The sequence below is a fragment of the Symphalangus syndactylus genome, chromosome 23, assembly GCF_028878055.3.
Source record: "Symphalangus syndactylus isolate Jambi chromosome 23, NHGRI_mSymSyn1-v2.1_pri, whole genome shotgun sequence".
In the NCBI taxonomy this organism is placed as follows: domain Eukaryota; kingdom Metazoa; phylum Chordata; class Mammalia; order Primates; family Hylobatidae; genus Symphalangus; species Symphalangus syndactylus.
In genome coordinates, this window is record NC_072445.2 from 65,029,169 (window position 1) to 65,101,257 (window position 72,089).

Genomic DNA, 72,089 nt, shown 5'->3' on the forward strand with positions numbered 1-72,089 from the left:
ATGCTAAAGAGTGAAACTGAATATTCCCATAAACAGATGGGAAAAAATGTGGGCTGGATGACAGAAGTGCTGGGTGATTCACACATGACTGGTTGAACAAACATACCCAACAGGGCCTATTAATGAACAAATGTCAACAGATAGTGAGGTCTCTATTGGCTCTACCCTCACTGCAGACTTGTCCGACATTTTGATAAATGATTTGGATAAGAAGAGTAACAGTATAATTGATCGAGTCTGCAATATCATGAAACCGGAAGTGATAGTAAACACATTGAATAATAGAAGCAGAATCCTAGAAGCCTACAGTATTGGTCTGATCTGCCAGCATGGTCAGCGGGGTGGTGTGTCCCAACAAAGGGAGGAGACACACTTCTCCTGACCAGCACTTCACTGACCACACCTATGGCAGCCCTTCTAGGGCAACTCACTCAAACGGAGAATTTTAAATTAGATCAGATTCTGGGAAGAGTGACCAGGAGAACATGCCTTGAGACCAATGTACCTGAGGGGAGAATAGGCAATCTAGCATAGGGAAGATAGCCTATGGTCAGTTGTCATTTCCATATGTTTAAAAAAATAGACGTGAAATAGGACTTCAACTTATTTGATGTCATGTCACAAGGCTGAACCTCACAGATTTTGACTTTATAGCATAAGCCTTTCAAAGAGAAAGAAAAAGAATATTGATTTAGTACCTATCCAGTGCCAGAAACTGTACTTGGCATTTTACATCCTCCTTCTAGCAATCAAATAAGATATAAATTATTATCCCATTTTACATACTATTCCATTTATCTATTGCTGAATAACAAACTTCTACAAAACTTAGTACCTTAAGACAACAATTGATTATTCTTATACCTCACCATTTTGTGGGCCAGGAATATGGACAGGATGGAGGAAGAATAACTTCTGTCTCTCCCATGGTATCTGGAGCCTCCTCTGGAATGTCTTGGCTGTTTAAGTAACTCTCTCTCTCTTTCTCCACCCAGCCTTTTCACCTGTGGGCTTCCTCACAACATGGCAGACTTAGGGTAGAAGTTCTCACTTAGTAGCTCAGGGCTCCAGAAGAATGAGGCAGATGCTGTCACTCCTCTCCGGTCTAAGCCTGGAACCAGAGCAGCATCACTTCCTCTGTGCTCCAGTGGCTGGGGTAGTCATAGAGCCAGCCCGCATTCAAGATGAGGGAATAGAAACAACATCAAAATGGTTCGTGACCATTTTTAATTCATCACACAGATGAGGAAGTACAGGAAGGTGGGAAGTGGCAGAGCCAGGACTCAAACTATATCTGACCAACTGTCATTTCCTTCCCACCTCTCATTACCCTCAGTAACACATCCATGTATGTGGGATCAAGGGTCTCCTCTAAGATGACTTTAAACTGTGTGTTTTCATCCCCAGCCTTGCTGCTACGCTCCAGGCCTCTATCTCCAGAGGAAACTGTACATCTCCATTTGAATTTCCTGGAGCCAACTCAGACTCAGCAGGACGAGACAAGAATTCAGAATTCATCACTGGTCCTATCTCCAATCTAGGCAAACCAGCAGCTCACCAGCCACACTGGCTCAGAACCTCATGTTGATTTCTGTCCCTACCCTCTCACTTTTTTCCTGTGTCCAGTCAGTCACCATTGCCAAGGCCTGTAAATTCATGGGCACAACAGTCTTCAAGGCTGCTCAAAGATCAGTTCTGCCTACAACCCCTCCAGCCACCTACCATGCTCACCATCCCCAGCCACACTGCCTGCTGCTCCTCCAAAGCCTCTCCATGGACACCATCTCCCCAGAAAGACTATTCTATCAAACATTACTGATATTGTTATGTCTATTTGCTTATTTATTGTCTGTTTCTCCTACTAGAGCAATGCTATTCAATAGAAATATAATTTGAGCCACACCTGTAGTTTTACATTTTATAGTAGCCATATTTAAAAGGGCATAAACAGATAAAATTAATTTTAAGAATTTATTTCACTTAATCGTGTGTATTGGTCCATTTTCACACTGCTATAAAGATACCACCTGGACTGGGTAACTTATAAAGAAAAAAGATTTAATTGACTCACAGTTCTGCATGGCTGCGGAGGCCTCAGGAAACTTACAATCATGGCAGAAGGGGAAGGGGAAACAAGGCACATCTTACATGGTGGCAGGCAATAAAGTGGAGGGGAAAATGTTGCTTTTAAACCATCCGATCTCATGAGAACTCCCTCATTATCAAGAGAATAGCATGGGGGAAACTGCCCCCATGATCCAATCAACTTCCATCAGTTCCCTCCCTCAACATGTGGGGATTACAATTCTAGATGAGATTTAGGTGGGGACAGAGAGCCAAACCATATCACCATGATATCCAGAAAACTATTATTTCAACGTGTAATCAATATGAAAAATCATTAATGAGATACTTTACATTTTTTGGTCTAAATTTTGAAATTGGATGTGTATTTTGCCCTTTGTTTACCTCTCATTCAGACTGGCCACATTTCAAGGGCTTGGTAGCTACATGTGCTAGTGGCTGCCATCTTGGACAGCACAGCTCTAAAACAGAAGCTCTTTGAGGATGTGGACTTTGTTCTCTTTGTTCACCTCTCTCTTCAAGGTGCCCTGAACTTTGCCTAACCCTTAAAAAATATTTTCTTACTGCACGCGCGCAGGAATGCAATGAATGAAATGCATCCCTTGCTTTTGATTCTCCCCCACCCCTTCCTCCTGACCTCACAGTGACAGAAGCCTTCTACCTGTCAAGCACCTACAGGTGTGGCAAGGATCTGCTCCTTTCCAGCTTGAGATACTCTTCCCATACCAGCAGTTTCTGTCTTAAGCTTCTTTCCACCGGTGGGAGGTCTCAGAATAAGGCTTGTCTGGTGGCCCCAACCAATGGACACCTGCCTCTCCCCATCTCTTCCCACGGCACGAGTGTGTGTGACTTCAGTCCTCTCTCCTCACCCCTGTCCTATCCTCCCACTAATCTCCACCCCTCACCCTTCATCCTGAGATCCAGGGCAGAGTCCCTGAGAGCTTGAAGGTCTTTAGTGTACTGAGGTTGAAGAATGCTGACCTCTGACCTCTCACTTTTTGAATGAGAAAACCTAGGGTCAGAGGCCTGCCTGGTTTGAATCTGTGCCCAGCTTGACTCTGAGGCTCTTTGAGGGACCCCACCCTACGCGTCTGTCTACTGTTTCTGGGACAACCTGGTGCCAGCTTGCAGCCTGGCTCTTAGCCTTGGCTGACAGTTCCAGTCTTTGCATCCCTGAATGTCACATCTTGGGGTGGCACAGAGCACTCTGCTGGCTCGGAGCTTCTCCCCAACTAACCTTTTTGACACCTTCATTGAGATATAATTTACATACCATACAATGCACCCCGTTAAAGTATATAATTCAATGAATTTTACTATATTTACAGATATGTGCAACCATCTTTACAGTCAATTTTCATGTCACCTCAAAAAGAAATCTTTTAGCCACTTCCCTATCTTCTCCCCCAGGTCCTGGCAACCATGAATCCACTCTTCATCTCTATGGATTTGCCTATTCTGGATATTTCATAAGAATGAAATCGTACAACATGTAGTCTTTAGTGACTGGCTTCTGTTACATAGCATAATGTTATCAAGGTTCATCCAGGTTGTCGCATGCGTCAGTGCCTCACTCCTTTTGATGGCTGATAATACCCCATTGTGTGGATAGACTCATTCACCCATTGATGGACATTTGAGTTTCTCCTGCCTTGTGGCTGTTATGAATAATGTTGCTGTGAACATTCATGTCAACCCCTCCACTGATTCTTCCTACCTCTTGCTGCCAGGTGACTTTTCAGCAAGCATTGGAAAGCAGGTCAGTCCACTGTTCCTAACATCTGCCATATTGGTCCTGGCACTGGAGGCTCTTCATCACAGGGGCCTTCTCTACTCCCCCGACCTGGCTGCAGAGAGGCAGTGAAAGGTCATGGTCAAGGTCGGGGTCTGAAAGTCAGGGCCTCCCCTCCCAGCTGGTAGTGAGCTCAGCCAGACAGAAGGACAGCCCAGGTTCAGGGTTTGGGAAGAATAGCAGTTACTCACTTTGGTTTACTATCAACATGGCAAGGACACGGGGGATGTGCTCCCCAGGGCTGCCCTCTGCTCCTCACAGAGACAGACCCCAGGCTCAGAGAGGCAGCCGGCCAGGCTGAGTGAGCCATTGCCCGGTGAGAGGAGCAGGGCCCACCACCCCCTCACACCATTTTGAGGCTGGGAAAGTGGCCGCAGCAGTTCCCTCAGGAGTCCACCGCCTTAGCGCTGCAGTCACACGCTCTGTGTTGTCTCTTACTACCTCAGCAGGTACCACCACTGTGATTTTAGACAACTTATTTAACCTCTGTGTGCCTCAGCCTGCTCCCCTGCAAATGGGGATAATAGTAATACCAACCTCAGAGCATTCTTGAAAATGCATGCCTGAGCGCTTAAACCTGGCCAGAACAAGGAAAGCTCCATGTGTGTTAGCGATTCTTTCTTCCCAAATCAAACACTTTGTTGTAGTGAGATTTATCTCCTCCCCATGGTCCTCTCTTCACACCTGAGGTCTGGATTCTCTGCTTATGTAAATTCTGGCTATTTGTATTAGTTTCTTATTGCCACTGCAACAAATTGTCACAAACTCCGTGGCTTAAAACAACATATGTTTTTTCTCTTAGGATTCTGGAGGTCAGAAGTCCAAATGAGTCTTGCTGAGCTAAACTCCGAGTGCCAGCAGGGCCATGTTCCTTTCTAGGGGCTCTGGGGAAGAATCTGTTTTTTGGCTTTTTCCAGCTTCTCCCCTCCCCCTCTCGCATTCTCCCTTCAACACGCTATTCACTTCTGTACAAAGTTGGGTGCAGTTCACCACAGACTCCTCTCCCTGTTAAATCAGCAATTGTTTTTACTGATTTAAATCTGTCTTGATCATTTTAATCAGTGTCCAGCTTTGTTTATCTTTGGCAATCCCCTTCGTCCATCCTTCAAGCCAGCAATGGCCTGCAGAATCCTTCTCCCATCATGTCAGCCTGCCTCTCTGAGTCTGTTGCCTTGTCTTCGCTGACTCTCCTGCCTGTCCCTTCTTCCACGTGTGAGGACGCTTGTGATGTCATTGGGCCCCCAGATAATCCAGGATTATCTCCCTATCTCAAAGTCAGCTGATTAGCAACCTTAAACCCACCTGCAACCTAATTCCTCCTTGCCAAATAATGTAAGAACTTCAGATGTCTAGGAATCAGATGTGGACATATTTGGGGGCCATTATTCTGCATGTCACACTATTCTCTTTTTCCCCAGCATGACTGAGGTATAGTTGACAATTAAAAGTTGCATATATTTGAGATGTACAACTCAATGACTCAATATATGTATACATTGTAAACTGTCCACCTCAATCAAGCAAATTAATGCTTTCATCACCTCACATCGTTATCATTTTTTGATATGGTGAGAACACTTAAGAGCTAACTTCTTAGCAAATTTCAAGTCTACAATACTGTTAACTGTAGTCACATTGCTGTATGTAGTTCTCCAGACCTTATTTACCTTACATAACAGACCTCGCTCATACCCTTTGACCAACATCTTCCCACATCCCTCCCCCTCAGCCTCCAGTAACCACTATTCTACTCTCTGTTTCTATGAGTTTGACATTTTTGAATTTCAGGTTTATGTTGTCACAAATAACAGAATTTCCGTCTTTTTGAAGGCTGAATAATATTTCATTGCATATGTATATACAACATTTTATCCATTCATCTGTCAATGGACATTTAGGTTATTTCTGTATCTTGGCTATTGTGAATAATGCTGCAAAGAACAGATATCTCTTTAAGATACTGATTTCATTTCCTTTGGATATAGACCTCACAATGGGATTGCTAATCGTGGACAAGGGTTTTCTTTGCTCCACATCCTCACCAACACTTGTTATCTCTTGTCATTCTGATAGTAGCCATCCTAACAGGTGTGAAGTGACATCTCATAGTGGTTTTGATTATCACTTCCCTGATGGTTAGTGATGTTGAACTTCTTTTCATATACCTATTAGTCATTTGTATGTCTTCTTGGGAAAAATGTCTACTTAACTCCTCTGTCTACTTTTTAATCAAGTTTTGTTTTTTTCTGTTGAGTTGTATGAGTTGCTCATATATTGTGGATATTAACCCCTTATCAGATGTATGGCTTGCAAATATTTTCTCCCATTCTGTAGGTTGCTTTTGGTTGTTGTTGATTGTTTCTTTTGCTGTGCAGAAACTTTTAGTTTGATGTAGTCTCACTTGTTCCTTTGTGCTTTTGGTTTCATATCCAAGCCATCATTGCCAAGACCAATGTCATGAAGCTTTTCACCTACGTTTTCTTCTGGGAGTCTTAGAGTTTCAGAGCTATGTTTCAGTCTCTTTGAGTTGATCTTTGTGTATGGTGTAAGATAAAGACACAGTTTCATTTTCTTGCATGGGAGTATCCAGTTTTCTCAACACCACTTATTGAAGAGACTGTCTTTTCCCCGTTGCATATTCTTGGCACTTTTGTTGAAGATTTGTTGACCACACATGTGTGAGTTATTTCTGGGCTTTCTGTTCTTTTCCGTTGTTCTATGTGTCTGTTTTTATGCTAGTACATGTTATTTTGGTTAGTATAACTTTGTAATATATTTTGAAATCAGAGTGGGTAGTGCCTCCAGCTTTGTTCTTTTTGCTCAAGATTGCTTTGGCTACTCTGGGTCTTTTGTAGTTCCATATGATTTTTTTTTTCTTTTTTTTGAGACAGAGTCTTGCTCTGTCACCTAGGCTGGAGTGCAGTGGTGCAATTTCAGCTCACAGTAACCTCTGCCTCCCAGGTTCAAGCGATTCTCCTGCCTCAGCCGCCCGAGTAGTTGCGATTACGGGCACCTGCCACCATGCCCAGCTAACTTTTCTCTTTTTAGTAGAGGTGGGGTTTTACCATGTTTGCCAGGCTGGTCTTGAACTCCTGACCTCAAGTGATCCACCCACCTTGGCCTCCCAAAATGCTGGAATTATGGGTGAGAGACACTGTACCTGGCCGCATATGAATTCTACGGTAGATTTTTCTATTTCTGTAAAGGACATAATTGGGATTTTGATAGGGATTGCTTTGCATCTGTAAATCAGTTTGGGTAGTTTAGACATTTTAACAATATTAATTATTTCAGTCAACATGGATATCTTTCCACTTATCTGTATCTTCTTTAACTTCCTTCATCATTATTATAATTTTCAGTGTACAAGTGTTTAATCTCTTTGGTTAAATTTATTTTTAAGTATTCTCTTCTTTTTGTTTCTATTGTGAATGGGATTATTTTCTTGATTTCCTTGTCGGATAATTAACTGTTTGTGTATAGAAATGCACCTGATTTGCATATATTGATTTTGTATCCTGCAACTTTACTGAATGTATTTATTAGCTCTAACAGTTTTTGGTTGAGTCTTCACGGGTTTCTATGTATATAACCATACCATTCTCAAATAGGGATAATTTTACTTCTTCCTTTCCAACTTGGATGTCTTTATTTTTCTTGTCTCATTGTTCTGGCTATGACTTCTAGCACTATGTTGAATAGAAGTGGTGAGCATGGACATCCTTGCCTTGTGCCAGATCTTAGAGGGAAAGCTTTCAGTTTTTCCCCATTGAGTTTGATGTTAGCTGCTATCGCACTATTTTTTAATGTTCAGCTCTGGTTCCCCTTTGTCACAGAATCTTCCCAAATGACCCAGACATCAGGACCTTTTTTCTGAATGTCCATAAAATTCATCCTCTGGAACCTTCATTTGACACATCTTTTATGTCCTCCTGTATTGTTTGTAAGTGAAATGTGAAGTCTGAAAAGGTGTGAACCACCTCTCGCCGCCTGGGAGTAGACGGCATGAGCAGAGGAGAAAGGCAGGATAAGAAGCTATTTAATAAATGGCGCTGGGAAAACAGGCTAGCAATATGTAGAAAGCTGAAACTGGATCCCTCCCTTACACTTTATACAAAAATTAATTCAAGATGGATTAAAGACTTAAATGTTAGACCTAAAACCACAAAAACCCTAGAAGAAAACCTAGGCAATACCATTCAGGACATAGGCATGGGCAAGGACTTCATGTCTAAAACACCAAAAGCAATGGCAACAAAAGCCAAAATTGACAAATGGGATCTAATACTAAAGAGCTTCTGCACAGCAAAAGAAACTACCATCAGAGTGAACAGGCAACCTACAGAATGGGAGAAAATTTTTGCAATCTACTCATCTGACAAAGGGCTAATATCCAGAATCTACAGACAACTCAAACAAATTTACAAGAAAAAAATGAACAATCCTATCAAAAAGTGGGCGAAGGATATGAACAGACACTTCTCAAAAGAAGACATTTATGCAGCCAACAGACACATGAAAAAATGCTCATCATCACTGGCCATCAGAAAAATGCAAAGCAAAACCACAATGAGATGCCATCTCACCCCAGTTAGAATGGTGATCATTAAAAAGTCAGGAAACAACAGGTGCTGGAAAGGATGTGGAGAAATAGGAACACTTTTACACTGTTGGTGGGACTGTAAACTAGTTCACCCATTGTGGAAGACAGTGTGGCGATTAGGGATCTAGAACTAGAAATACCATTTGACCCAGCCATCCCATTACTGGGTATATACCCAAAGGATTATAAATCATGCTGCTATAAAGGCACATGCACACATATGTTTATTGTGGCACTATTCACAATAGCAAAGACTTGGAACCAACCCAAATGTTCAACAATGATAGACTGGATTAAGAAAATGTGGCACATATACACCATGGGATACTATGCAGCCATGAAAAAGGATGAGTTCATGTCCTTTGTAGGGACATGGATGAAGCTGGAAACCATCATTCTCAGCAAACTATTGCAAGAACAAAAAACCAAACACTGCCTTTTCTCACTCTTGGGTGGGAAATGAACAATGAGAACGTTTGGACACAGGAAGGGGAACATCACACACTGGGGCCTGTTGTGGGGTAGGGGGAGGGGGAAGGGAAAGCATTAGGAGACATACCCAATGTAAATGACGAGTTAATGGGTGCAGCACACCAACTGTTTGGCACATGTATACATATGTAACAAACTTGCACGTTGTGCACATGTACCCTAGAACTTAAAGTATAATAATTAAAAAAAAAAAAAAAAAAAGAAGCCAAAAGGCTGCACTTCAGTCCCACCCAACTGGGAGACATCGGGCAAGTTCCTGAACTTGTATGACCTTCATTTTCTCCACAAAATGGGGTAAATCCACAACTCTAATCCTAGCCATTATAAAAATAAAAATAAAGCAACATAACAATAAGAAACAAACAACCCAATTAAAAATGGGCAAAGAACTTGAATAGACATATCTCCAAAGATGATATACAAATGGCCAATAAGCACATGAAAAGATGCTCAACATCACTAATCATTAGGGAAATGCAAATCAAAACTACAATGAGATACCTCTTCACACTCATTAGAATGATTATTATGGAAAAAAAAAAAAGAGAGAAAGAGAGAAAACCAGAAAGAAAACCCAGAAAATAACAAATGTGGACGAGGATGTGGAGAAATTGGAACACTTTCACATTGCTAGTGGGTATGTAAAATAGTAAAATGATGAAGCTACTGTAGAAAAAAAGTTATAGCAATTCCTCAAAAAAATTAAACATAGAATTACTGTATGATCCAGCAATCCCACTTCTGGAAATATATCTCCCAAAATTGAAAGCAGGATCTGAGGCAGATCCTTGTACACTCATGTTCATAGTAGCAGTATTCACAATAGCCAAAAGATGGAAGCAACCCAAGTGTTCATCAATGGATGATGAATAAACAAAATGTGGCCCAGCCATAGAACAGAATATTATTAAGCCTTTAAAGGGAAGGAAGTTCCAACACATACTACCACACATGGATGGCCCTTGAGAACATTACGCCCAGTGAAATAAGCCAGTCACAGAAGGACAAATACTCCATGATTTCACTTATATGAGGCACCTAAAGTAGTGAAATTCATAGAAACAGAAAGTAGAATGTTGGTTGCCGGGAGCTGGGGGCAGGGGGGAATAGGGAGTTATTGTTTAATGAGGGCAGATTTTCAGTTGGGGAAGATGAAAATGTTCTGATGACGGATGGTGTGGATGGTGTGGATGGTAGTGATGGCTGTGCCATACATAATGTGAAAGTACTTAATGTTCTTGAACTGTGCACTTAAAATGGTTAAATGGTACATTTTATGTTATGTATATTTTGCCACAAAAACCCACTTATACAATATAAGGTGACATTATTCCTGATATTTTCTTACCTCTCCCCCTCACACACCCACCCCTACTGCTGTGCATATTCCAGATTTCGATAAATACTTGCTAAACCAATGCTGTCCTGACAGAACATACCCTCCTCTCCCCTTCCTCCCCTGCCCATCTGTAGACATGTGTAGTTGGCCAACTTACCTGAATAGATCTTTTAAACCAAACCAGTCTAAATATTTTTAATGTGACAAAACATAAAAAGGGATGGAGAAAGCAAGGGAGAGAGCGATGGGTGTGCCTCGTGCATTCATGGATTTGTATTTATACTCCAATGATCTTGTTATTTTTAAAGACTGCTAAAGCTAGTTCCACCTGCTGGTTTCTTTTGGTGCCCTAAATCTGTGTGTGCATTCTCCATATGCTTGGATTCAGCGTACACGAGCTGTTTGTCCCCCAACTGGCTTTACTCAGTGGAAGAGGCGCAAACAGAATCTGCAGCACGTAGGACAGGGAGGCTGAAATCCCACGCCGGGCAGCACTCAGTGTGTGCAGGAGCTGAGGGAAGCAATAAGACCTAATAACCTCACCCGTTCTCCTAATTGCTTTCTTCTCCTCACAAAAGAGCCACACCAGCAGCTCTGTTGGCCCTCAGGGAAATCTCTGCTTGTTATGAGGCTGGTGGGCAATCCTTTCATCACTGTGAAATGCTGGCAGTTTGTGTCAACAAATCCAATTTCAGTCAATCAATAGGCACCCTGCCTCCCAGCTCTGTCCCAGCTCAGCAGAGCTGCACAGCTGGCCTCCCCTCCCTCCCATCCGCTGCCCACACCCTGGAACCCTGGAAGCAAGAGCCGCTGCTGCCCATGGGGTGGGAGAATGCCCAGGCAACCAGGTCAGACTGGATGTGGCAGACAGCAATTGACAAGGCTGGTTCCACCACCGGAGAGTCACAGCCCACTGGAAACACACTGTGTTGTACAGGGTAGAAGCACCAGCTTTGTGCAGATGGACTTGGGTACAGGTCTGATTCTGCCACTTTGGGCTGTATGGCCTTGAACTTCAAGGCAAGTTCTTCACCTCTTTGAACTCTAGCTTCCTTAGTTATAAAGCGGGGATGCTACTACTGCCTGCTACAGGATTGTTAGGAAAAGTGTTATAATGCATGCAAAGTGCTTTGTCCAGTCCCTGGCACACAGTAAAGAGAGAGAGAGAGAAAGAGAGAGAGAGTCCTTGTGATCTACCAAGTCTTACAAGCCAAATAGGGCAGTAAATGGAAACTACTGCGGATTTTACAATCATCATTAGCATCATCATCATTATTATTGTCATGTTGAGGGTTGCACAGAAAACAGCCTGGAACCAGCCTACGTCGTTCTGCCAATGCAGGATGAGAACGTTCAGCCTCCAGTTCATGAAGGTTCACTAAGCAGAGATGTACGCTGGATGATCACCAACATTTGCAAAAAATAAATACTATAGTATCTTTAACAGAGGGCTGCCATCGGCCTCAGGAGGTCATTCCTGGGTAGAAGTGCCTCAGGAGGTTTGCTCTGTTGCCTGGCCCAACATCCTATGGGGAAAGAGCCCAGTAGTGGCTCCCTGAGATGTTTGCATTCCCGGAAGCCAGAAAAAGCAAAGACGTCCCGACAATTGAGCTCTCTTGCTTGTAGGGGAGATCACAGCTTCGCAGACAGACGGCTGTTTCCCTTTGGGTGATAGAGGTCCCTGCTGGGCAACATAGAGTTAAACACAAATCTATTTCTTGCCAGTAGCTGTCACACCTAATAGATTGGGATGAGATACCACTGCATTAGTGTGCGAATTTCCCCAGATGAAGGCAGCAGCAAAGCCCTTTAAAACAAGCCACAGAAGGACAGAAACTAACTAATCAGGGAATGCACAGCTTCACACAAGATCCAGGGGCTTCTGACATGGGAGGAACACAAAATTTTTAACTAACCAAGGATGCAAACATTCCCCCAGCAAGAAATGGTTAGAAGTACCTTGGAGTGCATTTTGTGGTTGCTGTTACTGCTGCTGCTGTTTTGTATAATTGGGAAGGGAAAGAGAATAATTAGAGGTGAGATTTTCAGACACAGAATGCCCTCATATTTATTGACTTTCCACTCTGAGGCAGGCACTGTGAGAGGCCCTTCCACCTTTATTATTTCATTGCATTTGTCATAATAACCCTGCATGGCAGAAATATTTACCTTTTTTGTCCAGTGTAGATGCTGAGGCCCAGATAGAACCCCAAAAGCTCTGGGACCTGGCATAGACCAGGTGCTCAGTAACGAGAGATTGGCAGAGACTTGCCCAGGGCCGCAAATCAAGAGGAGAGATTCAAATGCAGATCCTAAAACTCCAGACCACCCCTCTTTGGTCTCTCCCTATCTGCTTGCTCAGTGCAGGAGATCAGGAGGGCCCTGAGCCAGGATGGGTTTAGACTCATGGAAGAAAATTCCATGGGGGAAAAATGGTTTTTTCACGAGAATCTGCTCTCAAATAGCAGCCACACTTCTCCATACTGCCCAGAGACAGATCCTTCTAACATTCAAGCTAGTCCTAGGTCTTTGGGGGAGACAGTCAAAGATTCTAAATTTAAAAAAAATTAGAAAGACCCCCAGAACAGTAGAATATGATTCATGTCTGTTATGAATTACAATTGGGTCTTTATTACAAGGGGGTCCTCAATGGTGCTCACATCCCTTCTGAACGTGATCTTATTGGGATAACAATGGCCAAAAAGGAAAACAAAAGCAAATAGTCATGCATTTGTGGAAGATCTAGGACTGAGACACACAAGTGTGGTGGGAAGGTTCACTGCTCTTGGAAATTTAATTGCTGGATGGAGACAGACATAGAAATCTGGATTCCAATCAGACTTGAGCTCCATGCTAGCATATCAAACTGCCTGCTGGAATCCTTATGTGGATGTCCCAAAGGCAAATAAAACTCAGCATGCCTAAAAGCAAATGAATTGTTTGATGCTGCACCAGGCTCACCACCACAAAAGGGGAAATCAGCTGCATTCCCTACTTCAGTTGGTGACATCAGCATCCCCCTAAGCCTCTCAAACGAGACACTTGGGATTCTCCCTAGGTTTCCCCTCTTCCTTATTCCTCCTGCCAATGTGCCGTTCAGTTCTCCTCTTCCCACCATCACTGTGCCTTTGTGTCTATCTTATACCTGTCTTTATACATCAACCCTTAACCATTCTCTCTGATTGCCATCCCACTCTCCTCTACGCATCACTGGTTTCAGAGATTTTTCTAAAATCCAAATTTGATCTTGGCACTCCCTGCTTACCACCTTCAATCACCCACTAGCATTGATGGTTTTAAAGCCCAAACCCTTTAGCATTGTATGAAAACCACACAATTTTCAGAGATGGATGCATTGTGCCTACCTCTGAAGTACATGCAGTCTTGTTAAACAAGCACTGTTGTGATGGTTCATTTTACATGTCAACTTGGCAAGGTCATGTGTGTTCATTTGCTATGGCTGCCACACAAAATACCACAGACTGTTGGTGGCTTAAACAACAGAAATTTATTTTCTCACAGTCCTGGAGGCTGGAAATCCAAGATCACAGTGCTGGCAGCGTTGGGGTCTCCAAACGCCTCTCTCCTGGGCTTGCCACCTTCTTGCTTCCCCTTCCATCCCAGGGTCATCCTTTTGTGCACATGCATCCCAGTGCTCCTCTCTGTGTCCTAATCTTCTTTTCTTATAAGGACACAAGTCAGCTTGGATTTGGGTCCACCCTAAAAGCTTCGTTTTAACTTAATTCTTTTGTTGTTTTGTTGTGAGACAGTCTCGCTCTGTCGCCAGGCTGGAGTACAGTGGAGTGATCTCAGCTCATTGCAACCTCCACTTCCCCAGTTCAAGCGATTCTCCTACCTCAGCCTTTGAGTAGCTGGGATTACAAGCGCATGCCACCATGCCCGGCTAGTTTTTTGTACCTGTTAGTAGATACAGGGTTTCACCATGTTGGCCAGGATGGTCTCGATCTCTGGACCTTGTGATCTGCCTGCCTCAGCCTCCCAAAGTGCTGGGATTACAGGTGTGAGCCACCGCACCCAGCCCACTTAATTCCTCTTTTACAACCCTATCTCCAAATGCAGTCATCTTCTCAGTTATCAGGGGTTCCGGCTTCAACATGTGAATTTGAGGGAGACAAAACGTAGTCCATAACAGCCATGGCAACCAGATTTTGCTCAATCACTAATCTAGATGTTGCTGCGAAGATTTTTTTTTATGTGATTAACATTTAAATCAGTAAACTTCGAGTAAAGTAGATGACCCTTCATAATGTGGGTGGGCTTCATTCAATCAGTAAAAGGCTTTAAGAGAAAAGATTGAGGTCCCCCGAAGAAGTGGGAATTCTGCCCCCAAATTGCCTTCAGACTTAAGCTGCAACATCAGCTCTTCTCTGGGTCTGCAGATTTTGAACTCGCCAGTCCCACAATCACATGAGCCACTTTCTTAACTTTCTCTCTCTCTCTCTCTATGTGTGTGTGTGTGTGTGTGTGTGTGTGTGTGTGTGTGTGTGGGTATACATAGCATATACATAACATATATACATACATAAACATATGTATTTCCTATTGGTCTTGCTTCTTTGGATAGCCTTGACTAACAGAACCATCAGACCCAGGGTACTCCATCCTGCGGCTCCACAATCCATAATGTGTTACCTCTGGGTCAGAGCTGGCCGCTTGAGCACCAGACATGGTGGCTCCATTCCAGACAGCTGGAGAGAGGAAGGGACCTAAAAAGACATATTCCCTTATTTTAGGGACACTTCCTGGAAGTAGAACATGACCATTCCATTGGCCTGAACTTAGTCACATCTAGTTGCCAGGGAATTGGGAACATAGTTTTGATTCCAGAAGCCATGCGCCTAGCTAAAAATCGGGAGGTTTTATATCATGGTAGAAAGAGGGAACGGACGTGGCGCTGCACCAGGAGACAGTATCTGCTACAAATACCAAACGAAGGGCGCTAGCAATGAGCATTTTAGAAGTTAAGGGCTGGGTCCGGCAGAGAGGGCTGCACAGTGCAAGGGGACCGGGGCTGACTTTGAAGGAAGGGCTACTCCGCCAAAGTACAAGAACACGTGAGCACCCTTGCCCCAGACTGAGCATCAACACCATGATCAAGGTTACTACCTGGGAGGTCTCCTGCCCAGGATCCAGGCAGTGAGGCTGCCCTAGAGGCAGGTTCGCTCCGCCACAGGCGCGCGGGCAGTAGTGGCCAAGCCGAGGATGGCAGGGCAGGCGGGTGACCAGGCCTCCGGCCAAGGGCACGCGACCCCTAGCGCTTCCCGGGTACTCCCCTGAAGCCTGGGACGCGTGGGCACCGGCGCGGGGCGGTGCCGGGGAAACGCAGCCATCGCCTCAGGGCACGCCAGCCAATGGGCGGCCTCACCGATGCGGTAATGCCCCACCGCGGCGTTTCATTGGCCAGCTCTCTTTCAGGCTCCAACTATTTATTAGATTTTTTTTTTCTTAAGAAATTGCAAATAGGCCTAAACAAAATCCAGAGGAGAGGGAAGGGATGCCTAAGCACAGATGGGTGGGAGAACACGCCCCGAGGTGCAGCGTTGGCACGAGAAGCCCTGTCTGCGAGCCCCGAGGCGGAGATGGCTCCCCAAGCCCTGTGCAGACAGGAGAGTCCGCCCCTCCCTCTCCCACATCTGCTGAACTTTGGGGTCAGCAGAGGAATGTCCCCCGCTGTTAATGCTTTGTTTTCACTGTTTTCCAATTCACATTTCGTGCTGCAGGGTCGCTCAAAGCTCTAACACACCAGAGCGTACTGTGAAGCTCCAACAGGGACAGATAGGTTTGTAGGAAGCGGCATTTCCCAAAAGACAACCTCTGAACCTTTTATTCCCAGAGCACATCACAGGTCCAGCGTTCCACAGAACACACCCTAGAAAATGCTCCTGTGGGGGATCCGTCCCGCCAGATCCCCAGCTGGTCAGGAATGCTCCGAGGGCCTCCTCGCTCGGGCTGTTCTCCTTCCCACACATTCACCTGGCGGAACAGGCTATGGTTTGTTAGAAAACTGTGACATGGCAAGGTATGAGCAGCAGCCCCTTGTCACCTTAGGCTCCATCTGAGGGTGGGAGGTGGGAGGTGGGGTTGGGCGGTTTGGGGATGGGAAACCTGGCTCTGCCTCCCTTCTTCCCGTTTGCACCACAGAGCTGGATCCCAGGTGGCCAGATCCCTTCCAACCTACAATGATTGAGGACCTTCTCAGGGCTGGCTCCTTAGGTGCTGGAGACGGATTCTGCCCTGAAGGTGCTCCCTGGGAGGACTAAGAAACAGAGAAATAAGCAGGTCATTGCAATACAGTGTGCTGGGTGCAACAGTCGAGGTAATGTCAGATATGAGAATGAACTCAAAAGAAGGGAATGATCTTGTTTGGGGGAGGTGGGCAAGCAGGAGGAGCTGTGGCAGAAGGGGATCAGAGAGGATAAAGACAAAGGTCTGTGTTCGAGATTGTCAAATGAAAGCCACGCACAGTCCAGGGGCTTCAGAAATGTTCTCATCTCAGGGAAACAGGTCTGGAATCTGGGAATCAAGCTCTTGTTCTCCTGGGACAAGAGCGAGCCTGGGAGTAAAATGAATCCCCAGCGCTTCTGGAGAAGCTTGGGAATCCTGGGCTGGTGCAGGCCCTCCCTGGTATTAATACTGCAGCTCCCAGATTCTGCTTGAAACCATAGAGAGAGCTTTGGTCAGAGGCCAGCAAGCCCCTCGGACCCAGGCAGGGGTAGGCAAGATGCATGGTGGTGGCCCAGGAGCCTGGGGTGTCAGTGGTGCGACAGTGTCTTTGCAGTGGTGGCACAGGGCTGAAGTGGTAAGAGGCTGGGAACAAGATGGAGCAGACGAGGTGAAAAGGGATGAGACGGGAGGAAAAGAGAGAGAAGGAGAGGGCAGTTTGCTGCAGTCTCAGTGCCCTGGGGATCAGTAACTTTGCATCCTGGCCCTAACCCCACTTATTACTGCCTGTGTGACCTTGGGCCAGCTCCCTTAGCTATAAAATGAGGTGCAGGGAGAAGCTGTGATCTCTACAGCCCCCTCCTCCTCAAGTGGCATGAGCATTCTCTTTTCTGGAAGGTCCCTTACCAACTGCAGCGGCTGCCACTGTGAAGAGCAATGGGCAGGTGGATGCAGATGGCAGTGGTACTGATGGGAGGATGGGGGTGCTGGCACCCCAGGATAACTCGAAAGTGGTGCAGGCTGAAGCCCTCCCTCCCTCCTTCCTTCCACCTCCTGCCTGCTGAGCCCCCAGGACCCAGCAGCTAATGTAATCTTCTCCTCGAATGCCCCATAATGGCCCTGCAGCAGTTTCTGCAGGCTCCTCCTCTCTCTGCTGGCAGCAGGCTGCAAGTTCAGAGGAAAATGAGCTCCCTGCTCTCGGGAAGGTGAAGTTGGGCTCCTGAGTCAGCCTAGGACAGCGGCGGGACTGCAGCTCCCTCTGGACAAGGGGCCTGTGCAGCAGACCCCACCAGGTACCTTTCCCCACAGAACTTACACAGAAACACAAGGCCCTTCGCTCCTGATTTGATAAGGGTGTCCTCTCTCGTGGTTGTTTTCAAACTGTGTTGAGCTAAGAACCCTTTCTTTAAATGAAAGGTGTTATGGAAGCCTCAACAACACAGTATTCAATAATGATTTCTTGAAATAAGTGTGTGTCAAATGCAGTGTTGAGAACTGGGTACACGGTGGTGGCCCAAACAGACTTGATCTCTGCCTTCATAGAGCTTGGTTTAGTAGGCAAATCCAGCCATAAATGAGTAAATATTTACTAACTCTTCATTGTGATCACTGTCATGAAGGAAAAAAATGTGGGATGGCCTTTAGGTTGCATTATTAGGAACGATTTCCAGGCCAGGAAGGGATGCTTCTGCATCCAGCAGTACATATCAGTGTGAAATCCGGGGCCCGGACCAGGTCAGAGCTTTGGATGGCAGATGACACCTAGGAGGAAGAGGCAGCCTCTACATGCAGGTGGGACAGTGAGCCTCTGCCTGGTGGTCTGTGCTGGCCTTCCCCACAACGCAAGCCAAGGCATCACCTCCCACCCACACCCCAAGAGACCTGTAGGAAACCAGGCTGCATTTCAACAACAAGCAGAAAGCACAGAGCTTTACACACAATCTGAATACATCAACCATTTGAAGATGCTGAACTCCATACAAGAGCATTATCAAACTCAACAAAAGAAAAAGCTGATAACTGAGGAAATCAAGCTAATACTCTAATCAGAACAGAAACTTAAAATCTGTATACTTAGTATTTTGGAGAGATGTGGGTCAGTATCTATATATCAAATGAGAGAAGATCATTACAAATCAACAGCTGGCAATTATGAAAAGAAACAGTGAAATTCCTGGGAGTGAAAAATATCAATATTCAAAAACCTTTCTGGCTATAGTGAGGAAAATGATTGCAAGGAGGTAAGACACATTTTAGCAGGGTAAAAGATGATCGTGGCTTTGGCTAGGGTGGAGGCAGAGGGAAGGGAGAAGAGTAGGTGGATTCAAAATACAGTTTGAATGAAAAGTCGGCAGGACTTGCTGACCTCTTCCACATCTGTGTATGAGGATGAGGGAGAGGGAGCCCTCAGGGATGATGTCTGGAATGAACACAGAGCTGCCACGGTTAAAGATGCTCAGGGATTATAATGCAGGGCCCCCTGCAGAGACTGTGAAGGCCTCTTTACCCTTCTTCTTGCATCAAAATGAGGTAGCCCTGCCATCATACAATCCTCAAACTGCACCCTTAAGTCTTTCTCCTCTTCCTATCCTTACCAGACACCCAGAGGGCTTGAAAGCAAGAGCCAAGCTGCATCCAGCACTGAAGGACCACGCTATTTATTCCTCCCTGATGTCTTCAGAGAAAGTCTGGCTGGTGAGGGAGGGAAATGTGACTATTACAGGTTGGGTTCCCTTGAAAGCAGACTACAAGATGGAGTTTTTTGTGCAGAATGCCAATTAAGGGGTCAACACCTGTGTAAGGAGGAGGAAGCAATATACAGAAACAGAAATTAAGCCAAGGTCAAAGACAGCCTTGGTCCAGGGATTGGGAGTTCAAATGGCCCTTCAGAGTTGTTTTAAAGTGGTCTGAGATGGCCAGATCTTTATGTGTCCACATCGATCAGTTATTAGATTTGGGCCCCATGGGCAGGGGTGTGACATCAGTAAGGCTGCTCTCTGCAGCCCAGGCAACCTCTGTGTGCTAGCAGCACTCTGCACCACTGGGACTGCAAGTCCTTATTGAGGGGGATCTAGGTGGCACTTTACAGTGTTCACTATAGGGCCCAAGGCCAAAGTAGCCTCTCAAGTGGCTTGAGGTACAGCCTTGTACATACCACGTTGTACCTTGTATGTACCTGCTCTGAGGTCATTCCTGAAAATTATCTCCAATGTTTGGGGGAAATCAGAAGTTCAGAAGCAAGGACAGACCTAATTAAAACCAAAGAGACCGTATATTAAGGTAGAAGAGTCAGGAATGGCTTTATATTAATACATAGTCAGCACAAAGCTGAAAACACCTCACCTGTGGCAGACTGCAGCATCTAAGAAGAATGTCTGGAAATTTATATTCTGCAGTTCAGATTCTACCCATTCACAACATAAATATCCTGTTGAGAAAAGCAAGTCTCACTCAGTTGATAAATATAACCCTCTCTGCTGCTTTTGTTTCAGTTTTGAGATGACCTGGCTGGCAGTGGGCTGAGCCAGTCTCTCAGAACCTTTGAAGCACTGGATGCAGGCTGATGAGCTGCCATAAACGTCTTTGAGTCCCCACACTGCTCAGGAACTGCATATCATACCAAAGTCTGCCTATGTGATCTTTTAATTTGTGAATGTAAAAACTAAGGTGGGAGGCAAATACTGATGTTCTCAATAGACCCGTCTCAGCTATTCCGTTCAAACAGGGCCCAGAATCTTCAAAATTCTGCTTCTTCAGCTTACCTCCTGTCTCAGGCTGGTTCCCCAGAAGCATCCCAGAGATGCGGATTTGTGAGAAAGTGATGTATTGGACAGTGTCCCCTGCAGGGAAGTGAGGATGCAAGATAGTGAGAAGGAAGCCAAGCAAGGGTGCAATGTCAAGCAAGGTCCCATGCTTGCAGGGTGCCTGGCTTCTCCCACAGAGGAGGATTGGAGACCGCGAGCCCCTCCCTCCATTGGTCAAGGGCCATCTCAGAGGGATGTATGTTTCTAGGAACCCCCCACTCTCTCTGCACACAGGCGAAGCAGACTCCAGAAGCAAGAGGGCAGCCCTCTCACAAAGAAGCATGGGTTCTGGATACCGGGAGTAAAAGCAAACTCGGAGCCAAAGGGCATGAAAATGGGAAAGGGACCCAAGGAAATAGAGTAGTGCATCCACCATGAGTAAGTCCCACAGTCACTGAGTCAGCACCTGCTGTGTCCAACACCGTGCTAAGTATCATGGAGAGGAGAGAAGTTGCTAGACTTCCCTGCTGTCATCCTTAATGGACTATTTTCTCTTCCCTAGACACCTCAAACTGGGATTTAAGGTACACAAGCTCACAGAAATGGCTTCCTGGAATTATGGCCATGAACATCAATGAACTGTTAGGGCCCATAGTTACATCTGAAAAATGGCTGCCATTTCAATACACGGTATTAGTTACAATAAAAGCAACAGCCAAAATAATATTGTGGCAGTGACTAGCTTGATGCTCATCACATCTCTACCTGGGCACACAGCAAAGTTTTTTATTCCAGCTCCCACCCTGGATCTCGGGTCCGAGTTCTCAACAATGAAATGCTTCCAAGCCAAGTTAAACAGCCACAACTTTTCAATAAAAACTTAAAGATCCTGTGTTGAAGACAGTGGCACCTTAAAATGCAAGGGCAGTATCCTTGAGTCCTCAGGTCACCAGAAAGCCACCCAATCAGGACCTTTGACACTAGACTCTGTGTTAGTGAGAAACAAACTTGTGTTAAGCCATCATGATTTTAAAGTTGTTAGCAGCTAGCTTTCTCCAATAGGATGAACATTAATAAACACAGTGGTAACAGCCTGCTGGGTAGTATCATTATTCTCACTTTGTTGGTGAGGAACTTGAGGCTCAAAATGGTCAGAAAACTAGCAGATGGCAGAGCTGGTATTTAAAGCCAATTTTTTAATCCCTATCCTGTGCTCCTTGGTCACGTAAACCTTGTGTGAATATGTTTGATGCTTTAATGGAGCAAAGAGGAGAATATGAAAATATCGGATTAGTTTGGTAGGATACGGAGTGAGGAGGAAGAACACAAAATGGAAAGGCTCCACACGTCAGAAACCAAGCTTTGGGCACTCCACAATTTTGCTAAAGACTTCCCTGCCTGCTCACATCTGGTCTGTTCCCCAGTATCCTCACTGTATTAAAGTTGTTTCTTTGTCACATTTTGCTTATTTTTCTGGTGTGATTTTGTCAACTACTTGCTACCAAGGAGAAGAAATGAGATGATCAAAGGGATATCCCCCAAATCCCCAAAGCTGTGCCCCTCAAGTTCGAGAAGAGAAAGCAGAGAACTCTTGTTTAACATGGACGTGTTAGTTGCCATCCCCTCTCCCATCCCCCCATTTCTGTGTTAATAGAACTCTGATTTTGTTCATCTAATTCCAAGTTACCAAGTCCTTTAGGGAAGGCTAGGCTGCCCTCTTACTCAGGACTGAGAGTTCATGGTTGCAGCCGGATAGGACAGAGTGATTTCCCCTGCCAAACAACTGGTTCAGGCATGAGGTGCAATTTGGGCCAATGGAGCTAAAAGTGAAATCTGCTGATGGGGCTTCTGGGAAGGTTTTTCTTGAAAAACAACAACAACAACAAAAGCAAAACAAAACAAAAGCCACAAGATAAGAATGTTTGCTTTTCTGCCTTTGGACTTGGGCTCTGTGTGTTGTTCCTGAAACCAAAGCATCTTGAGTCCATTAAGAGAGCAGCCTATGAGGATAAGCCAAAACACTGAGGATGGCAGAGTAGAAAAATAGAAATAACCTGGATCTTTAAGACACCGGCGAGCTGGTGAATTAATCAACCCTGGAACAGCCATTCCCCCAGACTTCTTATTATGTGAGATAACAAACCATCTAATTGTTCCAATTATGATGAATTAGAGTTTCTATTACTTGCAGCCCAATGCATTTCAAATGACTCAACTGATATTTTGTTCCATGTTCTTAGAGAAGAACAGAGAAAGAGTTTCTGACTACCACAACCCCTTTCTTAGTGGCTCAGTCAGCTTTCTAAGTAGATTCTTAGCTTATACCCACCACTCTGATTTGTAATTACCTCTTTCCCACTTCTCTTACTCATGATTCCACTAATCTTAAACCCCACATGTTAGAGAGAGTCTGCTGAATTCCAGCATAACTAATTCTTGCATTTACCCTCCTCCCCTCATTGGCCACCTGCCTATTCTCATTGTTGTAAGCAGGAGAAAGATGTCCTGACAGTGCTTAGTCAAGGGATGGCAAATGTTTTCTTGGGTTTCCATATGTGAGTAATTGAAAAGAAAAAGGAGAAAAAGCCTCATTTTTACTAACATTAATTAATTCACACAAGGTCACATTTTGCATTATTTTAATTAATTTTCATTGAATTCACGTTCAAAATAGGAGGCAAAAAAATATTCATTAATATAAGTCATGAGGACCCTAGGAATAACAGAAAATTGGACATTTTTTCCTTCTCCTCGGGTGCATGGTGGGGTTTGTGAATTCCTAACTTTTCTCCCACATATCCCCTTCATGGATGACAGGAAGAAATAGACTTTAAGGCATTAACTCCTTCTGGAAGCCTTTCCCAAGACTTCTAACCCCTGCCCGTCTTCCTCCTCAGCCACCGGTTAGGTCCCCCATCCCTGTTAAAGCCCTGAAAACTTCCATCTCACAGCCACTACATCATCTTGAAATTATTTACTTTTTCATTTCCCCACAATACTGTGAGCTCCCTGAGGGGAAGACCTTGTGCTATTTATTTATCTTCTAGCATGATACCTGGCATATATCAGGTACTTAAGTTTATTGAATGAATGAAAGCCAAGAAAACTTTTCCTTGGTTTCATTTTAATTTCACTAAGGATAATTATGTTTATATTGCTGTATTATATTGTACAAAATGGAAATTAAAAGGGGAAATTCCTTTGATAGTAGCACCAAAGGGCTGCATATGGCAGGGTAGATAGCAGAACACAGCTGGCGGCTGGGCCACTCTCTGAAATGTGGACTTAGGATTTGAGGGCTAGTCCTTGTGCCTCACACCTAGGATAACAGAGGAGTCTTAAAGTATGCCTGGTAGCACATCTACACTCTTCTAGGTGGCTTCCAGAAATACTTTTGTTCCATGTTTTGGCTTTTACGACTGTCCCCAAATTAAGCAAAGGCATTTTTCTTAGCTGAGCTAACAATGATTCTCTAGATACTTGCTTATCTAATGTGTAAATCCCCCACCACTCATTTGTTATTTCTCAGCAGTCCTGTCAGATGAAATTTCATCCCACTAAGGCTTGTTGAGCACATTGATGTGCCCAGTTATGAAACAAGCCCAACTGCGGAACTGTAAGTCCTTTTTTGGTTGACCCATTTATCTATTTCCTCATTGTCCACCAGCCACTTAATTCGCTGTCCTCCTTGTTCCAACACACCATATGGAATGACCTTGCCCACCCCCATTTGCCACACCAGCATGAAATAAACTGGAGGAAAAAGCAGTAGTCTTCTCATCTTTTGAGAGGAAGCTTTGTATCTGGGAACATTTGAGGCTGATTTTCCCCATGCTTAGATTTACCTCAGTGTTGAAATTTGTAAGTATGTATACAGTGACCTGCTTCTAAGAAAACCCAGTATTCAGATTTCTAAATGTAGACCCAAATGTTATTCATACCACAAAAAGTTCCCCAATTTCAAAGAAATTGTCCTCCTAGAACTCTTACAAATCAACAAGAATAAGATTGATACTCAAATAGAAAAATGCACAAAATATTTGGATAGGCATTTTCTTTACAAGGTTAGGGGATCTAACCTTTAAATGGCCAATAAGCATAGAATATGCTACATTTCATTATTCATCAGGAAAATGCAAGTTAAAGCCATAATCTAATACCAATAGACCCCCATCATAATAGTTAAAACAGAAAACCAAAAATAGTAAGTGTTGTCAAGGATGTGGAGCAACTGGAACTCCTACACACTGCTGTCAAGATGCTGAATTGGTACAACTGCTGTAGAAACCTATTTGACAATATCTGCACAACTGAGTATGCACATAACCTTGACTCAAAGACTCCACTCTTAGGCATATGCCTAACAGAAACGCACATATGCATTCACCAAAACACACGTACTAGGATATGCATAGCAGCACTATTTGTTATAGGATAAAACTGGTAGTTCTATGAATGCTAATTAACAGTAGGATGGATATCAAGAAATGGTGATATATTCACACAATGGAATATTTTATAGCAATGAACACAAATTTACAACTACATAGAACAACATGAATGAAATTTACAAACACAAAGTTAAGCCAAAGAAGATAGACACAAAAGAGTATAAACTCTATGAATCCTTTTAAACAAAGTAAAATCTGGCAAAATTAATCTATGTTCTTAGAAGCCATGATGGTGGTTATCCTGAGGGGGTAAATGACTGGAGGAAATGTAGGCGTTTAGATAACATTCTGTTTCTTGATCTAAACTGGCTACATAGGTATGTTCAGTTGGTGCACTTTTGGGCCGGTGCATTATAAATCAACAAAAAGCATTTTAAAAAAAAGATTTAATTCAATTTACAAAATGCCCATGCCATGTGGAACTTTCTAGAAACATATTTGCTGTCCAGAGTGAAATGTAGCACCTATGTTCAAATGGATTGGGTATTATCCCTCCCACTATTTTCACTATTCTGGAAGGACAGGGACTTCAGTTACACATTAGGGAACAATTTGTATATGCATGACATTGGATCCTGCATTTTGGAGTGTTATTTCTAATTGCTCCATGACCACACACTCAAATTGAGAACCAGAGGACAGGGAACATTTTACATTTTCCTGCCTCTCCAAGCCACCCCTTTCTCAATGCCCAACTGACCAAAGGATTCTTCAAAGGAACACAGCGCTGGGCTGGAGAGAAGGATTCCTTACTCCTCTCAGTCATGGAAAAAGCTCTAAGGCAGGTTCCCTGTCCCTTATAAAGACAGCATTTATTACATCCTGGGAGCTCATGGGAAGCATCTCAGTTCACCCCCACACACTCTGTAACCTAGGCCTATTTTACTGCGGAGAAAACTGGGAGGCATTCCCCAAAGGGCCACATCCCTGGGAAGTGATGAGTCGGCACCAGGAGCCGGCCAGCCTCCACCGGCACACAAACTGCCCAGCATTTCCTGGAGAAGGCCTCCCCTGCGATTTCAGTGTTCGTAAGTGGCTGCCTTTCTTCTGAAAGTAACCACCTGGGCTGCGGCTATCCTTGGCCAGCCACCAAGGGGTAGCTCTGATGCCCCCTCCTCCATCTTAGAGCCTGAGACAATCTATCAGGACTCACTTGCTGGTGGTGCTGGCTCTCCCTAGATCCCAGTGGAGCTCAAGACAGCCTCACCGGACTCTGAATCTGCCTGCTCTTTCTCTGCCAGGAAAGAAGGGAAGCCCCTGGAGCTTTCCTGGCTTTTCTGTGCCAGGTGGAACCCAGAAGCCACCCTGATCAGCATCTGTGAGGATCTGCTCAGGGCATGCAGCCCCTGCAGACACTCTCGGGGCTGCCCTGGTTAAAGACGATGGCTGGCCTCCTGAATTTCCCCCAGGCAGCCTGATTGCAGGCTCCACATCACAGCCCAGCTGGTCACAGCTCTCCATCTATTGATCACACCCGCTTAGCACTGCAGACATAATGCTGCTCAGTCATGCTCTGGGGAAGGCACAATGCTACCGGGGGATGTGATTAGAGCTCAGCTTGGTGAAATCAGCGGCTGGCCTCGAGCTCAGCCCAGCAGCCCTGTTTCTTCCAGGCCTGCTCAGCCCCACACCAATGGGTAGCAAGCTTGTCCTGTGCCCAGTGCTCTGCTGTTGTCATGGAAATCAGTAAGGACAGCCTCACAGGTGGTGTCTAAACTGGCATGTCGTAGGTGAGGGTGGGAAGAACATGAGTCACTGTGCCCAGGGTCCCCAGTCCCCAGACCCCAATGTGTAGCCAACCTCCAGTGACAAATTTCTGCACTATCTGCTTCCCTGGGCGTGGGGAAGAGAAACTGCTGCATGATCTCAGCAAGAGTTGCAGAGTTTCTATTTGGCTAGAACCTTCCAGGTCATCTGGTTGGTGTCCATTTATCAGTTAGGAAACAAGCCCAGAGAAGTTAAGTGACTTATCCAAGGTCACACAGCTGTGTAAGTCGAAGCATGAAGGGAATCCAGGCTTCCTAATTCAACAACCCCCACCCTACACATGGCATTTCAGGTTTCTTTGAAATCAAGGAATCCCTCTAAGCCCTGGATGGATGATTACAGGTTGTGGTTTCAAGAGTGTCTGCTGAGGTGCTTCCATGGGGAAGGCTGAAGAGATCTACGAAAGGACCCTTCAAGCATGATGAACTCTAAAGGATAGAACGCCCTAGTTGCTGGCAGAAGGTCATTTGCAGAAAAGTAGAGAGAAACTCACCTTCTGTTTGGGCAGCAGTAGTGGGGAGGCGAGGGGACACTTTTCTGGTAGTGTCCTGAAGAGCTGCGCTGGTTGGCGGCTGACTACCACTGGGTATCAGGACGCCCAAGGTCCTTCTAGGGGAGAGGCAGAAATTGCTGGCTCCTCCCGGCATCTCTGACAGCAGCAGTGGTGTTGGGCTCATCTTCCTGCTTTGCTCAATGTATCATTGGAACCTGAGTAAATCTGTCGTCTCTCCTGGAAGCTTGGCATGTGGAATAACTGAGGCAGTGACAGCAGGCGTCACATCTGTAAGGAGCCACAGTGCAGCCTCTGTGGACACTTGTGGTATTCAGAATGGTCAGAGCAGGGTCACACGCTGGCTCAGTCCTTCTGGAGCTGGAATCCCATGTAGTTCCCTCCTGTCTTCCCACCAGCCCCAAGCAGGGCCCACGTACCTGCTCCCCTCAGCTGTCAAATTCACTCTATTTTCTAGTCCCTTCACTGTGAAGATTCTCTTCAGGTCAGAGCACAGGCTTCTCTTCAACCACAGTGTCCGGCTAGTCCTAAAGCACATGGCACCTTTGTGTCTGCGGAGGCAGATCGGGTGGGAGGAGGGGCGTCCTATGAGGCTGGAGCAGGAAACACAGGGACTCCAGGGAAGGCATGTGGTTGGATGTCCTCAGGCTCGGCAAGTCTCCATTTGCTCTTCAGGGTTGTCCTTGCCTTTCTGCAGCTCCCAGGAAAGCCCAGGCCCTTACCCGGCTTCACCCAGCCTCATCTGACCTCATCTGCCTTCACCTGCCTCACCTGCCCACATTCAGTTTTCCCTGACCTCACCTTCCTCAGCTGCCCTCAGCTAGTCTCACCTAGCCCCATCTGCCCTCACCCAGTCTCATTTGCTCTCACCTGCCTCACCTGTTCCACCTGCCCTCGCCTCGCCTCACCTGCCCTCACCGTCTCAACTAGCCTCATATGCCCTCAGCTGCCCTCACCTAGCCTCATCTACCCTCACCTACCCTCACCCAGTCTCATTGCTGTCACCTGCCCCCACCTAGTCTCACCTAACCTCATCCGCCCTCACCTGCCTCACCTGCCCCCACCTAGTCTCACCTCACCTCATCCGCCCTCACCTAGCCTCATCTGCCCTTACCTGCCTCACTTGTCCAGGGAGCTCCCAATCAATATCCAATCCCCCAGGCAGGACCCTGCATTATGCCCCAATTTTCCCTCCTCACCCTCCCCGCCCCATCCTCATTCTCCAGGCATGTGCCCACTCTCATGGACTTGTGAGGTAATTGGCTGGGTATGTGGACCAGTACTCAATACCATGTACAAGTGAGAGCAGTGGCCAGTGACTTTGACAGTGTGCCTATTCCCAGCACCTTCCAAAAGTGTCCATCCATCAGTGTTCCAACTCCTGGCCAGGCTCCTTGCCCCTGTGGACCCATTTCCACATGAGAGCCCTAGATCTTTTTCAACAAGAAAATCCGTGCCCCGACCCCACCCCAAAGACAGTGCTATGACTTTTAGAGGAAAATATTCTATTTGTGAGAGAGAGTCGAGGCTCTGAAGCCAGAACAGATCTGAGCCCTGGCTTTGCCTGCCCCTCACTGCCTGTCCTCTAACGCTTGGTTTTCTCATCTGTTATGGGGGTGAACATGACGTCAACCTCACGGTTTGTGTGAAGGACTGAGTGAAATCATACCTAAGAAGCAGTGGCCCTGAGCTACCCCAATAAATGGAACCAAATGTTTGCCTCGCGTCAAACCTGTGAGCAGGTGGGGCGTGTTCTATCATCAAAGGGATGAGATGTGCAAATGGAGGCCCAAGGAGTGGCCTGTCTGGAGGCAGAGGGAGCTCAGGCCACACCAGGAAAGGAAGGAGGACGCCTCCAGTCCCACCTCCTCAGCGTCCCCGTTTCTATTCTGTCAGCCTCGGTTCTTCTTTGGTAGGTTTGGAAGATGCAGAGAGGGAGGAGTTATCTTTATGGCTCACATAGACCTGGCTGCATGCACAAATCCCAAAATAAAATCATTCCTCAGAGTTTGCCCTAGCCATCATTTTCTAGGTGAAGAAGTTAGGCCCAGAGAGGTTAAGTGACATGCCTGGGGTCACACAGGTGCATAACAGCCTGTTCCCTCCATGCCCACCTCTGTGCCTGAGGTACTGTCCCTTTTTTGATTCAGAGACCTTTGCTCTAGGTTGTTCTTCGTTCACTCTTTTGCAGAATCCTGGAATCAGGGGAGCTCTGGGACCTTGTAGTCCAAGCCCCTCTGGAGCCCCACCTGATCCAGACTTCTCCTGCCTTCTCCCAAGTCGATGGCTTTGCCTGGTCAAGCCTTGTCTCTGTTTTCCACAGCTCTGCTTGTCCAGTGACTGTCCTTTTCCTCAAGCCTGAAAGGGTCTCTCTGTCAATTCCACCCAGTAGCACTGAGGCTTGGAAGAGGCTCCAGAGAGGGCTATGGTCAGAGCAGGTGGGACCAGGGTTTAGCTCATCCTGGATGCACGCAGCCCAGCAAGGGAATATCCAGACCTTGGGGACTACGTGTCCAAGAAGTTCCTACTGCAGCATAGCAAAGCCAACCTTCCCAGGTGGCCCCAGTGGCCCAGAATCACAGCCAACCAACCCCCTCCCCTGACAACGGTGTCAACTGTGCTGACTTCACGCCCAAACTCTAGCTTTAGAGTTTCCAAGGCAGGACCGAGTGTTCTAGCCTCTGGCTGGAGTCCATGTCACAGGTATCTGGTTGCATCTCTATTAAATCCAGCCTAGAGTACTCATCCTGTGTCCCAGCCCTAGAGGGGAAGACGGCAGCAAATCCCGAGAGGATTTTCCTCACCATAGTTTACAGGAGAACAGACATTCAAGGCTGCTCAAGGAGCAGGTGGCTGCTGTTGTTGTTTTTTGTTGTTTGTTTTGTTTTGAGACAGAGCCTTGTTCTGTTGTCCAGGCTGGAGTGCAATGGCATGATCTCAGCTCACTGCAACCTCTGCCTCCCGGGTTCAAGCAATTCTCCTGCCTCAGCCTCCTGAGTAGCTGGGATCACAGGCACCCGCCAACCCTGGCTAATTTTTGTATTTTAGTAGAGATGGGGTTTCACCATGTTGGCCAGGCTGGTCTCGAACTCCTGACCTCAAGTGATCCACCTGCCTCAGCCTCCCAAAGTGCTGGGATTACAGGCGTGAGCCACCGCACCTGGCCGCCTGCTGTTGTTTGACAAAGTTGGGTATTCTTAGGTATCCAACTCTAGCTTTTAGGAAACAAGCACAAATATTTATTTTTCACAGCAACCAACAATTATTTCTTTTATAAGTTCACATTCACAACCATTTTCCCACTCTAAAATTGGCACAAATTTGAAAAGCATAATATATAAAGCTGGTGAGGATATCGTGAGATAAACACTCTCATTCACTGATGCTGTGAATTTAAATGAGAACAAGCTTTTTTAAAAGCAGTGGCAAAATGCATTCAGAGTTTAAAGCATCTATTCCATTTGGCTCAATTCTATACATGCACCGAAACAAAGAAAAAAAAAAAAGAGGAAAATGCAAGCCCCGCCCCCACCCAAATCGAAGAACAAACAGGAGCCATTTCAGGCCTCAAGTGAAGCAAGGCATGCGTCTCAGCTCTGACAGTCCCCGCCCATAAGACCTGGGAAGGTCACAGCCTTCACGCTGGCTCAAGGGGCTCTCCCCAGCAGGAACCCAGGCTGCTTCTCCCAGGACTGTGCCTGACAGGTAGGGAGTGCTCATAAGTCACAGCGGTTATTATCACTACAGGGGTCCCTAACATCTCAGTGAACCCCCATGTCAGGGAAACCAAGAAACTGGGAATGTGGCCCCAAAGCCTGTAGGAGACCGTGTGTGGGCCCAGAGCCTCCCCTTCACCTCAGAGGGCCAGGGAGCCCACAGGGCAAGCAGGGACTTCGGCAGCGCCCGTCCAGTGGACCCCAAGTCGCCCTGTCACTCAGCAACCATACCCCGGCCCCAGGTGGCAGAGGAGGGCGGCCCTCAGGCGGGACAGTCTCCCCAGGCCACTGAGGCTCCTCGGCGCGTAGGCCCCTCGCATGATCCCAGAGTCACTCCACCCCCAAGCACTCCATGGCCCCAAGTCCTCTGTCCTCAGCCTTCTCTGCTGGGCTCATTTCAGGTAGGTTTTTTTTTTTTCTTCCCTTCTCATTTTCTTGCTCCCTCTGAGAGGCTAATGTTCTAACAAAGATGTGCTGCTGGAACGAGGCATTAATTTCAATAGTCACTTAAAAGCAATTGCCTGGGAAATATCTCATTTTCCCATTAAACGCCGCAGAGGAGAAGCCTTGGGTGACTCCTCTCTGCCGCTCCCCGGCTCCTTCCTCCTCTGTTCTCCACCCCCTCCCCTCTTCCAAAAACTCATTACAACCTGGACACTATTTCCACTCCCTGTTCTAAAATGCTGCCCTGGGCAGATAGATGAGCCACTTGGCCTCTGGCCAGCACATGCCCCACAGGTAACTTACTCTGTGGAAACCAATCTGGGACAGACGGGGTGTCTTTTTGGGAGCACAGGCAGTGGCTCAGCTCGGTACTCTGGGCTGGGGACAGGGGCAGGCAGGAGGGGCAGGTGGGCCCTCGAGGTCTCCCTTTGACGATGGATGTAGCCTGCGGAAAGGATGTGTTTCCAGGTCTCCCTGACCTTGGGAGACATCCCCACAGACGCCCCTCTCAGGGGAAGTTGTGATCAGGGGTCAGAGCCTGGCACACATGTCATTGTTGACTTGAAAAAGTTGATTGAGCAAGAGAAGGGGTCTCAGTCCCCCCCAAGGCTCCCCGGTGTCTGTCTGGGGTGCCCAGGCCCTGACCACCCCCAACCAAGGCAGGCTGTTCTCTTGTACTCTATTACCTTGGCGAGCTGTCATCTGACCTCCCTCCAAAAAAATATTCATGATAACCTTCTCCCAGGGCTGTTAATAATAATATTATATTTTAATGATTACTATAATAATATAATTAATATATAATTATTACACATTAACATAATATAATTAAATATTAATATATACTGATATAATAATAATTATTATTAAAAATCAGAGCACTTTGAAAGCCCTTTGATGTGAGACAGACATACATCCCTAGCTGGGTTTCATCAGTACTTGTGAATCTCTGTATGCGTAGGTACCATTATCACCACCACAGTCCCCAGTTTACAGAGGAGGAGCTGAGGCCCAGCGAGGCCCCATAATGTCCCCTAAAGCCACACAATCTTGGCCCAAGATTTGCCTGGCCCAGGGGCCTGGACGCTTGATCTCACATGCTCTGTCCATGTAGCTTGCAACACTCAGGAAATCCCTCTCCAGTGAGGGGGCTCTGAACCTTGGCAGTGATGAGCTCTCTGTGACCAGGGGACCCACCTGCAACCTCCCCCCCATTCCACAGCTGCCAGCACCTGTGCCCACTTCGAAGCTTAACCCCGGATGCTAAGAGAGACCAGGAGCCAACAGCTTTATCTACATTACTTGTGAGTCTCAGAACAAACTCACAAAAAAATCTTATTCCCACTTCACAAACAAGAAGTTGAGGATGGAGAGGTTAACTCCAATGACAAAGTCAAACAGCTTTTAAGGCCCCTGCTCTTGACACCAGACTCAGCAGCTTTGATGTTTTTGTTCTCTTCCTCCCTGTTTTTATTGAGGGCTTCTGAGGTGCCCTCCTTCTCCATCTCCTCCCTTCTCCTTCTCCTCCTCCCCCTCCCCCTCCTCCTCTTCCTCCTCCTCCTTTTTCTTCTTCCTCTTCCTCTTCTTCCTCTCCTTCTCCTTCTCCTCCTCCTCCTTCTCCTCCTCCCCCTCCCCCTCCTCCTCTTCCTCCTCCTCCTTTTTCTTCTTCCTCCTCTTCTTCCTCTTCCTCTTCTTCCTCTCCTTCTCCTTCTCCTCCTCCTCCTCCTTCTCCTCCTCCTCCTCCTTCTCCTTCTCCTCCTCCTTCTCCTTTCTCTTCCTCCTCCTCCTTCTCCTTTCTCTTCCTGTTTTTAAATTTAAGAGATGGGGTCCTGCTCTGTCACCCAAGCTGGAGTGCAATGGCATGATCACAGCTCACTGCAGCCTCAACCTCCCAGGCTCAAGCAATCCTCCCACCTCAGCCTCCAGAGTAGCTGGGAATACAGGCACACCTCACCACACCTAGCTAATTTTTAAATTTTTTTGTAGAGACAGGGTCTTTCTGTGTTGCCCAAGCTGGTCTTGAACTCCTGAGTTCAAGTGATCTGCTCCCCCTCAGCCTCCCAAAGTGTTGGGATTACAGGAGTGAGCCACCATGTCTGGCCAAGTCACCCTTCTTGAACTTTGATTCACTAAGCTCTTCAGTCCAACTTTACAGAAGTGTGAACTCAGAGAGGTGTGTGCTTGTGATTCCTTTGTTCACACACAGCCAAGTTGGCACAAGGAGGTGAAACAGAGAAAGGCCTCAGTGTCTTTGGCCAAGCCCACAGAAGGCCACTTAAGCAGGCTGGATGCTGCCCAGGGCTGGGCCACAGCGTGTCCTTTGCAAGTCAGCCAGCCCAGCCCCCGAAGCCCATACACACACAAAGACATCTTTCACCCCAGGAGCAGCCCCACGGTGCAAAGGAGTCCATGCAGCTGCTAATGGCTGCTCGGGTTTGTGTGATCTGTCTGGGGTCAGGCACAGCCTCCAGGGGCCTCTGGCCCAGGTTGCATCTTTCCTGCAGAGCAGAAAAAAAAGCACAGTTAAGAAAACCCCAAGAAGGCAGTCAGTTTCCTCCCTTGAGTTTCCGGGGTGGACTTCCGGCAGAGTTTTTGGAGAACTGACTGTTGCAGTTAAACAATGTGTCTGGCAAGAAGCGAGACTTCCTCCCTTCCTGCTGCCTGGCTCATGGAGCTGCAGCCTTACTTCTGGAGGTGGCAAGAAAGAACTGTGCAGTCTGCGATCTAAGGGATCCCTGGCAGCCCACAGCAGCCAGAGAACCACACCCACTGGAAAACTCTTGGTTCTCTGCGGCCTCTTGTTACTGCCAGTGCTTGTGTGGTTTGAGGTGGGTAATGCAGCAGCCTCCTGCAGCCAGCCCAGGACTGGGCAGCATGAGGCCAGGTAGTTAGTGTAGGAGAGCGAGCCCAGGCTTGGAAAGCAAGACTTGGCTCTGTCACTGGACAACTTTTTTTTTTTGAGACAGAGTCTTGCTTTATTGCCCAGGCTGAAGTGCAGTGGCATGCTCAACCCCTGCCTCCCTGGTTCAAGCAAGTCTCCTGCCTCAGCCTCCTGAGTAGCTGGGACTATAGGCACGTGCCAGTACGCCCAGCTAATTTTTATATTTTTGGTAGAGACAGGGTTTTGTCACGTTGGCCAGGCTGTTCTCAAACTCCTCCCCTCAAGTAATCTGCCCGCCTTGGCCTCCCAAAGTGCTGGGATTACAGGCATGAGGCACCGCGCCCAGCCTGGGCAAATTTGGAGAAGTTACTTAGCTTCTCTGAGCCTCAGTTTCCTCATCTGTATAATGGAAGCAATACGTCCATTTTGCAGGGCTAGTATGACTAGTAAATGAGAATCCTCATGAGGGCCTGGAAGTGACAGTGTCATTTCCAGGTGGTTGTACTATTATCAGTGACTAATATTTGTTGAGCACTGACCATAGACTAAGTTTTGTGCTGAGCATTTTATATTTATTGTCCCATTTAGTCCTCCTAAAAATCTAATGAGCTATGACTATCCACAGCTTACAAATAAGAAAACTGAGACTCAAAAAGGCCAGCAAGTGACCCCAGAGAACCACACAAAGATGTGCAGAGAGTGAGCAACAGGCGCCGAAGCCATCGGCTCACACCATGCTCTTCCTGCCTCTTCAGCCCGTGGCACAGTTGGAGGGTGCCACCTGAATTGAATGGGTGTGCCTGTTGTTTTGAAGTTGGGGTCTATGGCCATACCACCCTGAATGTGCCTGATCTCATCTGAAGTTGAAGACAGGCATCATCTTTCATTTGAAAATGAAGAAACTGAGGCATCGGGACGTTAAGTCACGCATATCCAGCAAGTGGCAGAGAGTGAAAGGAACCAGCACTGATGAGCACCTACTGTATGCCAAACACTGTGCTTACTTCAAGATCCTATGATGTGCTGGGTGATTTTAGAGATGGAGTTTCATTGACTTCCCACACTGCCCTGAAGAGGTCTTATTAGTATTAACCCCATTTTACAGAGAAGGGAACTGAAGCTCTATGCACGTAATTAGACTCTGAAGGCTGTTGATGGATGGGGAAGGACAGGGTCCCTCTCTGCTTTTAAGCAATGCATGGACAGTTATGATTCTGGCCTCAGAAGGAAACTGAAGCGCTCTGTGCCCGTCCCACATACCCTGCCCCACCCCCAGGGCCTCATGGGTCCCAGCAGGGGAGGCTCCTGGCTTCCCGACAGAGGAAGGCATCACTTCAGAAAGGGCTGTCCCCTCAGGCCTTCTGTAGGTGGCCGGTGGGGTCTAAGTGTGTGTGCCCTTCACTCCCCCTTCTCCATTCCCCTCGTCCTCCCTGTGCTCCTGTAACGCCCACGGGACCACTGGAGAGCCCCCATAGAGAGCAAACAGCAGCAGAGCACACAGCCAGCCTCCCGAGGGTACAGGGCTTTCCTGCACTCTCAGGTCTAGTAAAAGCGAGCTTCCTACAGAAATGCACAGCGGACTGAGATCAGAGTTGAGCGGGCCTGGAAGGATCCCGGGGAACAAACAATGCTGCAGGCGAAGATGGAGGCCACCCTTGGCAAGCCGTCCTTTCTGGCCCCCGAGGAGCCCTGGGGTGGTCCCTGGTCACTATCTTGAACATGAGATTCTAGTCTTTTTGCTCACTTCCATTATCAGTAAAATAAACTTGAGCATGAATTCCACAATGTGAAGGTTTATTGATTTATAAATTCTATAAATGCGATACTGAGCTAATAAATGCATCACAACGCAGACAGAAAAGTTGGTATTTTACTAGGATAAGAGGAAATCATAACTAGACTTTCTGGTATCTTCTTCCTACACCCCCAGCATTTTGCAGTGTGCCCCCTTTGGGCCTTGGGAAAGTGATGCAGAGCCTGCAGAGCCTGGTATTGTGCTAGGGCCTGGCTGCAATGGGACACTGCCCTTCCCTGCAAGAGGCCAGCGAGCAAGGTGTTTGGCACAGGCTTTGGGGTCAGACGGAAGTGGGTTCTGATCTCAGCTCTGCCTCTGAGGAGCAGTGTGGCCTGGGCAATGACTTGCCTCCTGGAGCCTCCATTTCCTCATCACAAAGTGGGGGAGATCATCTTCCTGCGCAGAGGTGATGAGATGGTGACCCCAAAGACACAGCGTGGTGCGTGCCACAGAGGAAGTGGTGTTCGCTCGATAGTCCTGAGTCCTCCTGCTTAGCAATCAGCTCCCAGTTCCCACCCATGCCAGAGAGGTCAGTAGGTGGCCTGAGTGCCTGAAGGTCCGTCCTAAGGATGAAGTCTAAATGGGGAGAACGGATGACTTGGGAGAAGCGTCCCCACAGCTCCTCCTTGGCTCTGGGCACAGTCTTTCTCATGAGTGGTAAGTCGCATTCCTATGGCTCCAGGTAGAATTCCACAAAAAGAAACATATACATACACAATTTTTATTTCATCCCTCTTCTGGCATCCTCCCAGTTCTCCTCACACGTGCTTGTGAGTCCCTTTGGTGACTTAGAAAGCACAGTAGAGCCAGCAGAATCATTCTGCAGTGGTAGAATCTATTTTTAGCCTGGAATAGCCCCACGGACAGGAGACCTGTACTGTCCCCCATTAAGGGGACTCCCCATCCTATGCCATTTATCAAGACTCACACAGCCCTCATGAGGCCACCAAAAAGACAGGACACCTCCCAAGCCACAGCTGCAGCCCTGAGAGGGAAACGTACAAGCTCCCCACCTGGAGGCAGCCTCTTCCTGAGTGAGCGGCGGGGTGCTCCGCCGTCAACTTGTCGGTCATTCATCCGGGGCAGGATAGAGGAAGCCGCTGTTGACTGCTTCGCCCACACCCCACGGTGGCTCTGAGGCGCTCCTGTGGCCTAAGACAGAATGTTGCTGTGAACAGCAGTCCATGGCCAGGCAATCACAGAAACATCTCCCCGGGAAGAGCCGCATTGAAAGGGCCACCACATTAAACTCCCACTTCACACCGAGGGGGAACTGATAAGCACTGGGTCGGGGGTGGGGGTGCAGGGAGATTGGGCCTACAGGTGGAGTGCTTCTCTGGGAGGGGCAGCCTGCTCCCCTGGGAACCAAGCCACTGTTCTCTCCAACTCCCTTACCCCAGAGGACTCTGAGCTTTCTGAGCAATCATCAGCTTCCAGTGCAGCTGCAGCAGGCACGTTGTTGGAGAGCCCAGCTGGGTTCAAGGACTGTTCCCTGGTGCAAGCCTGGATCGCAAAGACCATGCATGTGGGGGCTGGGATAGATGCCCTCTAATTAGCCATGCACCCTAGTTATTCCCTTCCACAACTCTTTCTTGCCCTCCCCTCCTTTTGCCCTCAGAAGTGAAGGTGCTCATAGTAGTCATCAATGTCCTTACAGAGCATTTAGCTCAAAGTTGCATAATCTTTAACTTTCCCCAGGCCCCAGCCTGTCAGTCTCCACACCAGCCACTGTGAGGACAGGATGAATTCATTTGCAGAGGACAAGCACAAAACCTCCAGTAGAAAATAAATGCAATATACCATAGTAAATGGGAGCAGCTTAAAAAAAAAAAAAAAAAGCACAAAATCCACTGGGGATCCCGTTGCCATAGGAACTGGCATTACAGCTTGCTTCCGATAATTAATGGAGGGTTTTGCTATTACAGTATTCTTGAAACTTCACTTTCCCCTGTGCTGCACTGCAGAATGCAGCAGCCTCTCCCCATTCATAAATATTTCATGACCACCGGCTGCTGCGTTTCATCACCGTGGATAGCACTCGGCCTAATCCACCCCTTGCCAAATTCATGTTGTCCTGTCAGAGAGCAACTTCCATTTCTTCCCCTTTCTTCTGCAGTCTTCATTTATCTGGTTTGAAGTTCTTTACATTCCCAAACCCAGAATGGTGGCTTTCGTTTGACTTTGTCTTCAGATGCTAGACATCTCTTTCCTGTGCTTGTCTTATTTTCCTAACGGTCCTGTGGGCCTCCCGCAGGGGCATTGGTTCTGCACAGGCCCTACTGCCCTCTGCACATCTGCTTTGATGGAGTCCTGGGAGGATACTGGGCTTTTGAATTCTGGTGTCTCAACATGCTGGCTGAGCCTCTGTTCCCTCATGGTTAAGTAGAGATGCCACCTGCCCTGCAGGGTTGGAGAGAGAGAGCCAGATAAGATACAACACATGTGAAGTACCAGTCCCCCCATGGGTGGGCTCAAATGGTCACAGTGGCTGCTGGTGTTGGTTTGTTCTCTTGTATCTCGTTTTTGTCTAGATAAAATCCGTAACTTTTTTTAATTGACAAAATTGTATGTATTTGTGTGTACAGCAAGTTTTGATCTTTTGACATGTAGAATGGCTGATCCAAGCTAATTAACCTATGCATTACCTCACATACATTTTTTATGATGAGAATACTTAAAATCTACTCTTAGCAATTTTCAAGTATACAATATATTAACTATAGTCATCATGTTGTACAACAGATGTCTTGAAATTCTTCCTCCTGTCTAAATGAAAATTTTAATCTTTTAATCAACATCTCCCCAAGCCCCCAACCCCCTGACCCCTGGTAACCACCATCCTATTCTTTGTTTCTATGAGTTTGACTTTTTTTAGATTCCTCATGTAACTGGGATCATGCTGTATTTGGCTTTCAGTGCCTGGCTTATTCCACTTACCTAATGTCCTCTAGGTTCATCCATGTTGCAAAGAACAGGATTTCCTTCTTTTTAGAGGCGGAATAGTATTACATTGTGTATATACATCATATTTTCTTTATCCATTCATCCATCAATGGATACTCTCTGTCTTGGCTTCTGTGAAGAATGCTTCAATGAACATGGGAGTGCAGATATCTATTCGACATACTGATTTCATTTCCTTTGGACATATCCCCAGTACTGGGATTGCTGGATCATATGGGAGTTCTATTTTTAATTTTTTGAAGAACCTCCACATTGTTTTACATAATGGTTGCACTAACTTACATCCCTGCCAAATGTGCAAGGGTTTGCTTTTCTCCACACCCTTAGCCATCCTGGCAGGTGTGAGGTGCTATCTTATTACGGTTTTAATTTTCATTTCCATGATGATTAATGATGAGCATTTTCTCGTACACCTATTGGCCATTTGTATGTCTTCTCTTGAAAAACATCTATTTAGGTCCTGTGTCCATTTTTTAATTGATTTACAGATGTTCCTTGACTTACGATGGGGTTATGTCCCAATAAACTCACTGTTGGTTGATAACACTGTAAGTCAAAAGTATTTTTAGGCTAGGCATGGTGGCTCATGGCTGTAATCCCAGCACTTTGGGAGGCTGAGGCAGGCAGATCACTTGAGCTCAGGAGTTCAAGACCAGCCTAGGCAACATAGTGAAATCCCATCTCTACTAAAATTACAAAAATTAGCTGGGCATACTGGAGCATGTCTGTGGTCCCAGCTACTCAGGAGGCTGAGGTGGGAGGATCACTTGAGCCTGGGAGGTGGAGGTTGCAGTGAGCCAAGATGGAGCCACTGCACTCCAGCCGGGGTGACAGAGTGAGACCCTGTCTCTAAATAAATAAATATTAAAATTAAAAAGTGTATTTAATGCACCTAATTTACCCAACATCATAGCTTAGCCTGGCCTACCTTAAGTGTGCTCAGAACTTTCATTAGTCTATGATTGGGCAAAATCATCTAACACATTATAATAATGTGTTGAATATCTCATGTAATTTATTGAATACTGTTCTAAAAGTGAAAAACAGAATGGTTGTATGAGTATGGAAGTATGGTGTCTACTGAATGCATGTCACTTTCATATCATCATAAAGTTGAAAAATTGTAAATGGAAACATCATAAGTGGGGGACTGTCTGGATTTGCTTCCTTGCCATTTAGTTGAGTTGCTGTTGCTTTAACTTTAAATAAATAAATAAATAAATAAATAAATAAATAAATAAATAAGCTTCTTTCTCCTTGCTGCCCTAGTGGAGGGGTTAGCCGGACAGCATGTTAAAGCTCTATGGCCCGGGATGATTCCAATGAAGGCTCTTCACAGGAACATGGAGAGAGGCCATGCCCTGGCCCTGCAGACACTGAGCTGTGTACAGTGCTGTTTAAAGGTGACAGGGATGGCCGGGCACAGTGGCAAACCCCTGAAATCCCAGGACTTTGGGAGGCCGAGGTGGGTGGCTCACCTGAGGTCAGGAGTCCAAGGTTAGCCTGGACAACATGGTGAAACCCCATCTGTACTAAAAATATAAAAATTACCCAGGCATGGTGGTGGGGGCTGTAATCCCAGCTACTCAGGAGGCTGAAGCAGGAGAATCACTTGAACCCGGGAGGCGGAGGTTGCAGTGAGCCAAGGTCACGCCATTGCACTGCACTCCAGCCTGGGCAAAAAGAGTGAAACTCCATCTCAAAAACAAAACAAACAAACAAACAAACAAAAACAAAAAAACAAACAAAAAAAAGGAGACAAGGACAAGTCCTGAGCTAGAGGAAGTGGCAAGTTCATTCATGTGCATTTAGTGCAGAAACAGTGTTCAGCGTCACTTCTCCCCAGGACTCAGCCTGGCACTCCTCCTTCTTGCCTCCCCTAAGAGTGCTTTAAGGCTCAGTTAGTGAACATTAGTGAGCTTCACTCTGAGAAGAGGCACTAATGGTGGGGGTGGAATGGAGCCTTCTGCTCTCCTGTTGAGGGAGCAGCATCTGGAGAGAATGGCTGGTGGCTTGAAGCCCAGTGCTGCTGCTGGGTCTCGAGTGCTGGCCTGTGGGTGACCAGGGGAAGTTCTCCCCTGACTCTGGGCTTGTTTCCTGCCACCTCCCACAAGAACACAAACACACCACCCTGTTGCTCACCACCAGGCCCGTCCAGCAAACCTTGGGGCCTGTGATAACAGGGGGAGAGTCCTCCCCGACACCTCCTCAACAGCCTGCTCTGGGGCAGGGTGATTGTCCCCCTTTTCCCCATTCCTTACCTTCCTCACCACCACAGGGACTCAGGGGCAGTTGCCTTTTGAAGCCACGTCGTGAAGGCAGCCCTGAACACCCATCATCCCATGGTCAGTTTCTCTCACAGGGGACAGTGTCTAGGCAGATGCATATAGAAGACCCAGGGGCTAGAGCCAGGCGAGGTGGGTTCAAGGATGGGAAGAACCAGAGGGGTCAAAACTAGAGAGATTGAATCCTGACATGAAGTCTCAGGAAGAGTTCAGAGCTGAAGACAGAAGCCCTGCCAAGAGGGTTAGAAACTGTGAGATTTGCACTTGAAACGAGGAACTGGAAGCAGAAAGTGAGGTGGGATTGAGCACAAAAGGTCCAGCCAATGGGCAGGGATGCTTCATTGTCTCTGCTAAGGGGCTGGAGAAGGTCAAGCTGGTTAAAAGCATGAATGTTGAGGGACCTCAACCACTGAGACTGCATTTCTCTTACTGCCTTGAGCTCCTCCTTCAAATGGAGCCCTAGTCACACATGCTGGCTTGGTGGTTGTCACTGAGCTCCAGAAACCTCCCACCCAGGTCCTCCCGTCATGGCAGTGGTGGCCAACAGGGAAAGTGTCCCTATGGCCAACCTGCCAATAGAGACCGGCAGACTCCCCAACCTGCTCCCAAGAGTTCAGGACCCTGTTTGACAGCACTTCCAGCCTTCTATGCAGACTGAGGAGGAAGCTGACCTGAGATTCAGTGCTCACTCCAGAAGCCCCAAGGGCACTAGTGCTATCTGATATTCTTCTCTAAACCCCTTGACCAATGAGGCCAGGGACCTCAGTGCAGCCTCATCCTCCTGCCCCTGGGGACATTTGCTAGAATGCTCTGCTACTCTGATTCTGCCAGACCCTGCCTGCAGGGGGTTCATACAACCTGGGCCCCTGGGTACCTACGCACAGCCCTGGGGGATGGACTGTCTGCAGGGCCCGTGTGTGGGAGCGTCTCCTGTAGGTTATCTCTCCTGGCCTCCTGTCCTGTTCTGGTTTCTGGGACAGAAATTCAAACCCCTGCCCACACTCATCACTACTTCCTTCCCTGCCCATCTTTTTAATATTATCATGCCATAAAATATACATAATATAGAATTTACCATCTTAGCCATTTTTAAGGACATAGTTCCGTGGTATTCAGCACGTTCATGTTGTTCTGCAGCCATCACCACCACTCAGCTGCAGAACCTTTTCATTGTCCCAAACTGAAACCCTGTACCCATTAACACTAACGCCCCATCCCTCCCTCTCTCTAGTCCCTGAAAACCACCATGTCACTCGCTGTCTATGAATTTCACAATTGAAGGTGCTTCATGTGAGTGGAATCACAGACAATTTGTCTTTTTGTGCCTGGCTCATTTCACTGAGCACAGTGTTCTCAAGGGGCATCCATGTGGCAGCATGTGGCAGAATTCCCTTCCTCTTTAAGGCTGAATCATACTCCATTGTCTGGATAGACCACATTTTGTTTATTCATTCATCCTTCAAATGGACATATGGGTTGCTTCCATCTTTAGGCTATTGTGAGTAATGCTGCCAGGCACATAGGTGTACAAATATCTGTTTGAGCCCCTGCTTTCAATTCTTTGGTTGTATACCCAGAGGTGGGATTGCTGGATCATATGATAATTCTATGTTTATTTTTTTGAGAAACTTCAGTACTGTTTTCCACAGTGGTTGCACCGTTTTACATTCCCACTGACTGTGCATGAGGGTTCCAGTTTCTCCATGTCTTCAATATCTGTTATTTTCTGTTTATTTTTAGCTATGGCCATTCTAATGGGTATGAGGTAGTATCTCATTGTAGTTTTGATTTGCATTTTCTTAATGATTATCGAGGTTAAGTCCCTTTTCATGTGCTTAATGACTGTCTGTCTCCTTTGAAGAATGTCTGCTCAAGTCCTCTCTCTGTGTTTTCATTGGGACGTTTGTGTTCTCATTGTTGACTTTTTGGAGTTGCTGCCTATTTTAAAGCTGTTTGTGGTAGGCCTCCTCATGAATAAGCCCTAACAACCCCCAGCCACTGACCTTTGAGAGTCCTTTTGGAGTCTGACCCCTGCAGCCACGTCTTCTTAATCATGGTCGTCTCAACTGCTCTTGTTGCAACCTTCTCCGGGTCTCTCCTCTTCCTTTGCGGCAGGAGTAGGAAGCGCGTGGTGTTTTCCGGTCTGGGCTCCCAGTGGCTCCCTTTGTGCAGGACAAGCGATGTGCTATTCCTGGGACCTCCCCCCCTGCTGGGGTTCCAGCAGCATCCTGGGTCAATGACCTCTGCAAACCTTCCACAGAATTCCTCTAACGCCTCTTCCTGGGTCAGAGCAGAGAGCTCAGTGCCAAACATTTCATAATTACCGCTTCAAAGATTCTGCATCACACGCACTTCAGGGATGTTCCAGGGGCAGAGAAAGGAAGTGTGCACTGGAGATGTTATCTTGCTTCATTACCACCATCATAAAGATTGAGTATTTACCTGCCAGGTCGCACAGTGATCAGTGCTGGAGCACATGTGAATGTCTACAATGCTCTGCCCACTGGGCCAAACCCTAGTTCCCAAGGCCTTCCTTGAGTGACTTCAGCTCATTTCTGGAATGTTTCAATGACACCACTTTCCAGCTCCAAGGAGACTTTCTGGAGAGTCAAAGCAACAAAAGGCAGAGAAAGCAAGAGAGAAAGTAGAAGGAGGGGAGGAAGAAATGGAAGAGCAACAGACTCCTTTTTCACTCTCAGACTTCCTCCTCTCTCCCACTCAGAGCCCACACTCGTTTGCTTAGAAGTTGCCTGCTCGGCTGCCCTGGGACTTGCTTTTCACTTGGATCTGAATTCCATGGCTCCAAGCTCCACTTGGGCAGAGGGAAGTCTGGGAGAGCCCAAATGCTTAGGGTCTGACTTTCAAGGAAGATGATTTCTCCTAACATTGGGGCATCTGGTGCATTCGTAGGTTAGCTCCTCATCTGAGAGCAGCTGCCCCTCGGGGGAAGACATCTGTCCTTCAGAGCTAGCCTGGGGAGGGGGAGGGGGGAAGGTGGAAGGAGGGGAGGGGTAGGAGAGAGCCGGGAGGGCAAGGACAGAACACAGGTGGGAGGAACAAGGTGGAGGAGAGTAGGGAGGCACTTGGCACCATTTGGAGAGCAGCTACAGTGCCTCGCACACAAGACGCATCTAAAGACTGAAAGGCTGGTCCCAACAGATCTGTGAAATGGGGGGGTTTCTTCTTGGATTGCTGCCCACCCCTACCCCCATGTCATCTGTGGAAAATAAGGCTCAACATGTTGCCTTTGGGACTCTATAAGTTTCTCAGAAGTGCCTGAGCCACCAGGTCGTCAAGCAGGGGATGTCACATGGGGGGCCTGACCCTCCAGCCCACTATCCAAGGAGAGCTACTCAGTTTATATCTGTTCAATATGTATTAAAAAGATGTTCTGGGGCTGGGCTCTGTGGCTCACGCCTGTAATGCCAGCACTTTGGGAGGCCAAGATGGGTGGATCGCAAGGTCAGGAGTTTGAGACCAGCCTGGCCGACATGGTGAAACCCTGTCTCTACTAAAGATACAAAAAATTAGCCAGGCATGGTGGCAGGCGCCTGTAATCCCAGCTACTCAGGAGGCTGAGGCAGGAGAATTACTTGAACCCAGGAGGCGGAGGTTGCAGTGAGCCAAGATTGCGCCATTGCACTCCAGCCTGGGCCACAGGGTGAGACTCGTTCTCAAATAAATAAATAACCACTGCTTCAACATAAACACATAGATGACTGGCCTGGACTCCACCCCCACCCCCCACCAAGGACCTCTCCACCTCAGACATCTCCTGGTCTTCACCCTGCCCCAGGCAGACAGTGACAGATGTCCACTCTGTTAGCCACAAGGAACTGGCCAAGTCAAGCTGGTGCAGAAGGAAGGGAGTTGGATCAAGTCATGTTCCTAACAGCAATAACTATTGCCCCTGGGAGCTGGGAGAAGTTGGAATTGATTGGAATGCCCAAGGTGGCCTGGCTGGGCCCAGGGATGCTGAAATTCATTAAAAGGAGACCTTCTAGGGCCTGTTGTCAGTCAAAGGGAGTGAAAAAGGGCAGATGTTAACTTCATCTAGAACTTTCTAAAAAAATGAAACTGATTTTTCTAGAAATGAAAATAGAAATGTTTCATAGGCCAGGTGCAATGGCTCACGCCTGAAATCTCAGCACTCTGGGAGGCCAAGGCAGGAGGATCACTTGAGCCCAGGAGTTTGAGACCAGCCTAGGCAACATAAGGAGACCCTATTTCTACAAAAAAAGTTAAAAAATTAGCTGGGCGTCTGTAATCCCAGCACTTTGGGAGGCCGAGGCAGGAGGATCACAAGGTCAGGAGTTCAAGACCAGCCTGGCCAGCATGGTGAAACCCCGTATCTACTAAAAATACAAGAAAAAAAAATTAACTGGGCAGGGTGGCACAAGCCTGTAATCCCAGCTACTCAGGAGGCTGAGCCAGGAGAATCGCTTGAACCTGGGAGGTGGAGGTTGCAGTGAGCTGAGATTGCACCACTGCACTCCAGCCTGGGCGACAAAGCAGGACTCCATCTCAGAAAAAAGAAAAAAAAAATTAGCTGTGCGTGATGGCATGTGCCTGTAGTTCCAGCTACTTGAGAGCCTGAGTCAAGAGAATCACTGGATCACTTGGGCCCTTGGGTTCAGGGCTGCAGTGAGCCATGATCACACCACTGCACTCCAGCTTGGGCAACAGAGTGAGTCTCTCTCTCTTTCTCTCTCTCTCTCTCTCTCTCTCTCGATACATATATATATATATATATATACATATATATATATATGTATATATATATATACATACACACACGTATACACACATACATATACATGTACACACACACATATATATATAAATTTTTAAAAAGAAATGTTTTATAAAACATAACAAATACTTGGTCATTTAACCATTTTCTTATTGCTCTCAAAGTCTAAATGTCTCTTGGTAGAGAAGCTGAGTAGAAATCTGCAGAAACTCGGGAATCTGGTTCAGCCTCTGAATTGGTGATTCTCAACACCGGCTGCACTTCAGGACCTCCCAATGGGTTGGTTAACACTGTTCAAGCCCCACCCTCACTGAGTCTGGTTTAAGTGGCCTGGGTCGGGGTGGGCACAGGGATTTGTTAAATGCTCACCAGGTGGTTACAATGGGCAGCCTAGGTTGACAGCCATCAAGGTAAAGTAAAAGTTGCGTAACTTCCAGCAGCCATGCCCCTTATTTATGAAAAGAGGTAAAACCTTTTCCACACAAAAACCTGCACCTAGATGTTTAGAGCCACTTTATTCATATTTGCTAAAACTTGGAAACAATCAAGATATCCTTCAGTAGGTGAGGGGATAAACTGGGGTACACTCAGACAATGGCATATTACTTGGTGCCAAAGAGAATTGAGCTGCAAAGCCGTGAAAAGGCATGGGGGAACCTTAAATGCATATTACTGAGTGAAAGAAGGCAATCTGAAAAGGCTGCATACTGTATGATTCCAACTGCATGACATTCTGGAAAAGGTGAAACTATGAAGAGGGTAACAAGATCAGTGGTTGCCAAGGGGAGAGCGGGAGGAAGGGATGAATTGGTAGGGTACAGAGGATTTCTAGGGCAGTGAGACTACTCTGATATTATAATGATGGATACATGTCATAATGCATTTGTCAAAACCCATAAAATGCCCAACACAGAGAGTGAACCCTAAGGTAAACCACGGACTCAGGGTGATAGAGATGTGTCAATGTTGGTTCATTAATTGAAACAAACTTGCCACTCTGGTGGGGGATGCTGATAATGAGGGAAGCTGTGTGCGTGTAGGGGCGAAGGTACCTGGGATATCTATGTACTCTGCTCAATTTTTCTGTGAACCTAGAACTGCTCAGAAAATGAAGTCTGTTTTTAAAAGAAAAAAGCTATGGCTCTCTTCTCCTCCCCATTCAACAAACAGCCCCATCTGCTCATGCAGTCTCAGCCTCATCCAGGCTACGAAGGTGAAAGTTTGAGTCAATGGATTTGGCCATATTTGATACCTGGTCACCAGGGCAGCTTTTAACTCTGGCAAAATGGACATTGTCATCATCAATGATCTCTTCATTGGCCTCAACTTCATAGTCTACATGTTCCAGTATATTTCATGGCAAGTCCAATGGCACAGTCAAGGAAAGAGAACAGGAAACTTGTAATCAATGGGAAGCCCATCTCCATCCTCCAGGAGCAAGATCTCACCAACATCAAATGAGGCAACTCTGGTGCTGAATATGGTGCGGAGCCCACTGGCATCTTCAGCACCGTGGAGAAGACTGGGGCTCACTTGAAGTAGCCAAAACTGTCATCGTCCATGCCCCTTGTGCTGTTGTGCAGATTCCATGTTTGTGATGGGTGTGAACCATGAGAAGTATGATTTCTCTTCTTGAGATTGTCAGCAATGCCTCCTGCACCATCAACGTTTGGCACCCTTGGCCAAGGTCATCTATGACTACAGTCCATGCCACTACTGCCACCCAGAAGACTGTTGGAGAAAGTTTGGCATAACTGCAGAACATCATCTCTGCATCTACTAGTGTGGCCGAGTCTATGGGCAAGGTCATCCCTGAGCCAGATGAGAAGCTTACAGGTATGGCCTTCTGTGTTCCCACCCATAAGAGCCATGTTGGTCGTGGCTCTCATCTGCCATCTGCAGAAAGCTGCGAAATGTGATGGCATGAGAAGATGGTGAAGCAGGTATCAGAGGGCCCCCTTAAGGGCATCCTGGGCTACACTGAGGACGAAGTTGTCTCCTCTGACTTTAAGAGTGGCAGCTGCGCTCTTCTACCTTCAATGCCAGGCCTGGCATTACCTTCAATGGCCACTTTGTCAGGCTCCTTTCCTAGGATGAATTTGGCAGCAGCAACAGGGTGGTGGACCTTATGGTCCACGTGGCCTCCAAGGAGTAAGACCTCCAGACCACCAGCTCCACCAATAGCACGAGAGGAAGAGTGAGCCCCCAGCTGCTGGGGAGTCATTGCCCCACTCAGGCTCCCCAAAGTCAGTTTCCATTCCAGACTCCTGGAGGAAGGACAGGGGCTTAGGCAGCTCCAGCTTGTCACGCATGATCAATGAAGTACACCGTCCCCAGCCAAAAGAAAAAGGTCACATAACTTAACATGGGCAAGAGTCCTCTCACGTGATTCATGGTATTGAGCATTTGGTTAGTAGAACAGAAGAGTTGTCCAGTTTCTAAAGTTTCTAATCATGTGTATACTGATAAAAGTGAAATCATTACAGTTGGTTGTTGGTTGATGTGATGCTATGGTGTCTTTTGATGGAAGTGCTGCCATAAACTTTTCCCTCTGGCCAATCCCCAAGACCAGGATGCTCCAGAGGGACTTTTGAGAAGAATAAGACTCCAGAGACATTGAGAATCCCCCAGTTCAAAGGAGCCCTCCTTAGCTCAAGGTCACCTAGAACTCCAGCCTTCTCCTCCCAGGCTTTATGGGGCTGATGTTCCTGGGAGTGTCCGTGTCACAGTGTGAGTAGCTATGCACCTAGTGGGACTGTGTTGCACCTGTTCCTGAGAGCAGGTGTGATAGGAAACAGCAGGATGAAGGGCGGCACACAGGCACATGGGGGTGAGAAGGCACTGGCACATCCCTCCCACCTGGGGGTGGGGCTTGCTGTAGGAGAGGCATGGTCTCCAGAGGACCCCTCCCTTCACCAGTGTGCAGGATGCTCGGTCAGTCCTGAATATTACAGCCAAACCCTAGCCAGGGCCCCTGCCACCTGAGGCAGAGGCTGAGTCTGTGGGGATGGAGTTCCCATAGCCTGCCGGCAAACTCTTTGAGAGCACACACATCCTAAGAGCAAAGGAAGAGAATTCATGCCAAAATCCATGCTAGCCTATGTCCTTCTCTTCTCAAAACTGCTTTGGGAGCTTTAGTTCTTGGAGAAACCACACTTTTCAGATCCAATTTCAAGACTTTCCACATGTCCCTTGTAAATGAGGACGTGCACTTCTCGAGCCTGAACAGTTTGTAAAAAGGCCACAGTTGGTCATTCCAGGGACAGTGTCAGAAAAGCGGGTGGTCTCCCTGGGAAGCCAAGGGGTGACACACCCCTGAAGGGGTTCATTCTATGCATGGCACATTTAAGTCAAAGCTCTCCACACACAGGGTTCAAAGGAACAAGCTCTGCGATATTTTGCAGACCAGCAAAGGGTTCCCACGATGTGGGCAATTCTCACTCACATCCTTGGAGGCATCACCAGGGCTGGCTGGGATGCAGGCTGCAGCTTGTGCTGGAAGTGATATTCACTCTCAGAAGGAAACCTGGACCACTTCTCCCTTTGAGAATGTTGGAGTGTGGTGGAAAGAGCTGGATGTCCAGAGTCATGAGACCTTCTGGGTATAATCCTATGGTCGTATCTTCATCTCAGAGCAAATGCAAATGCCCTGTGTGCCTACCACCCTGGAGGGTATGAGGATCAGAGGAGGTGCTTTGGAAACACCTTGAAACTGTATAGAGCTTTTTGGATATAAGCTTGATACTGCCTGATCTCCCAGTGGCCCTTTGGGAAGAAATGGGATCACTATTGAACCCAATGCAACTCTCAGAGAAGTCAAGACACAGGGTACATTGGTTGTAAAGGCCACTTGTGCCTGTCCCACACATCATAGATGCAATCCTTTTTTTGGGTTGCATGATGCAGGTCTCCATGGCTTCCAAAACAGTGAATCCTCCAAGGTCAAATATATTTTTAAAATTCTCATCAGAGTTATTTGAGAAAGGGAACTTTGTTTTCAGTGTCTCTTTTTGCAGAGGATAATTAATACTACTGATAAAATTGCTGGTTCTGTGGGTAGACCCATGATGCTGGGATCACATGACCTTGCAGGCCTTTGAGTTGCTGGAAGCTGTTGCCTTCCAGAGGGAGTCCTGCACCCCAGGGCTGTGCAGGAGGAAAGACGGAGCCATGGGAGCGGGGTCACATTGTGAAGGACCAGCCAACCCCTCGGACGGTCCTGGCTCCCCTGAAGACACATGACAACACTCCTTATAAATAGGCTCCTCCAGCTCAGGCAGTTGACAGTTTCAAGAAATCCGTTAGAAGAAACAGGCAGAGTTGTGATGCTGGCAAAGTTCTAGGGCTTTTTTTTTTCTTCTTCCCCGTTTTAACTGTTAAAATTTATCTCCGACATCGCACAAACGAATGAAATCAACAGCCTCTTATCAGATCCCAAATCTGTCAGCCAATGTCTACCAGCCACTTGGAGCCAAAAGCCTCTTAGCACATGTGTGACTTGAGCTGAGAAGGGACCGGGACAGGAGCGCAGGCAGCTTTGTTCTGGCACCCTCGTTCCCAAACATTTGCTCATTTAGAGCCCAGGAGGCAGCTGTGCCTCCACTGCCTCCGATTTCGGTTCTGTGGGCTTCCAAACAGGGTTCAAGCACCTCCCTGACAAGCCTTCATCTCTTTCTTCAGTCATCAACCACCACCCATGGCCGTAGGGGCCAGTGGCCAAATTCTGTGCCATCTTCCTAACCTTTCATGCATGCCCAGGTCTCCATGGGGTGGGAAAGTTAGAGGTACTGCTGTGAACCCACAGTTGCCTTAAATGGCTTTGGCTAAACCAGGTAGAGAAAGAAGCCCAGCCATCCCTGGGGCACAGTCACCCTGGCACCCACCTTGGGCTGAGCACTTTCATGACTGGAAGCTTTGGAGAGCAAGTCCTTGAGCAGTACCTCTGGCTGGGCTAGCTCCAGGAGTTTCTGATCCTGGACAGATCCCAGGGTGCATCTCTCCAAGACATGTCTGTTCCCATGACATCTGGAGGAAAAAGACATAAGACTTAATGTAAGTTTCCCTAGAGTTCATCTGGGTTACTCTGTGTTCCTGGGGTCAGCACATGAAAACTACCAATATTAATAAGTACCACACATGGGGCATCTCCCATGTGCCCGGCACTTTTTAAATAAGCATAGCTGATTTTATTGCACTTCGCTTTATTGTACTTTGCAGAGATTGGATTGTTTTACAAACTGAAGGTTTATGGCAACATGGCATCGAGCAAGTCTATAGGTGCTCACTTCCTGTCTCTGTGTCACATTGTGGTAGCTTTTGCAATATTTCAACCTTTTTCATTGTTATTATATCTGTTATGCTCATCTATAATCAGTGATCTTTGGTGTTACTACTGTAATTATTTTTGGGCACGATAAACCACACCCATATAAGACAATGAATTAATCAATTAATGTTGTGTGTGTTCTGACTGCTCCACTGAGGCTGTTCCCTGTCTCTCTCTCTCTCTCTCTCTCTCTCCTTAAGCCTTGCTATTCCCTAAGACACAATAATATTGAAATTGAAATTAGGCCAATTAATAACCCTGCAATGGCCTCTAAGTATTCAAGTGAAAGAAAAAGTGGTGTGTCTCTCAACTTTAATCAAAAGCTAGAAGCTTAGTGAGGAAGGCACGTTGAAAACCAAGAGAGGCTGAAACCTCGCCCTCTTGTGCCAAACAGCCAGGCTGTGAATATAAAGAAAAAGTTCTTGAAAAAAATGAAAAGTGCCACTGCAGTGAACACACGAGTGATAAGAAAGTGAAACAGCCTTATTGCTGATATGCAGAAAGTTTGCATGGTGTGGATAGAAGATCAAACCAACCACAACATTCCCTTAGGCCAAAGCCTAATCCAGAGCAAGGCCCTAACTCTTTGGTTCTGTAAAGGCTGAGAGAGGTGAGGAAGCTGCAGAAGAGAAGTTGGAACCTAGTAGAGGTTGGTTCATGAGGTTTAAGGAAAGAAGCCATCTCCGTAAAATCAAGTACAAGATGAGGCAGCAAGCACTCCAGATCTTGCTAAGACCATTGATATGGAGGTCACTACACGAAACAACAGATTTTTCATGTAGATGAAAGAGACTTCTATTGGAAGAAAATGCCACCTAGACTTTCATAGCTAGAAAGGAGGAGTCAATGCCTGGCTTCAGAGCTTCAAAGGACAAGCTGACTCTCTTGTCAGGGGCTAATGCAGCTGGTGACTTGAAGTTGAAGCCAGTCCTCACGTACCATTCAAAAATCCTAGAGCGCTTAAACTTATGCTAAATCTACTGCCTGTGCTTTATAAATGGAACAACAAACCCTGGATGTCAGTACATCTGTTTACATCATGATTTACTGAATATTTTAAACCCACTGTTGAGACCCTCTGCTCAGAAAAAAAAAAAAAAAGATCTTTTCAAAATATGACTGCTCATTGAGCACCGGGTCACCCAAGAGCTCTGATGGAGATGTACAAGGAGATGAATGTTTCCATGTCTGTTAACATCCATTTTGCAGCCCAGGAATCAAGGAGTCATTTTGACTTTCAATTCTTATTATTTAAAAAATATATTTTGTAATGCTCTAGCTTCCACAGATAGTGATTCCTCTGATGGATCTGGACAAAAGAAATTAAACCCTTCTGGAAAGAATTCACTATTCTAGGTGCCATTAAGAACATTCATGATTCATGGGAGGAGGTCAAATACCAACATTAACAGGAGTTTGGAAGAAGTTGATTCCAACCCTGGATGACTTTGAGAGGCTCAATTGAGACTTTGGTCAGTTTACCAGAGGAAGTCACTGCAGATGTGGTGGAAATAGCAATAGAACTATAATTAAAAGTGGAGCCTGAAGATGTGACTGAATTGCTGCAATCTAATGATAAAGTTTAAATAGGTGAGAGTTGCTTTATATGGATGGGCAAAGAAAGTGGTTTCTTGAGACAGAATCTACTCCTGGTGAAGATGCCGTGAACATTATTGAAATGACAACAAAGGATTTAGAATGTTACATCGACTCAGTTGATAAAGCAGTGGCAGGGTTTCAGAGGATGGACTCTAATTTGGAAATAAGTTCTACTGTGGGTGAAATGCTGTCAAACTGCATCACGTGCTACAGAGACATCTTTTGTGAAGGGAAGAGTCAATGGCCGAGGGAAACTTCATTGTTGTCTTATTTTAAGAAATTGCCACAGCCACCCCCACCTTTGGCAACCACCACCCTGATCAGTTAGCAGCCATCCACAGTGAAGCAAGACCCTCCACCAGCAAAAAGATTATGACTCACTGAAGGCTCAGATGAAGTCTAAGACGTCACCACCTGGCACATCCTTGTCCTCACCCTTAGCAGGCTGAGCCCCGAGGCTGCCTCTGAGGGAAACACAACACACTGGCGTGTCTGCGCCACTGGCACCCCACATCAGACAGACACACAGACAGCCCGACGGGAGGCACAGACCTGATGGGGAGGCCTGGTGGACAGCACAGGAGAGCTCAGCCAGCCATGTTCATTGAGCCCTTATTACAACCCCAGCCCCATGCTACACCCTGAAAGGGTTTGAGAAGAGACAGAGGTGGATGATCCAGACTTAGCCTCCTGAAGAATGGATAAGCAAGTGCTTACCTGTGTTTTAAGGGTCCCCAGGATCTGTTTTAATTAACGGTGATAAGGTACACAGACACAAAATGACTGTCATGAAGGAAGAAGTTTATTCTGCTCATACATCCCTAGAAACAGGAGGCACAGCACAGCACACAGGGCCTCAAAGGAGACACTTGGCCAGTCAGGAACAGAAGGAGAGGGAGGAACTGTGGGCTGTAGCCTTTGTACGGTTTCCACAGGAGGAGTGGGTGAGTGGAACACACAGGCTTAGGATCATTTAGTTTAACTAATTTCAGGGCTCTGGGGCAGATGACTATCCCTAATGTCTGGCAATGGCCCTGGGGTGACTAAGGCAGGTGGATGGATAGTAGCCCTCATGTGAGAGCCCGATAGGGAAGGTGGTTGGGTGTGGGCTCTGGATTGGTGGGTTTTCATATGAAGGTGAACTGGCAGAGGAGTTCGCTATCTCCAGGAATTAGCTAGCCCTGGGAGGGGCAGTTCCCCCACAGTCAGCAAGGCCCCAGATGTCAAAGTATCATGAACGAATAGAGAAAAGTAAAGACATGGGTAATACACCCAGTGCCTGAGGACCCATCAAGGCAGAGGTCTGTCCTGGGCAGTGGATGTCCAAGAAAGCACAATAATGTTCACATATTTAAAACATAAGTCATATCCAGGATAATACATTTTTGGGATGATAAACCAGAAAGAATATGCTTCTATCAACATCCATCACCACCGCCACCCTTCATTAGTGTTGCTACCAGGTAGAGAGGGGCCTTTAGTGACAGGGCTATTACAGCCCCTGCATGGCTGGCCCTACCCTGCCTGCCTCTGCAACCACATCCTTACCAGACCCTTTTGCTGCAATCCCTCTAGCACACCAAGCTCCTCCTGGCCCCGGGGCCTTTGCACCTGCTGTGCCCATGCCCAGCGAGGCCCTCAGCTTACCCACCACAGCACCTGGCCTGGGAAACTTTTCCTCCTGCTTCAGGTCTCCGCTTGAAATCAGGCCCATCTTCCCTGACTGTCACCCCCTGAACATGAGTTTCCCAGGGCTGCTCTAAGCTTCTCTCACAACTACTCTTTCACTGGTTCATGTACCACTGAAGTGTTGATCTCTCTGAGCCAGATTTCTCTGCTGTAGTCCAGAAATCAAATTTTCCTGTAGACTCTATCTCTATACATCAAATACATCAGGGTTCTCTAGAGAAACAGAACCAGTGTTGTGTGTGTGTGTGTGTGTGTGTGTGTGTGTGTGTGTGTGTGTGTAAATATCTTTATTACAAGAAACTGGCTCACATGACTGTGGAGGCTGACAAGTTCCAGGTCTGCGGTCAGCCAGCAGGAGACCCAGGAGAGCCGCTAGTGTAGCTCCAGTCTGAGGGCAGAAGAAGACCCGTGTCCCAGCTCAGAGGTCAGGCATGAGGAAGAGTTCCCTCTCACTCAGCCTTTTTGTTCTACTCAGGCCTTCAGTTAATTGGACCAGGCCCACACACACTGGGGAGGGCCCTCTGCTTTCTTCAGTCTACTAATTCCAGTGTCAACCTCATCCAAAACTTCCCTCGCAGACATGCCCAGAATAATGTTTGGCCTAATACCTGGGCACCCAGTGGCCCAGCCAAGATGACACGTTAAATTGTCCATCACACTATCTTAATGTTTCACAGTCTCCTGGAGCTTAAAATGTCAGATATTGACCTCAGTACCTTCCCCCTCTCTCAGCACCAAACCCTGCATTTTCTGCCTTCTGCAGCACCTCTCAGCCCCACGCCCACCTCCCAGCCCCACGCCCACCTCCAAGCCCCACGCCCACCTCTCAGCCCCACGCCCACCTCCCAGCCCCACGCCCACCTCTCAGCCCCACGCCCACCTCCCAGCCCCATGCCCACCTCTCAGCCCCTCCAGGCCTGGCTTGCTTTGGGTCTCGTGACATCCTGAGTTCCAGCCACTGCCTGTGTGGCCTCAGCCAGCAGCATTTCCTCCCTGCACTTTTCCCCACATGACACCTTTCTGTCTCTCTGATGTCAGGCTCTTGCCTAAAATCTGTCCGCGGTCTCCTCTCAGGGTGAAATTTCCACTCATGAGCCTGTCATGGAGGCCTGCCTAACAGAGGCCTGACCTGCCCCTCCAGGCCCATTTTATCTGCCACCCCAGGAGCCACCTGCAGTTCTGAACACCTCTGGCCTCTTTATACCCCTGTACTGCACCTTCCTTCTCCTCTCTGCCTCCTCCCTCAAGTAACCCCAGTCCCACCAAATACTCCCAGCCATCTGAACTGAACTCACCAACACACACCACAGGTGTTCCTTCTCCTTCCCCTTAATCCCTTTTCAAATATTACCACCCTTCAGAGCACGAACGGATTCCATCACATGCACCTGCACACATCCACAAGCACATTCACAGAGCACTGCATGGAGCTCCCTGCACCTATGGCTTGGGAGGCCCCCCTACTGGTTTTGACTTATGATGTAGTTTAGGTCCTTGGGTGGAGGACACTTTGCAAAAGACACAGCACACCCAGCCACCACCACAAGGCTAGGAGGGTGGGGAACAGGGGATCCTCATTCTTTATTCATAGCCTCATGAACTTCAGGGAGCACAGGCAGCATTATCCCCAGGAGGGTTGCTCCTTCCTTCCTTCCTTCCTTCCTTCCTTCCTTCCTTCCTTCCTTCCTTCCTCCCTCCCTCCCTTCCTCCCTTCCTTCCTTCCTTTGACAAACATATTCGGAAAGTGTATTTCATGACTAGCACTGTGCCAAACACTGGAGATAATAAAGAAAAATAGCACTGGGCCTATAATTGGGAGTCTAGATATATGATACAGAAGTGCAACTGACAATGCAAGGAACAAGAGGACTAGCACAGTGGTGCACGGCAGCTTGCTGTCATTTTCTGGGCACAGAAAGCGCTAATGGAAGGGAAGGAGAAGGGGAAAAAGGAAGGATGACAGGACGGAAGGAGGGAAAGAAGGAAGAGCAAAAAAAAAGGACAGGAGGAAGGCAGGAAGCCTTCTGCAAAAAAAAATTAAAATCAAATTTTTGACATTCTTTTTATTTGCCTTTTTTTGAAACAAAATGACACTTGCCAGACACCAGCTTCCTGGCCCATGTCCTGGCCCCTGGTATCTGGATGACAGCAGCATGATCCTCCTGTGAGGTCCTTCCATGCCCTCTGATCTGAGTTCCTGAAAGCAGAGAGCCACTCAGGAACTGCTGTCCCTCAGACGAGCTGGCTGGTGATGGGCTTTTGAAGAGTCTGCCCTCTCTGCTGCTGGAAGAGCTCCCCAGGGTCCACCAGGAGCCAGGTGATCACTCTCAGCCTCTGTGAGCTACTGGAGATCACCAGACCTTCCCATACCTCGGGCAGGTGCCAGGGCCTTTAAGGAGGCTTTCTGCTCTGCAGGGATGTTCTGTGGGCTCCAGTATTCTGGTGAGCATCAGCTTATTCTGGGCTTAGTTTTCTTGCTCTACCGCTTCTGCCTCTGTTTTGCTTCTTTTTGGTGATGCCCTGTTTCCATCTTATGATGAAGGCCTGTAAAATCTAAGCTCTGCACAAACCCCAGGGGTTGTTAGGGGCATTGGAGAAGGGCTGTGTGTCGGCCACTTGGTTGGATTTTACATCCCTTGGACTTGAATACTTATAATTTAAATTTGAGTCTCTGTCAATGTAACTATTATATATTTTCTTTTTTAAAATTTCTTTCCCCAAAGTCTAGGGTATATGTATATATGCTCAGCACCATGAATCTGTTCTGAAATTTTCCTTTCTGCCAAGATTCTTACACAATTCATCTTCATAGATCAACAATAAACCCAAATCAGAGTTCCCTTTATTGCTTCCTCTTTTTGCTTTTCATTTCATAACTAATTCAATATTTATTTGGAAATATTGTGAAATATTTAAAATGTACACAATGCATACAGAATAATTCAATGAACTACTGTGCATCCACCATCCAATGGAAGAAATAAAACCTTATCAGTACGCTGGAAATCCTCAGGGTACCCAGTCCCAGGCTGCATATTGACCTCCCCACAAACAGATAAACACCATCACAAAATTAGGGTTTATAATCATCATACTTTTCTTTATACCATTAGTACATATGCTTGTACTCTATGTAGTATGTAGTGTATTAAGTTGTTCTTGCATCGATATAAAGAAATACCCAAGACTGGATAATTTATAAGAAAAACAGGTTAATTGGCTCATGGTCCTGCAGGCTATACAGGAAGCACAGTGCCAACATCTGCTTCTGGGGAGGCTTTGGGAAGCTTACCGTCATGGCAGCAGACAAAGGGGGAGCAAGAGTGGCAGGGGAAATGCCACACTTTTTAAACAACCAGATCTCATGAGAACTTGCTCACTAGCCTAAGAACAGCATCAAACCATGAGGGATCTATCCCCATGACCAAAACACCTCCCACCAGGCCCCACCTCCAGCGCTGGGGATTACATTTCAACAGGAGATTTCAGTGGGGACAAATATCCAAACAATATCATTGAGCCTCTGCCCCTCCCCCCACAAATCTCTTGTCCTTCTTACATTGCAAGATACAATCAGGCCTTCTCAATTGTCCCCCAAAATCTTAACTCATTCCACCATTAACTCAAAAGTCCCAAGTTCAAAGTCTCATCCAGAATGAGTTCCTTTCACCTATAAGCCTATAAAATCAAAACGAGTTATTTACTTCCAAGATACAATGAGGGTACAGACATTGGGTAAATATTCCCATCCCAAAAGGGAGAAATTAGACAAAAGAAAGGAACTACAGGCCCCATGCAAGTTCAGAACCTACCAGGGCAGTCACTAAGTCTTAAAGCTTCAAAATAATCTCTTTTGACTACATGTCCCACATTCTGGGCACATGGTATGCTAGGTGGTCTCCCAAGGCCTTGAGGAGCTTTGACCCTGTGGCTTTGCTGGGTTCAGCCCCTGAAGCTGCTCTCACAGCTTATTGAGTACCTGCCACTTTTCCATGTGCAGGATGCAACCTGCTGGTGGATCTACCATTCTGGCATCTGAAGGATGGTGACCCTCCTTCTCACAGCTCCACTAGACAGTGCCCCAGTGGGGACTCTGTGCGGGGGCTCCAATCCCACAATTCTCCTCTGCACTGCCCTAGTAGAGTATCTCCATGAGAGCTCTGCCCCTGCAGTGGGCTTCTGCCTGAGCATTCAGGCTTTCCCATACATCCTCTGAAATCTAGGTAGAGGCTGCCAAGCCTCCTTCACTCTTGCACTCTGTGTGTCTGCAGGCTTAACTCCACATGGAAGTTGCCAAGGTTTATGGCCTGCATTCTCCAAAGTGGCAGCCCAAGCTGTACCTGGGGTCCTCTGAGCTGAGGCTGAAGCTGGGGTGGCCTGAATGTGAGAAGCAGTGTACTGAGGCTGCACAGGGCACAGGGGCCTTGGACCTGGCCCACAAAGCCATTCAGTCCTCCTGGGCCTCTGGGCCTGTGATGGGAGGAGCTGCCTCAGAGACTTCTGAAAAGCCCTAGAGGCCTTTTTCCTATTGTCTTGGATATTAGCACTCGGCTCCCTTTTAGTTATGCAAATATCTCTAGCAAGTGGTTTTCCACAGCCTGCTTGAGTTCCTGCCCTGAAAACAGGCTTTTCTTTTGTACCATATGTCCAGGTGGCAAATTTTCCAAATTTTTATTCTTTGTTTCCCTAAGTTCCAACTTTAGGGCATTTCTTTGCTCCCACATCTGAGCATAGTTCATTAGAAGCAACCAAGTCACATCTTGAATGCTTTGCTGCTTAGAAATTTCTTCTGCCACATACCCAAAATTATCATTCTTAAGTTCAAACTTCCACAGATCCTTGGGGAATGGACATAATGCAGCCCAGTTCTTTGTTAAGGCATAACACTCATGACCTTCGCTCCAGTTCCCAATAAGTTCCTCACTTCCATCTCAGACCTCAGCAGCCTGGACTTCACTGTCTATATCACTATCAGCATTTTGGTCACAACCATTTACCCAGTCTCTAAGAAGCTGCAAATTTTCCCTCATCTTCCTGTCTTCTTCTGAGCCCTCCAAACTCTTCCAACCTCTGCACATTACCCAGTTCCAAAGCTACTTCCACATCATCAGGTATCTTAATAGTAATGTCCCACTCCTTGGTACCAATTTTCTGTATTAAGCCATTCTTGCATTGCTATAAATAAATATCTGAGACTGGGTAATTTATAAGAAAAGAGGCTTAATTGGCTCATGCTTCTTCAGGCTATACAGGAAGCCTAGTGCCAACATCTGCTTCTGGGAAGACCTCAGGAAGCTTACAATCATGACAAAAGGCAAAAGGGGAGCCAGAGTGCTGGGAGAGATGCCACACTCTTAAAAAGCCATATCTCATGAGAATTCACTGACTAGCATAAGAACAGCATCAAGCCACGAGGGATCCACCCCACTGACCCAAACATCTCCCAGCAGGCCTCACCTCCAGGATTGGGGATTACATTTGGCATCAGTCTGTTTTCATACTGCTATAAGGAACTGCCAGTGACTGGGCAAATTATAAAGGAAAGAGGTTTAATTGACTCACAGTTCAGCATGGCTGGGGAAGCCTCAGGAAACTTACAATCATGTCAGAAGGCAAAGAGGAAGCAGGGCACCTTCTTCACAAGGCAGCAGGAAGAAGTGCAGAGCAAAGGGGGAAGAACCCCTTATAAAACCATCAGATCTTGAGAGAACTCCCTCACTATCACAAGAACAGCATGGGGGAAACTGTCACCATGATCCAATTGCCTCCACCTGGTCTCTCCCTTGACACATGGGGATTATGGAGATTGAAATTCAAGATGAGATTTGGGTGGGGACACAAAGCCTGACTAGATCACATTTCAACAAGACATTTAAGTGAGTACAAATATTTAAACTATATTATGTAGTATTGTTTTTTATGTTTTACACTTATTAGAAATAAATTCTGATATACGTATTCTTCTGCAACTTTTCTTACTCAACACATTTTTGAAATTCATGCATGCTAATATATATAATACTAGCTCATGAATTTTCATTGCTGCATACCACCCTCTTATATGACTATATCATACTTCATATACCTATTACTCTACAGATGAATATTTAAGATGTTTCCAGTTTGCTGTTGGGATTTTGTTGTGTAATTCAAAGAATGTTGCTATAAATATCCTTTGATTGTCTTTGCATTCCTAGGAAAAGCTCAGTGTGGTCATGATGTACTTTTATTTTTATAAGTTACTCTATTTGACTTGAAACTTTACACAGGCACTTGCAGTCATGGGTGGCAGGTGGCCTTTTCCAAGAGTCAGGAACCTCCTTGAAGGGCCATGTATAATTCAAGGGTGGGTGGCATGACCAGCCCATCATGCCTGTTCCTGGCCCCCAGCCCAAACCTCTCTGTGCTCCCGTCCTCATCAAAGACACCCTTCACCCGTAGCCACAGAGCTCTGCTCACATCTGGAACAGCCCTCCCCTCCCCAGCTAGGTCACTGCCTTGTGGCTGTGCCTGCCTCTCCTCCTATGTCTGTGTCTCAGTCATCTGCTGTAAAGCGCATATTTACCCAGTGTCCATGTTCACATCTCCACCCTGAGGGTGGCTGGAGAACATGTCTCCTACACAGCCAAGTGCTGCTGTGCGTGTGCATGTGAAGTCTGGCTGCCTGGGATGCTCCGTCTTTGAAGGCTCTGCAGAGATGACTGGGCTGGGGAAGCAGATGCTTGCTGGCCATGGAGCCTCACTGTAAGTTGTTCTTAAACACCTGAGCCCTTGCTGGTGCCCACCAGGCACTATGGCTTCCTCTCCAGAATGTGGCTTTGCCTAGGCCCAGACAGAACCAGGTTGGGATGCTCTTGGCCAAGGGTATTGGGGGCCCTCTGGCCTTTTGCCACTGATCCAAAGATACCCAGAGCCAATTTACCTCAATCTCACCCTTATGGAATACTCACCTGTGTGCAGGTTGTCCTCACACCCTGTCCTCACAGGAAAAGACAGATTGAAGCTGCTGAGTCGGCCTTGATCACACAGACAGAGCCTGTGCCAGATGTGGCCCTGTCAAGGGGACCAGTGCCTTGTTTTCAACACTCCTTCCTAGTTCTACTGTTCATGCTTCTAAAATAAACAGGACTTGATCACAAAAAAACAGAGACAGAGAGACAGCTTAATTTGGGAGAGACAGAAGTCCAACATTTTTGAGAGATGATGGGAAACCTGGATGAGAAGTACACATTCTTTAAGTGAACACAAGGATTTGCAAGGAGAATAACTTGGCACAGTGCTATTTTAAGATATTAATACGACAGAGAGAGAGAGAGAGAGAGAGAGAGAGAGAGAGAGAAAGCTATGTGCTTAATGCTGTAAATAGGGCCTGCAACCAAAGAAACTCACTTATTGATTATTTTGTAGGAAACTGTAATCACTTAGGGAAAGGGAATTCACAGAGCACCTTGAGGAAACCTAAAGGAAGAGAGAAGCATGCAGGCTTAAAAGAAATGCTCCTGCCACTTCTGCCACTGCCCCCCACCAAGCCCAGGCTGCCCCTCAGAAAGGTCGATCAACTCCAGGAAGGAAATGGCCACCTGAGGGGTCCAGACGGGTGGGGCCACAGGCCTATGCACAGAGTTCCTTTCCTCTGGTGTGATATGGGAGCGACAGTCACCAGGCATCCCAGCTGCATCCTGTGTGTGCTGATGTCCAAAGACCACATGGATGCCCCTGTGGCCAACAGTACTTTGTTAAACCCCATGATTGTAGTCCAGTGCTAAGGAAGGGGGGAACCCCCCAGGAACAACCATCATTATGTTTTTTATCGGACTGAATACAAGTTCAGAGTTAGAAAATGTGAACAGCTATATATTTTTGCACACCCAGTTTGTGGGCTACACGTCACGCATCATTAAGTGGTAAATTCCACTGTTCTGTCTTGTTAGCCCAAAGCTGTAAAGAAGGCTGTTATTGCAAACTACAGACAACGCACTTGGTAGAAAGCAGCAACATCCAGAATCCTGGTCTTGCAAAGACATACTCAAGCAAGAGCAGCAACCCATCTACCTCAGGACCCAGTTCTCAGCCTCTGTATGGCTGGCTTTTAAAGCTAAGGAAAGCCGGTAGGAATGTAGAAATCCAGTGAGAAGAAAGCCATGGAGGCTTCTGAGCACTCTGTGAGTAGCTAGGAGCAACACGTTCCCAGGTCCTGAAACTTCCACAGTAATAAGTCTGGCAGTGGTGGAGTCATGCCGGGGATGGAGCATGTGAGCCTGTTCCTACTTTCTACAAGGCTACAATAATCATCCTGTTAGGCCTCAGCACATTTCCCACAGGGGCCCCGGTGGGCTTGTGTGGCAGCGACATTTGACACAACCATCATTGTTTTCTGGATGGATATGGAAGACGCTGGTGGTTCTATTGTATTAAAGAAACATGGAAATAAATTCGTCTCAGAAAAAAGATCAAACCATGAAGTCACACAGAAAAAGGAATGGACCAGAATGTTCTGTGTTGCACTTGGTGCTGATTCCTGAGGTTAATAGTTAAATTGTCTTTTAAAGCCATTTTCTTTCTTCTCTCTATTTTTAACTAATTCTATTCAACCATCTAGCTCAGATTCAGGACTGTTAACCTGGAAAAGAGGGGAAATGCAGAGGTCTCCTTGGTAACTATGTCTGTACGCAGGCTGGAGTTGCTACCTCCAGTGGATCTGAGCAGAGTGCTTCTGAATCACTCTTGTTGCTCAGCTCCCAGCAGCTTTGCCTGGGGGCATCAAGAAAGGTTTAGAAAGATGAGCACCAAACACCCCTGTGTTCAGAGGACCATCTATGCCTGGGTGACACAGCCCTGCTTCTCCCTCGGGATTTTAAAATTTGCTCCTATCTGTTGGAAATCTGCCTTTCTTTCTGCTTTATCCTCAAATCTCTACTTGATCATCAGAAACTTTTTTTGAAATAAAATAGCACCCTTTAACTCAGAAATTCCCACCTGGGAATCTAGCCCAAACAAATTAATCCACAAGATAATAAAAGCTGTATGCATGAAGATGTTCATTGCAGAATTTTTTATACCCATGACAAACAGAGACAGGTTAAATGACAGGAAGATGATTATATGAATTGTGGCATACCCAGGCAATATATTATTACACTCAACAAAAGTATAACTAACACTATGTGGCAACAGAGAACAACACTTCTTACAATTTTAAGTTTTAAAAGAATACTCGATTATAGCAAGTAAAAGATATAGGTTGGGTGTGGTGGCTCACGCCTGTAATCCCAGCACTTTGGGAGGCTGAGGTGGGCAGATCACCTGAGTTCAGGAGTTCAAGACCAGCCTGGCCAACATAGTGAAACCCTGTCTCTACTAAAAATACAAAAATTAGCTGGGCATGGTGGCGGGTGCCTGTAATCCCAGCTACTCGGGAGGCTGAGGTAGGAGAATCACTTGAACCCACGAGGCGGAGGTTGCATATATCTATATATCTATATAGATATAGATATTTACACAAAGTGCCAGAAAGGAATGCACAAAATAACACTAATAATGCTGGGTGAGTAGCTGTACATATGAATTCCCTTCTGATGTATGATTAATAAAATAAATAGCACCCTGAGCTTCTTCGAATATAAACCAAATGTCATAATTATTTAGAAGAATCTAACTATTCTTATGATTTCTTTTTAACTAAGCCTGTTAGGTATGGGGCCAAGTGAGTCAGAAAAGATTGAAAGTTGAGCCTTTTCAAATTTGAAGAAGGATTTCTTTTCACCAAAGCAGTAAAATTGCTCTTTTTTTTTCTACCCTCATTTTGTTTTAGTTTCTCTGAGTTAAATATTTTTTATTATCTATTTTTTTTAAAATGCTGCTTTCCATGCAGACTTTATATCTCTAGATAACTATTGTCCAGTTAGCCCTCTTATCCTCACTGCATTAAGCTGGTCTTTCTCTCTCACCACTGCAGGCTCAGAAAATCATTGCATGTTAGCTGGGCGTGATGGCCCAGACCTGTAGCCTCAGCTACTGGGGAGGCTGAGATGGGGTGATCACTTGAGCCCAGGATTTCCAGGCTGTAATGCATGACGATTGTGCCTCTGAATAACCACTGAACTATAGCCTGGGGAACATAGCAAGACCCTGTCTCTTAAACGTTAACTAATCAATTAAAATTAAAAGAAAATCATTGCATGTTAGAACTGTAAAGGATGGGGCCAGGCATGGTGGCTCACACCTGTAATCCCAGCACTTTGGGAGGCTGAGGCAGATGGATCATCTGATGTTAGGTGTTCAAGACCAGCCTGGTAAACATGGAGAAACCCCATCTCTACTGAAAATACAAAAATTAGCCAGGCGTGGTGGTGGGCACCAGTAATCCCAGCTACTCAGGAGGCTGAGGCAGGAGAATCACTTGAACCCAGGAGGTGGAGGTTGCAGCGAGCCAAGATCATGCCACGGCACTCCAGCCTGGGCGACAGAGTGAGACTCCATCTCCAAAAACTAAAAATAAAAAAAAACTGTAAAGGATGCTAGAATTCTTCTGTTCAAGGTTTCTCAAACTAGGGTCAGTTGGAGGTAGGAAGGTATATGGCTTTGTTGTTACGTAGTCCTTCAATTTACTTTGGATTGATAATTTTATAATAGCTATAAGCATGAGGCATTTGCAACGGACTGAATGTTTGTGTACCTCCAAAATTTGTGTGTTAAAATCCTAACCCCCAAGGTGATGGTATTAGGAGGTATTAGGAGGCCTGTGGGAGGTGATTAGGTCATGATGGCACAGCCCTCATAATGGGATTAATGATCCTGATGGTTGACTTTGGGTGTCAACTTGGCTGAATTGAAGAATTCTCAGAAAGCTGAGAAAGCATCATTTACTCTGAATGCTGCAGCAGGTACTGAGCTATTCCTCTTCTGCCGAAAGGGACACCCAGCTGGTTTTTACTTTGGGCTAGAGTGCTTCCCAAGGAGACTGGCTTGTGGGTCAATGGACTAAGTGTGGGGAAATCTGCCTTCAACGCGGGCAGGTACCAGCCAACTGACTCGGGGCCTGAATGGAACAAAAAGGCAGAAGAATAGCAAAGTTCTCTCCCTGTCTTTACCAGAGCTGAGACGCCCTTCTTATCCTGCCCTTGGACATCGTAACTCCAGGTTCTTCAGCCTTTGGACTCTGGAACTCATACTAGCAAGCAATGCCAGCTGGGAAGAGCCACAGGCACCCAACTCCAACCCCTGAGAGTGGCTGCATGGGCTGAGCCCAGCAAAGCCATGGGGATGCGGCTGCCCAGGGCTGTGGTGGATCAACCCCCACCCAGTAAATTCAGATACCAAAATGTAGCATCAAAGAAGATTTAATGCCTTAAGATTTAATGTCATTTGCCCTGTTAGGTTTTGGACTTACTTGGGATCTGTTATTCTTTTCCTCTTTCCTCTTTCTCCCTTTTGGAGTGGAAATGTCTGTCCTGTCCCTGCACCACCAAAGTATTTTGGAAACATAACTTGTTCGATTTCACATGCTCACAGTGGGAGGGAGGGAAATTTGTCTTAGAATGACTCCTGCCTGGAGTCTCACCCATATCAGATTCAGATGAGTCTGTGGACTTTAAAGTCGATACTGAAATGAGTTAAGGGATTTGAAGCCATTGGGATGGAATGAACATATTTTGCATGTGAGAAGGACATGAATTTGGGGTGCCAGGGTTGGAGTGGTGGAATGCTATGGTTTGAATGTGTCCCTTCCAAAATTCAGGTGTTGCCAATGTGATAATATTAAGAAGTGGGGCCTTTAAGAAGTGATTAGGCTATGAGGGTTCCTTCTTCCTGCTTGGAATTAGGCACCCTTACATCAGGCTTGGTAGAGGAACTTCATCCCTTTTGCCCTTCAGCCTTCTGCTATGTGAGGACACAGCATCCTCACCTCTGGAGTATACAGCAATAAGGCACCATCTTGGAAGCAGTGACTGGATGGTCATCGGACAACTGAATCCACTGGCAACTTGATCTTGAACTTCCTAGCCTCCAGAACTGTGGGAAAATTAATTTCTGTTCTTTATAAATTACCCAGTCTCAGGTATTTTATTTTTAAAATTTTTTAAACTTTAAATTTTTGTGGGTACATAGTAGGTATATATATTTCTGGGGTACATGAGATGTTTTAACACAGGTATGCAATGCATAATATTCACTTCATGAAGAATGGGGTCTCCATTCCCTCAAGCATTTATCCTTTGTGTTACAAACATTCCAATTATACTCTTTTAGTTATTTTTAAATGTACAATTAAATTATTAGTCTCAGGTATTTTGTTGTAGCAGCACAAGTGGACTAAGACAATGCATTTGTAAGAAGAGACATGTGAGAGATAATCTCTCTTGGCCATGTGAGGACATAGTGAGAAGTTGGCTGGCTGCAACCTGGAAGCAGGCCCTCACCAGAACCCAATCATGCTGTCACCCTGATCACAGACTTCCAGCCTCTAGAACAGTAAGAAATAAATTTCTGTTGCTCATCAGCCACCTGGTGTATGGTGGTTAGTTTCAGTAGCTTGAACTGATTAAGACAGCATTTATACTTAATTATATAATTACATATATTTAAGCATCATTACAATAGAAATATTTTCATTCAGTTAACACCCAGGAGGGACAAGAGAATTTTCTTTCTTTATAAGAAGCCAGTCCTTAGTAAGTCTCTACCTGCCTTCATGTGATAAGGACTCTGAGTCTGAGGCAGGAGAATGACTGGGCCCTGCTTCCTCTGGGGTGGGGGACTAAAACCTGTTTGGTATGTGTCTTAGTCTGTTTCATGCTGCCATAACAGAATACCAGAGACTGGGTAATTTATAAAGAAAAGAAATTTATTTCTCACAGTTCTGTAGGCTGGGAAGTCCAATATCAAGGTGCTAGCATCTAGGGAGAGCCTTCTTGCTGTATCATCGCATGATTGAAGGCATCACATGGTGGGAGAAAGGGAGAGAGAGGGAGAGAAGGGAAAAGAGCCAGACATACCTTCTATCAGGAACCCACTTTTTGAGATAATTAACCACCCCCCACCACCGAAAATGGCATTAATCCATCCACGAAGGCAGAGCCCTCATGACCTAATCACCTCTTAAAGGTCCCACCTTTCAATATCATTGCACTGGGGATTAAGTTTCCAACATACGAACTTTGGGGAACACATTCAAGCCATAGCTATGTACTTAATTATTCCACACAGGATTTAGAAGCTCTGGCTGGCATTGGCCTGTCAGACTCTACATCACAGATCTGAGAGCTCAGTGGTGGTCATAGCTTCCCCAAACCATCTTTATAGTCATGATCAAATTTGTATATCCCACCCAGAACTGTCCCCTGAGCTCCAGATTTACAGTTTGAGGCATGTACTCAACATCTATTCTTGGACATCTCAAACTTAACACACCCAACAAGAGCCTAAGTCCTCCCCTTTCCATTTACAAGGATCCCCTCTGATATGGTTTGGCTGTGTCCCCACCCAAATCCCAACTTGAATTGTATCTCTCAGAATTCCCATGTGTTGTGGGAGGGACCCAGAGGGAAGTAACTGAATCATGGGTGTTGGTCTTTCCCACGCTATTCTTGTGATAGTGAATAAGTCTCACGAGATCTGATGGGTTTATCAGGGGTTTCTGCTTTCACTTCTTCCTCATTTTCTCTTGCTACTGCCATGTAAGGAGTAGTTTTGCCTTCCACCATGATTCTGAGGCCTCTCTAACCATGTAAAACTGTAAGTCAAATTAAACCTCTTTTTCTTCCCAGTCTCGGGTACGTCTTTATCAGCATGAAAATGGACTAATACAATAAAATGCTACCAGTAGAGTGTGGTGCTGCTGAAAAGATAATCCTAAAATGTGGAAGCGACTTTGGATCTGAGTAATAGGCAAATGGTTGGAAGAGTTTGGAGGGCTCAGAAGAAGATAGGAAAATGTGGGAAAGTTTGGAACTCCTAGAGACTTGTTGAATGGCTTTGGCAAAAAAATGCTGATAGTGATATGAACAATAAGGTCCAGGCTGAGGTGGTCTCAGATGGAGATGAGGAACTTGTTGGGAACTGGAGCAAAGGTGACCCTTGTTATCTTTTAGCAAAGAGACTGGCAGCATTTTGCCCCTGCCCTAGAGATTTGTGGAACTTTGAACTTGAGAAAGATGATTTAGGGTATCTGGCAGAAGAAACTTCTAAGCAGTAAAGCATTCAAAAGGTGACTTGGGTGCTGTTAAAGGCATTCTGTTTTAAAAGGGAAACAAAGCATAAAAGTTCAGAAAACTTGCAGCCTGATGATGCAATAGAAAATACAAACCCATTTTCTTAGGAAAAATTCAAGCTGGCTGCAGAAATTTGCATAAGTAGCAAGAAGCCTAATGTTAATCCCCAAGACCATGGGGAAAATGTCTCCAGGGCATGTCAGAGACCTTCAGGACAGCCTCTCCCATCACAGGCCTGGAGGCCCAGGAGGGAAAAGTGGTTTCATGGGCTGGCCCAAGGTTCCCTGTGCTGTGTGCAACCTAGGGACTTGGTGCCCTGTGTCCCAGCCTCTCCAGCTCTGGATTAAAGGGGCCAACATAGAGCTCAACTTGTGGCTTCAGAGGATGGAAGCCCCAAACCTTGGCAGCTTCCATGTGGTGTTGAGCCTGTGGATGCACAGAAGTCAAGAACTGAGATTTGGGAACCTCTGTCTCGATTTCAGAAGATGTATGGAAACGCCTGGATGCCCAGGCAAAAGTTTGCTGCAGGGGCAGGGCCCTCATGGAGAACCTTTGCTAGGGCAGTGCAGAAGGGAAATGTGGGGTTGAAACCCCCACACAGAGTCCCTACTGGGGCATGGCTAGTGCAGCTGTGAGAAGAGGGACACCATCCTCCAGACCCCAGAATGCTAGATCCATCAACAGCTTGCACCATTTGCCTGGAAAAGCTGCAGACACTCAATGCCAGCCTGTGAAAGCAGCCAGGAGGGAGGCTATACCTTGCAAAGCCACAGGGGTGGAGCTGCCCAAGACCATGGGAACCCACCTATTGCACCAGCGTGACCTGGATGTGAGACCTGAAGTCAAAGGAGATCATTTTGGAGCTTTAAAATTTCACTGTCCTGCTGGATTTTGAACTTGTATAGGGCATGTAACTTTGTTTTGGCCAATTTCTCCCATTTGGAATGGCTGTATTTACCAATTAACTGTGCCCACATTGTATCTAGGAAGTAACTAGCTTGCTTTTGATTTTACAGGCTCATAGGTGGAAGAGACTTGATTTGTCTCAGATGAGACTTTGGACTGTGGACTTTTGGGTTAATGCTGAAATGAATTAAGACTTTGGGTGACTCATGGGAAGGCATGACTGGTTTTGAAATGTGAGGACATGAGATTTGGAGAGTCCAGGGGTAGAATGATATGGTTTAGCTGTGTCCCCACCCAAATCCTCAACTTGAATTGTATCTTCCAGAATTCCCACATGTTGTGGGAGGGGCCCAGGGGGAGGTAATTGAATCATGGGGGCTGATCTTTCCCATGCTATTCTCCTGATGATGAATAAGTCTCACAAGATCTGATGGGTTTATCAGGGGTTTCTGCTTTTGCTTCTTCCTCATTTTCTCTTGCTGCTGCCATGTAAGAAGTACCTTTCGCCTCCTGCCATGATTCTGAGGCCTCCCCAGCCATGTGGAACTGTAAGTCCAATTAAACCTCTTTTTCTTCCCAGTCTTGGGTATGTCTTTATCAGCAGCATGAAAACGAACTAATACACTCTCCTTGGTGAAACCTGAGTTGGGCCCTGCTCAGCTCTCTTCTAGATTAGGCCTCACCCTTAGCCTGCCAAGCCCAGGTTGGTGAGAATCTCCCCACTCTTGATGCCTAACCAAGTTCCTTTTGCTAATTTTCTGCCCAGTGACCCCTCACCCTGTCTGCTGGCCATAAATCCATGGCTGCCCCTGTTGCATTTGGACTTGAGTTCAGTCTCCTTCCCTATTGCAATAGTCTGGAATAGAGTCTTCTGGCACGTTAAACTCTGTCTGGTGTAATTTTTCTTTAACATCACCTCCACACCCACCCCTAAAACTCATGCACCTCCAGCTTTTTCTGCCAGACACCAAGATACATGGGCCCTAAAACACAGGTGCCATACTTGATGCCACCCCTCCCTTATTCTTTGCATCCAATCGACCCATCTCAACTCTGTCCTCTTCTCCATCCCTAGTCGCAGTCACCCTGACCTCCAGCCCCCATGACTACAGCCTCCTCCAGCTGGTCTCCCATGTCCACTTTTCCCCCCTTGAATCCATTCACACAAAGCAGCAAGAGTGAACTGCTTAGATGACAAATCAGACAATGGCTCGCTCTTTCTCAAACCTTTCAAGGGCTTCCCATTTCTCTGAGAATCAAATCCAGACTCCTCACCTGGCTGCAAGGCCCTTCTCCCCAGCCTCATTGCATTGCCTATCCCTGGTCCCTCTGCTCCAGAGGCCACACTGATGGGTCTTCTGTTTCATAATCACCCATCTCTGCCTCATCTCGGGTCTTTGTTCGGGGTCTGCCCTTGGCCAGGATGATGTCTTCCCCTCAAGTGGCTCCTTCTCATCCTCTGGGTCTCAGCTTCAATGTCAACCTTCGGAGACACTCTCCTGACCAATACTCCTAAAATGCAACCCCTGCCACTCTGTTTCAGGCCTATGCTCATTTTCTTCACAGCCCCCACTACAATTGCACATAGTTATTTGCCTGCTTAACTGTCTTCATGTTTCCCTCCCACTGGCATATAAGCAACATGAGAGCAGGGCTGTGACATCCTTGTTGACAGTGACACCACCTCCATTTGCCTAGGACTGCACCCAATATGTGATAAACTCTCAGTCAAAACACACTGAATGACCTAAGTTAACCTTGAGTCAACATTGACCTTTCCCGTAAGCTCTTCAGTCACAGAACAGTCCTCTGCAGACCAGGGGGTGGCTTTCCTGATGGTTCCCACACTATTGCCTACTCCAGGCAGACTCCTGCCCTCTACCTTGGCACAGCCAAATGTAGGCTGGCTTGTGGCAGGGAAACAAATATTGTCTATGTCAGCCTCAAAGTAGCATTAAGTGTTTTTTGTTTGTTTGACAGAGTGTCACTCTGTCACCCAGGCTGGAGTCCAATGGCAGGATGTTGGCTCACTGCAATGTCTGCCTCCCGGGTTCAAGAAATTCTCCTGCCTCAGCCTCCCGAGTAGCTGGGACAACAGGTGCATGCCACTACACCTGGCTAATTTTTTTTGTATTTTTAGTAGAGACAGGGTTTCATTGTGTTAGCCAGGATGCTCTCTATCTCCGGACCTTGTGATCTGCCCGCCTCGGCCTCCCAAAGTGCTAGGATGACAGGTGTGAGCCACCACGCCCAGCCAGTAGCATTCAGTGTTCTTACATTTTATGTCACAAAGTGGCAGGGGTCCCATGACATGACATTGGACATTGTGTGGGCCATGGACAGATAAGCTCGCACCAGAGCCCATGGCAACCATGAGTTCTGAGAAGCTGAAATGCACATGTGGGAAATTTGATACTTTTCAATACAACAACAGAATTTCTCTATTTCCATCAAAGAAGGTCACTAGGAATGGGATTAAGCATAAAAAAGGAGGTTAGGGTTTTATTTGTTAATTTGTTTTCTTCAGCTTGCAATTAAGCCGTCAGGCAATGGCA

At 46.6% G+C, this 72,089-nt stretch overlaps 1 long non-coding RNA gene across 1 annotated transcript; it reads right to left on the reverse strand.

Moving 5' to 3' along the window:
• Positions 1–32,889: 32,889 nt before the first annotated feature.
• Positions 32,890–50,823, reverse strand: LOC134735719 (uncharacterized). The gene is made up of 3 exons (XR_010119129.1): positions 50,688–50,823; positions 36,816–38,202; positions 32,890–33,624 (listed from the first exon to the last, which is right to left on the reverse strand). It is a non-coding gene; the product is annotated as an uncharacterized lncRNA (long non-coding RNA).
• Between the last annotated feature and the right edge of the window lie 21,266 nt (positions 50,824–72,089).